The sequence below is a fragment of the Cervus canadensis genome, chromosome 32, assembly GCF_019320065.1.
Source record: "Cervus canadensis isolate Bull #8, Minnesota chromosome 32, ASM1932006v1, whole genome shotgun sequence".
NCBI lineage: Eukaryota > Metazoa > Chordata > Mammalia > Artiodactyla > Cervidae > Cervus > Cervus canadensis.
In genome coordinates, this window is record NC_057417.1 from 13,489,229 (window position 1) to 13,561,317 (window position 72,089).

At 44.0% G+C, this 72,089-nt stretch overlaps 1 protein-coding gene across 1 annotated transcript; it reads right to left on the reverse strand.

The window, feature by feature from the left end:
* Positions 1 to 5,077: 5,077 nt before the first annotated feature.
* GPR139 (G protein-coupled receptor 139) lies at positions 5,078 to 47,266 on the reverse strand. The gene is made up of 2 exons (XM_043456262.1): positions 46,857 to 47,266; positions 5,078 to 6,567 (listed from the first exon to the last, which is right to left on the reverse strand). Exons 1-2 carry the CDS (start codon positions 46,978 to 46,980, stop codon positions 5,633 to 5,635), a joined length of 1,059 nt encoding a protein of 352 aa, XP_043312197.1. The 5' UTR covers positions 46,981 to 47,266; the 3' UTR covers positions 5,078 to 5,632.
* Between the last annotated feature and the right edge of the window lie 24,823 nt (positions 47,267 to 72,089).

The window sequence follows — 72,089 nt, forward strand, 5'->3', positions numbered from 1 at the left end:
TACTTCCTCTCTGGCATTATATCTCTGGCAGGAGCATGGCACCTGCTTGCTGGAGGTGCCCCTTCTACAAAGCACAGCCTACTTTGAGCTGCAGTAACAACTATTTCCTCTCGTTACCCCATCAGGCCTAGGAAGGTAAGGCTTCCTATTATCTCTAGTTCCTGGGTTCCACAATAGCTCTTTTTAGAGTTCCCAGGATCTTGCTCAGACCATTATTTAATAGTCTCTTTGTTAAAATCTTTTTATTGAAATCATCTGAGTGAGATTTGCTTCTCTCCAAGACTCTAATTATTATACAATTCATTTGGAAATACATCCAGAGAAGCAGATTCTAAGAATCCCCATGGAAAACCATTTGTGGAGTTAATAGACATCACTGCAAAAATTTCTTCTTTGGTTTGATCTGGGTCCCTTGTACTGCAGTTTAGGTCTCATTCCCTCTTGTTCTATCTCCAGTGGAGAAAAATATTACATTTCTGCCATTCACTAGGTAACAAAGCCCCACAGACATGGTAACGCCTCATGCAGAGTTCGTCAGGTGGCATCTTTCTTTCCTGTAGACTTGTTGTGTTCCTTTTTAATCAGAAAAGTTTTCTTTCTCTTTTTCTGGCATGATGGTGACATATTCTCTCAATAAACCCAGGAAATTCACAGTGTCTATTTATCCCATAGACATGAAACTCTTATCCCCCTTGTTGTGTCTGGCAAGTACTCAGATTAATTGCACACCCTCACAGAGGTTGAGCCAGCACAGTTAGCCAAGTGTACTACTAAAAGGATTATTATTTAGCAGTTCAACCTCCTTCAACTCACTTTTATCCTGCCTCCCTGAGTTGGTGAACAAAATTAATGAGAATAATGTGGCCATGCCTACCAGCTTCTGTTTGCAACCTTCTTGGCCAAATCTTTGCTTTTCTGTAGTTCCCTTTCAATTTGTAAGTTACTTTCATTCTCCAAGTTGATGCAAAGATAGGTTATGACAATAGTTTGTTGGTGGCTGTCAGAATTGATAGTGGTATGTGTGGGAAATGCATAGCTAGTTTTAGAGCTGTGGTTAGGATTCCTGATAGAGTCAATGAAAAAAATCCTACCTCACAGGGAAAGGTCAAATCAAGTGTTTTAATTATGATGTTGTTATAATATATCTCATGCTTGGATGACCTGTATCTGAAGAGTTGGAAAACTAGGAAATATACTCTAAAAAGGGTACAAAAATAATGTGAACTTTGGAAGGGAAGAGTCAGAATCTTGCAGAGATGCAGTGAGGTAGAGTGGAAAGGATGTAGTGTTGGGTGACTGGGGTTCTACTCTGGACAAATCATTAACGTCTTTGGGCCTAGCATCCTCACCTGTAAGAGAATGTACAATGGAGGCTCTTTTTAACTGTACTATTAATAATCACCACCCCATGAAGTACGTACTAGAATTACTATTAGCCCTGTTTTATGGAGAGGAAACTGAGACTTCAAAAGATTGCAAACATTGCCCAAGGCTACACAGCTAGAAAGCGGTAGAGCCTGCAAAGTTATAGCCGACCATAACTCACTCCAAACCTTGGTTTCCTGACCTTGAGAGTGTCTGCTTACCTTGCAGTTACCTGGGAAAAGTTAACTTTTACACCACTTTCTACATGAGGATGATATTTCAGAGGTCTTCAAGGACTTGTTCAAGGCCACCCAACTAGTACGTGGTGAAACTAGGACTTGAACTTGTGACCATCTGACTTCAAAGCCTAAATTCTTAGCTGTTATACTAGATTTCCACTATGGTTACAGCCCTCACTATCTCAAAGATGCCTAGAGAATGTAGTCAGAGAGAATTTAGATTTATTCCCTGTAAGCTACGTAATTTAGAATTTTTAAAAAAAAGCTTATTTGGCTGCATCTGGCCTTAGTTGCGACATGGAGAATCTTTCATTGGGTCACACACTGGGTCAGTAGTTGTAGCTCAGTAGTTGCAGGGCTCAGGTTCTGGAGTGTGCAGGCTCAGTATTTGCAGCTTGTGGGCTTATTTGCTTCATGGCACGTGGGGTCTTAGTTCTCTGAACCTGTGTTCCCTGCATTAGAGGTGGATTCTCAACCACTGGACTACCGGGGAAATCCCTAATTTAGGATTCGCGAAAGCAAAGTTCAATAGTCTTCAATTCTGGAATATACCTGGATAACCAGGGGCATGTGGGATGCAGATTTCATTCTAGCACCAGCACAAAGTAGAAGGAAGATACTTATTTAAAAATTTTAATTGGAGTTCTGCCATTTCTTGAGCATATATGCATATACGAAACCCCAATTGTGCACCATGTTAGAATTTATTATAATACAAACAAGTCCAAACACAATATAATATCTAATTAAGAAAATATGAACATTTACTATTTTTTTATGGTAACATTTTCCCCATTCTTTGAACTGGAATAACCAACATTAGAGTCTCTTATTCACTTCAGATAGGCCCCTCAGGTGGGACCAGTAGGCACCAACTGTGCAAAGTAACATTTTCCACTTGCAGAGTGTTTGCAAAATGAAACTTCATGCCTTCTCATGGAATGTCTTTTATGGTTTGCTTGTCATCCTCTTTATTTCCTTCCCATTAGGCAGTTCAGTCCTTGAGTTGTTCAATAGAAAGACACAGTGTGTACGTGTGTAGCATCACTGCACATCCAACCAAGGACACAGATGATACAGGAGGGATGCTAGCTAACAGTCTTTGAAAGGGGCATCACAAAAACCTGATATAAGGCAATTGCTAATGTGCCATCAACAGCAGCTGTTTATGTGACAGGCTTCAAAATTCAAAGCTATATTTTCAAAACTGGCCTGAAAGAAAAGGCTTAAAAGTTTGTTTTCTCTTTAAAAAGCTTTTAAATTTTGTCCACAATTATTACTATAAATAAGAATAAATTAAAAGTCCTTATATTATTTGACATAAATTTTAGGAGATATGTATCAACCTAAGCCAACAGGCATTTGTATGCATTATAACCAGAAGACAACACCTCATGGACTGCCTTCAAAAATCAGAACTCTTTTAAACTTTATTGTATCAAAATATAAAATACAGTCAGAAGGACAAGAGAACAAATACTAATTGGTATAGCCTCTATTATTAAGAGAAGTAATAAACAAGTGTATGAGGAAAACATTCCAAATACACATTCAGCTTTTACTTTTTAAACATCAATAATTAATTTTTACACACACCTAAAAATGTGGAGCAGAGAGCATTGAGATCCACATACATATTTTTCATCTCACATTCATTCTCAAAAAGGAATTGCTTAACCATTCTAGATATTGCACGGTGACTCATTCATGTATAGCTCAAACTAGCATTTTTCAGACCTATTGTTTAAAAATAAATAATCAAATAAATATTTATATATATTAGGTGTAGGTAGCCTTTGGTTCATTCACAAAGGGGTGTGATGGAGTCATATCATACACACAGTTAATGAACAGGTACCCGACTGCACATGCTTGGCAAAAAAGAAACAGAAATGCAACTTAAGGGGAAATCTGCCCATCCTCCCACACAATGCACATTGACCTGGGAAAAGTGTGACCTGGGAGATGTGAATCTGCTCTTCTCTCATTCAAACTCCCATGAACATCTTTTAGTGGGAGCACCTTTCTGCACCAGTGTGATCCTAATGTTCTAGAATACAATGGAGTCACACAATACAGTCTCTAAATGTAAGTCAATTCTGTCTTGTCTTCAGTGGAAGAAACAGCAAACTGTTCCAATGCTGGGAAAAAAACTTATCTGAGTTAGGAATTTTAAGGGGTAGAATATGGTCTCCAACATGGATCCTTCCTGAGAACTTTGCAGAGGTAACTTTGGCTCTGCCAGATTTTTTCCATTTGCACTGACTTCAGAACTAATCTTTGGATGAGACGAGACTCTTCTGCAATCATTTAAACAGAGTAGGAATTAGGATCTTCAGGGTGAATGTAACCTAAAGTTGTACTGATTTAATGCTGAGGGCATTGACTGAAGTTTTGGGATTATGCGGCATTGGAGCCTTTTCTACCCTGCTTGTTTATTGCAAGTTCCCTTTAAAAGGGTAGATGTGTCTTCTAATTTAGGGACAAAAGTGCAGTAAAAATCCAGCCCGAGGAGCCAAGTGTTTCAAGTGGACTCTGCTTTTTGTTGGGTCACCAAACATATCATACAATTTCAAAATCATGTTGTAATACTTCTTTCAGAATAGGGATAACTTCAAATACTGGGAATCTGGGAGAAGGTTAAAAAAAAAAAAAAAACTGAGAAAAACTCCAGCATAGATTTTTCTTTCAAAACACATCATGGGGTACACAGGAGCCTAATGTATTCAAGTCTGTGTGTATGCACACATGAGTGGTAATTCCCAGGGAAACCTCCATTAATTATACCCTAGAACTATTCTTGCCTTCTCCAGGCAAGGGCAGAATAAATAAATTCATATTTTATTATTTTGCAAAGGATCTGGGTTAAATAGCATCATTGAAAACTGGCACCACCCTTTTGAGCCATATGCATCAAAGGGCAGACATGCAGACAACATGGGCACCTTCCCATCACCATTTGTGGCCAAATGGCAAAGCCAGCTGGACTGTGGGGTGGAGCTGAGATTGCCTCCCTTCACACCTGGAGAGCTACAGTTCCTGACCCTCGAAAATTAAATCCAGTTCAAAAGTCACTTCAAATAAAACAGTTTGGTGAGGGCTTCAGCAAGCAGGGTGGCAGGGTTGGCAACTCTACACATAAAGGCTTCTCCAGGAAGCTTGAGTGCCACGGCAACAAGAAGCTATTTCAGTAAAGAGATCATACACAGCTGACTCAAGGGTGGATTGAAACAATGGCAAGAGTGGGCTTATTTTTTGTTTTCTGGGCTCAAGAATTCCTCCTATGGCCCTGCACACCAGGGTTGTTTTGGAGGTGTTAGATAAAACATATACATCATGGCAAATAGAAAGACTGCATCTTAGACCCTTGAGGGTCCGAGGGTCATGGTTTTGTTGGTTTGGAGCATTTTCACAGAAACTCTGGCCAGATTCAATCATGGGCAGGATTCAATCCTCCCCTGCCCCCTCAGTGTCATTCTGCAGATAAGTATTTCAGGGCCACTTCAAGACCAAAACCCTCCCTAGGACAAAGGGAGCCCTTGGAAAATTCCCGAATTTGTCTGCATTGTTAGCTGCTGGTAACAACACAGGGAAATGATGGATGACCTCAGTTCTTGGAAGAAGAGTGTGGGCTCAGCTATGTGCTACTGTGGCGTGATGTGTCACGTAAAGGAGCAGTTCCCAATGACTGTGGATGATGCTAAGCCTAAGTCCATAGACTATTTCTCTCTGGTGTGTCCTTACAGGCCACAGGAGAACGACACAACCTCCAATGACATCTTCCAACTGGTAGAGACTTTTGCCGTCTACATGACTTGGTGGAAACAAATGCATAAATGAAAACAAGATTCAAGCTTTTGTTGTTTTTCTCCTCCATCTCTTCTCATCTACCAGTCTGAAAGTTGCTCAGTCTGTGGAGACAGGAAATCAGGTTAGCACTCTTAAGGAGAGCTCTTCAGCCACAGGATGGGCCACATTCCCATCTGGAAATGGATTATGCAGAGGCACTAGGTGCCGAACCTACGGGGTCATGGGGATACTTTTATAGGTTTTCCATTTTTGTCATACTGGTACACCAGCATCTTGATACAGTGTGAGTTGGCCGGTGAGATCCAGGGGCTACTTGTTATGGAAAAGTTATGGTTGGTGTAGAACTGGACGGGCTGCTTCTGGCACTTGAAGAAGGCCTTGAGAGTAGCGGCCGCCATGGTGCGGAACCGCTTGCTGATGAAGCAGTAGAGGAAGAAGTTGATGGCCGTGTTCAGAAGGGCCAGCATGTTGGCCACATCGGACATGATGTGCACCAGCCAGGGGTTCTGGATGGGCGCCCCATAAAGGTGGTAGAGGATCATGATGATGCGTGGGGCCCAGAGCGTGGCAAAGATGGAGGTGATGGTAAACAAGATGGCCGTGGTCTTGCCCGTGGAGTAGCCACGGAGGCGAAAATTGCTCTTCCTCCTGAGCTTGTACACAATGATTGAGTTCAAGATGAAGAAGATGGAACAGGGTACCAAGTACACAGTGAAGCAGTGAATCCAGATAAGGACATGATGCACAGAGGTGCTGACGTAGTCTTCAGTCCAGAGGTTGGGCCACCAGTAATAGGGGATGCTGGTCAGGAAGCAGGTGACGTAAACACTTACGATGACTTTCCGGGTGCGGGCTGGGTAGGAGACCGTGTGGTACTTGAGCGGGTGGCATACTGCGATATACCGGTCAATAGTTAATGGAACAGTAATCCAAATGGAAGTGTGGATGGATGAGAATTCCAGCACTTCTATGATCTTGTCGGGTACCTGAGGCATCTGCATGTTCAAGATGAAATCTTCCAATAGGAAGTCCACGAACACAATGAAAAAGAGGACCAAGATGTCAGCAGCAGCAAGTGCCAAAAGATAGTTGTACGAAGACTTCTGTCTCCTAGCCACCAGCTGAGAGAGGATGATCACGGTTAGGATATTTGCTGTGGAGAGAAGAGAATCTGGTTTACATCTGAAGCAAGATGACTTCATTGGTTACTAGGGGCCCCTTAGGAATAGTGTATTGGGCACTCCCATGGAAATCAAAGGGACTGAACCCATGTTCTTGAGGGAAACTTCTGTACTGCAGTTGCATCTCACACAAACATCTTGATACTATTTTGACAAAATTTCAAGTTCACATTGTGCTTTATCTGTCCTCACACAATCATGACAGTGGTGCTGCTGTTGTCCTCACTTCAGAAATGAAACTGAGGCTCAGAGAACTTAAGGAACTCACTTAGAGTCAAGAGTTAGTAATTCATGGTGACAGGATCCAAACTCATATCCCCTAATCCTTAATTCTGTGCTCTTTCTTTTGTCTGGCTTCAAGGAGGATATGGGGCTGGAATGGCGTTTTCTGTGCTCAGGCAGGAGATTGGAATATATGTCCTCTTAAGAATCTTTAGAACTTAGATTTTAAGACCTTTCCTTTGTAAGTGGGTTTAGAATGGAGAAGGTTATGACCTTTAGATTATTTTTAAAATAAATTATATATATTTTAGAATAAGTAGTCTACACACAGGGTACATAATTAAAGTTAAAAGCAGAGAAATGTAAAATTTCCTTCCACTCTTATTCTCCAACCCAATTACCCTTCCCTCGGGGCAATCATAGTTAAATAATTAGTGCTTTACATGTCTGTGTAATACATATGTATATAGTTTTGCAAAAAGAGTAGCAATATATTTTTCTGGGGATCAGAATTTTTTTGAAACGCATCCACATAATTTCTGATCAATTTTAAGAAGCAAATGTCTCTCTGAATAAGATACATCTGGCAAGTCATTAGGGACTCATTCTAAAAGGATATCCCAATGGATAACATCTGAAAGTCATTCTACACTTTCATTAACTCATAACCAACTCTGAAATTTGAACATGGTTAATCATATTTTGCAAACAAGGGTCTCAGAGAATTTATGTCCCTTGTTTGAAGTGCAGTGGCAAGGCTGGTATCCAGGGCTGTCTTTCTTGCATGCATCTTTAAAGTTATTTCACAATAGTTCACAAGTGAAAATGTCTTTGATATACATACCCTGGCGTATTCATCACTCAGATTAAACAAATGTTAACATCCTGCCACATATGCTTTAGTTTTTTTTTAAAAGAAGAAATGACGCTATAGATGTAGTTGAAGTCTTTGAAATTGTTCCAGCTCATCCTTTCCTTCTCCTGTTCCCTCCCTAGAGACAGCCACAGTGCTGTCGTCTCTAGGGCCACGTTTGCACAATCTTAACTTTCTTTTATGCAGAAGCTGCCACTCTACATGGGGATGTTTTGCACTCAACAAGATGCTTTTGAGATCTATTTTTATTGATACATGGAGATCTGTTTCACTCATCTTAATTACTATAGAGCAATTCCATTAATAAATTTACCACAATTTATTTATTCACTTATACATAGACATATTTATGCATATACAAACATGTCTATACATGTCTCTATGTACATATACACATACTACATAGACACATACATCTAGCTGTCTATAGTGTATATGTATACTGCCATATTATATAGACATTTATATATGTGTATATATATACACACACACACATTTAAACTGGTTTCAGGATTTTGCTCTTTCAATCTGCTATAGTTAATACCTTGACACGACTCTCTGTGAGAGGTAGCTACGTGTGAGAGTTTCTCTCAGGTAGTATACATATTAGAAGTATGTTTACTACGTTTCAGAGTACTTGCATCAACGTCTTTACCAGATATTGCTACACTGCTCTGTAGAGTGGTTTTACTAATCTGTACTCCCAGCAGTAGCGTATGAGAGTTCCGGTGGCTCCATAACCTCTGTACTTGGAACTGTCAGGCTTTTGATTGTTTGTTTAAGTCTGTGCTGTCCTTGTTCTTGTTCAAAACACCTTGAAATAACATTCAGAAGTGGTGGAGAGTTAAGGTACCAGTTATATTAATTATCCAATATTCAAACCCAGGACTAATACCCAAGCTCGAAACCATGTGATAATATCAATACTTCTAAGCAGGGGTGGGAGTACCATGCAGGTATGTTACACCCTGTATAATAAAGAAAAATTATAAGTAAACTTTAAGTCAACACCTAAGAAAAGAAGCCCATTGCAAAATTCTTTGCATTGTTAATCCTGAAATTTCAAATATTTACTTATCCAGCTTTGTCTGACTTTATGGCATCTCAAGTTCCACTTTGTTTCAAGCCAGAGAAAAGTGATTCCTGTTCTCTAGGCTGCCTCTGACTTAGAAAAGTGCCAATGTTTCTCAGAACCTCTTTTTTCCATTCATTAAATAATGCCCACACACCTCTCATATCCCTGCTCTGCTCCCGACTTATAAGGGGGGACAGAATGAATAAATGCTGAGGTCTCCCCAGAAAAAAATGTTATACAGTCATCCTTTAGTATCCACAGGGTATTGGTTCCAGAACCCTCCTGTGACACCAAAATCTGCCAGTGCTCAAGTCCTGTATATAAAATTGTAGAGTACAGATGGCTCTCTGACTCTGTGGGTTCCCATTTACAAATACAGAGAGCTGACTGTATATATTCTGCAGAGAGTGACTCTTCACCACCATCTCTTACTTCTTCATCGAAACCTATTTGTTGTGTAGTGCTAAAAATTTTCCATAACCAAACTCTTTAAAATTATTCAAGCTCCATCTAATTAATGCTTTAAGCCAGGCAAGTCATCAGCTCCAAACGAAATTGCCAGCTATTCATATTTGACATTTCCTTAAGTTCCTAGTAATTGCGTCTCTCAAGAAACTAACCCACAGCCATTGAGTTTCCCATTTCTTTCATGCAGGTAGATTTGCCCCCAAGGCAACATCAAGAACACTTAAGACATCCTTGGGATGAGAGAGATGTGTGAGCCACAGAGACCCAGAGGGGAATGGAACAGTGCCTGTGTATTGATTTTCTGAAAAAGAAATGAGGAGGTAGAATTTTCAACTCTTAAGGTTTGACATTTGCTATAATTCCTCACATTGAAAAATCCTTTCATTTCCACTGTGACAGTTTTTTTTCCCCAAAGAAAAGGAGTGGTGTTGACAGGGCCTGTGTGTATTTATAAAGGTTGAATAAGCGAAGGAACCCGAGTCATCACTGCCTGAAATTCCATTTCTCAGTTTTTTTTCTCAAACTAACTGGCCCAAGAATCTGTTGTGTGGAAACCCAACCAAATCCCACCCAAGCAAGTCCCCATGGACTTCATGATCAAAATGTCAATGCTTCTAAAAAACAAATCCTTTCTGTCAATGTTGTCTTTGGACAGGTTTAAGCTCCTGGGTAATATAAAGCCCACGTCTTGTGATTGCAAAGCTTCTTGGTTATATTATTGGGGGAATTCATTTCCTATACTTCGCAGCTTACCATACTCAAATTTGAGAGGATTTGGGGAACAGCTAAAAGAACAACACAGGTCAGACTGTCAGACCCCACCACTGGATGGTTGACTGGAGCAGAGGGGAAGGGTGAAGGTCTTCCTGAGGTATTTTCTATGTCTATGAGGACCAAGAGTACCTTCAGATTCCTCAGAAGAGCCCTGACTGGGAGTTCTGAGTTTACATCTCTGAATTCTGCTACATGTCTCTCTCTTTTTTTTTTTTGGTCTTTGAAAATTATTTTTTTCAGTTATAAAAGCAAAATATACTTGTAAAAATTAAACAAATCAGTGTATAATAATATTATTATCTCACTTTTATTGAGCATTTATTTTTAAGCATCTTACACACAATACTTCAATTTAATCTTTACAACCACGCTGAGGTCATAACAGTTATCTGAAAGCTTTGAGGCTCAGAGAGGCTATAAGTAACTTGTTTGAGGTCACACAGAAAGTGAGTGGTGAGCCAGGACAGCCAGGCTCTTTGTCTCCTGCGTTTGTACATTTAACTATTACATCAGACACTGGAAAGTGAAAGTCTGTTCAAATCCCATTTTCTAGAAACATTACAATATCTAATTGCTTAGATGACCCTCAGTGAACCACCTCCTGGTATTCATGCCTTTGTGTAGTCTCTTCCTTTTGATTCCGAGTTGGTCCCGTGACTCACTTTTAACCAGTAGACTATTGTGGGAGTGACACTGTACAACCGGACTGCAAGTTTTTCAAAAGAAAACTGGCTTTGGGATGCTCTATCTTGGAGTCCAACTGTGAGAAGTCCATGTCACTTGCAGAGGCCGTGTGAAGGGACTCTGATTGAAAACCCCAGGTGAGCTCATAGCTGACATCCAACATCAGTTGTCACATGAGTGAGCACTCTTGGATGTCCAGCTCAATGGAACCCCCAATAACTGCAGTCCCAGTTAACTGCCCCTCTGCTGCAACTGCAAGAGACCCCAAGCAAGAGCCTTCCAGCTGAGCCCAGTCAGCCTAAGAACCGGGATAAGTAATCCGAAACTGTTGTGTTAAGGCTCTAAGTACTGGTTTACAATAGTTTACGATGCTGCAACCAGAATAGAGGTTAACCATTTGGCATTTGTTTCTCCAGGATATTTATATGCCTATAATGATAAATATAATTAGTAATATGATCATCACCACAAAATGAGATCATACACTAATACTGTTGTGCAAGCTGGTTTTTTTTTTTTAAATTAGAAATTAGAATTTTCCTATGTCAACAATATTAATGAAATACTCACCTATGACTCGACAGTCCTTATTTTATTATTTTGGCCACTACAGAGCTTCATTAAACATCTTTGCATATTTCTGTAGAATATGTTCTCCAAAGTAGAAATGCTGGTTTAAAGGATAACACATTTTTTTTCTTCCCCTCTCTTTCCTTCCCTTCCATTCTCCCTTTTCCCTTCCTTCCACCCTCCTTCCCTCCCTGTCTGCCTCCTCTTTTCCTAAAGACAGCTAATAGAATTTGTAAGAAGGAAAGGAGCTCAAGCTGAAGCTACAAAAAGATTTAGGTTAGACATCAAAGAGCACTTTCTGACTGCAGTGGCAGTTATGTGAACTAGAGCAGGCCACTGATACCACAGCTGTTTGGTCCATGCAGGTCTTCCAAAAAGAATAGAGAGTTGTGTATTTGGGCTGATTAAATTCCTGGGATTACCTTCTGCAAATCCTCTCTCTCTGCATCCTAAATCATGTTCTTGCGAATTTCCAAAAAGAGAACCATTCAACCCTTTCAGCCACCATCCCCTGTGACTTAAATGAACCCCCCCTTCAGATGCCCATCTTTTGCACTAGAAGAGGCAGTCCTCATGTCCTACAGATACAGAAGGACCCCCTGACATTCTGAGCAATTCCAGTGGTGTTATTTATGTGGCTGCTGGAAGGTACCTCAAGGACAGATTTTTAGGAAAAGCAATTTCCAAGTCCCGCAAGCAAGAAATCAGCACTATCCTTGTTTAGATCAGCTGTGGGGGCTGAATTGTGTGAATGGACATCGCCTCTTTTGGGCTGTCACTTCCCTTGCTGTTATCTTTTCAATTACAGATCTTGGAGTGGAGAAAGGGGAAACAAAATGATGCTAGCTCTGGAAGCCTGAACCAAGTTGCTGCTACTGCCCCGGATCCCCTGTGGTGGGGACGGCACCAGGTTGCTGCGTCTAGAGGAGCCAGAAGTGGAAGGAGGCATTGTTTCCATTGCAGCTGCCCCACCCACGGTGCAGAGCATCCGGTGTGTAGTGGCGGGTGATGGGGCTCAGAGCTACACAACTGATGCCTCCTCCAAGGAGTACAGCTCCGCAGTGTTTGATGATTACAGTGCTCTGAGGGCATGGTGGGCCCAAACCTGTGGGATGCAGGGCCAGGAGAAGTACGACCCTCTTGCACACTCTCCCACCCTTAGACCAATGTCTTTGTCATCTGTGCCCCCACTGCAGAGAATGTGTGGCATCAGTTGCATCCAGAAGTGTGTTACCACTACCCGGAGGTGCCCAGCCTCCTGGTGGATATCAGGGAAGACCCGAGAGCCCAGCCTGTTACCTGTGGCTCCTCAAGGAGCAGAGCAGACCCACCCTGTGTGCTATGAGGAGGGCTCAACTTGGTGGCAGGACAGCACTCAGCTTGGGACACCCCCCGCCTCTAATTAGTTGTGCCTTGAGTGCCCCAGCTGAGCCTAAAGGGCAATTCTGAAACCCCTGGGGGTGTTCCCTGAATGCCTTTAAAAGAGGCCCACAGGGCTTTGGGCTCTGCCCCACTCTGCTTGGGAACACCAGGTATTCTTGAGAGCTCAAGCCCAAGAAGCAGCCCAATGCCCCTCCCCATTTTCCTACACAGACATTGCTTCCTAGGTGCTGTGTCTTCTCAGGTTAAGAGCTCTCAGCTGTCTTATCCTTAACTGCTCCCTCACTGCTCTTCAAACCGTTCCCCACTCAAGATGCTCTCTCCTTTCCCCAAAGAAGGGGCCACAAAACCCAAGGAAAACAAATGCACCCTAACCTACCCCCACATGCCCAGACTGCTTCTGCATCTGCTGACTGACTCTGCCCCCACCCCCTCTGGACCTTTCCTACCCCATCAGTATCAAGAGAATCTCCTGTCTCCAGTGGAGGCGGGGTGGTGGGGAAGATGATGCTGACAAGACTTGGTATTCAGTTTTTTTGACCTCTGTGGATGGTGTCAGGAGGTCTTCAGGAGGTTGTGCCCTCCTGAGGGCTCCTAGGAGAGGAGCAGGGAAGGGTTTCCCAACCCCAGGCACTGCCTGCTGGCCAGTGGCCATCCTTGTTTCCTGTCGTTCCACTTGCTCCAGGGCAGAAGCCAGGGAATGTGGAATGTCCTTCCTGAAGTTGGTTGTTAGAGGCATGAACCTGACTGTGGCTGGTGGAGTGGAGATCAGGCAGTGGGGCCCCACCTCGCAGGAAGGTAATCCCTGAGAGATGCCTTCAAGGTTCCTGGAAGGGCCGTTTGTTCCTTTTGCTCTTTGCAGGCTAAACGTTGCAAATCATAGTGGAAGAAGTTATGAAGTAGAGTGACTAATCTCCCTGAGCCTCAGTTCCTACATCTGTGAATTTGGCATCAATATAAATGGTGCCATCATAGACTTGTTAGGTAGTTAGAATAGGAAACAGGAGTCCAGAATGGCAGTGGCTAAAAGACAAGGAAGGGAAAAGCCTGCAAAAATAGAACAAAGGAAGGTCCAAGGACCAGAGTGAGGACCTCAGGTAAAACAAAAAACACTCCTGGCTAGCCCAATTTATGTAGAGCAGGCCCAGGGCAGGGCGGGGGGAAAACATATAAAAAAAGAAGCCAAAGGGCTGGGGTGTCTCTCCCGCTCTCTCCCTCTCTTTCCTGCACACTGGGGCACTCTTCTCTTGGCGTCTTTGGGTCAACATGCCCTCACGCCCCGAGGATGGATTTTCCTGCTATTATCTAAATAAAATAGAGCTGTAACATGGAGCTGTAACACTGATTTGTCTAAGAGCTATAACACGGTCCGTTCGAGACCTGAGAGCTATAACATGGTCTGTCCAAGACCTGAGAGCTGTGACACGCCGAGGGCTTTAAGGTCCGTCACTCCAAATCTTGGTTGTGATGAGACAGAACCGAGGAGCATACACTCGCCTGACAGACTGATAGAAAGATAGAGGAAATAAAGTGTGTAAAATGTTCCCAGAACATGGTGAGCACTCTGTAAACATTAGTTGTTACTTTTCATACCTGGCCTGAACACACAGTTCAGTTCAGCAGACAATATTGAACTAGAGGCCAGACCCCGTGCTGGAAGTAGAGCTGAATAGGAGAGAATCTGAGCTCTCAGTGAATCCATAGCAGAGTCCCATTTACCTCTATGGATCATTCCAGGCATTACAGTCCTGTCACCTTATCTGAAAATTCTTCATTCCCAATCCCTCTAGCTGCATCTGTATTTCACCTTCAGCCTCCTCTTTGTTTCTCTGTTTGGTGGAGAAAAAACATTGTGCTTTACTACTTGATTCAGTTGTCTCTTACATTCTCTGAAATAGCCTTTGTTCTTTTTAAATTCTAGTTATTATTTTGATAGCCCTTTAATTTTCTTTGTAACTTTACTATCATGCCCTTCACTGTTATACTATTTGTCACCACATTTAGCATTTAAATATTCTTTTCAAAGTTGAATCAGTGTTTCCCGCTTTCTTTGAATCCCTCTAGGATCTCATGCCTAGAGTGAGAGCACAGCTTGAGGCAGGGATGACAGAAATATTAAATCTTCAATTGATTGATCGGGGCTGCTGGGCATCATATTGAAAATTTTCCCAAAACCACACCTGTGTTTGGTAGTGCTGTGATGGATTGGTGATGTCTGCTGTCATGGGGGGAAAAAAAACCTGTTGTGCAGATTTGCCGTGAGGAAGTCTTAGGACCTGGATCCATGGTGCAGCTTTCCTTTCCCTCAGAACTTAAGGAAATAGTAGTTTCCGGTGTTGATCAGGACTAGTTGAGACCTAGCAAGACAACCTACTCCAATATTCTTGCCTGGAGAATCTCATGGACAGAGGAGCCTGGCGGACAACAGTCCATGGGGTCACAAGAGTCGGACACGACTTAGCGGCAACTAAGCCACCATCAACCAAGCCTGCCTTTGCGGTTGCCTAGTCAGCAAGAGCTAAGATGGCTGCCGCCCCAGGCCAGCCTGACTCAGGGCAGTGGGGAGAAGGGAGTCAGCATCTAGGCCAAGGGCCAATCAGTTGGCCTTCTCTTGACAGTAACATTGATTCTGGCTTTTTGACCAGAGGCAGCTTCTTTGGGTAACCATGACAACTACTAGATTCTCAACTGGGAAACCACGTTCAAGTTGGCCAAAGACTCAAATGTTTTCAAACCACACTTCTCAGTGCCAAGCTTCATTTTCTTATGACTGCCATATATTGAGCATCTACTATATGCTGGGTGGCTTTGTATAGATGAGATGATTTTATGAGATTTGCTGATGAACATTTTTACTTTCAAAGTTATGCATTTAATTTAAATGGTATTAGAGGACTTCACTTTCACTTTTCACTTTTATGCATTAGAGAAGAAAATGGCAACCCACTCCAGTGTTCTTGCCTGGAGAATCCCAGGGATGGGGTCACACAGAGTCGGACACGACTGAAGTGACTTAGCAGTAGCAGCAGCAGAGGAATGTTATTTTTCCATTTAGGGCAGTGATAAAAGCCTGTGCATAAAATAACTTTATTTAAAAAGTGAGTTGATTTAGAGAAGTATATAAAATGGCAGTGTGAGCATTCTCTGATCTCCATTTTACAAATGAGGAGAAACTAATATAAAGAAAGGGTGAGCCACCTGCCCAAGATGGCACAGCTGGGAAGTCTAAGAAGCATTTCGAGAGCACTTGATGGTGCCATTCTGGGTCAAGTTTGGTACCGAGGGAAGGATGCAGCTGTGTTTTCTCAGCTCTGGGGCTTTTGTCACAGAGATACATGTGGGCAGGGCTTGAGGTGACTGGCCAGAAAACACAGAGCAGAAGAGTTATCAGAAAGGATGGGCTTGGGTTAAAGTGAGAGGCATGAATTTTGGAGTCTGAAGGAGCTGGGTTAGCGCTCCAGATCCTCACATTTCTCACTGGCATTCTTGGGCAAGTAAATTCAGGGGGAAATTGATAAATGAGGGTAACAGTGGTGTCTGGTTCAGAGGGCTATTTTGAGGATTGGAGGGAAGCACACACAGATAAAGCTCTTGGCATGGTGCCTCGAACAGGGAGAGCGTGTGGTAAGTGGTCTCCGTTAGTGTCTTTGAGTGTGATGACCAGTCCTGTGATGGCGACAAACTGAACCAGGCAAAAGCCTGATGCAGAGGCAATAGCACAAACCTAGGTGGGGCTTCTCCCGGCATAGTTCTTGAGGTTTGGAGAACTGGCTCTGGAAGAGACCTCTGACTCACTTTTCATATTCGGTCAGTGAAAATGTCCTTCAGGCTGCTGTATGTTACATATGAAAGTTAAGAGGGTAAATCCTAAGAGTTCTCATCACAAGGAAAACTATTTTTGTTTCTTTTTCTGCTTTCTTTTCTTCTTGTATTGCCTCTGTATGAGATGACGGATGTCAACTAAACTTATTGGAGTAATCATTTCATAATATACGTAAGTCAGTCATCGTACTGTACACCTTACACTTATGCAGTGATGTATGCCAGTGATATCTTGATAAAACTGAAAAAAGAAAGCATCCTTAGCCTTTCCAATTTTGTTAGGAGACCCCTTGGGATTAGACTGAGTTCTCACATAGATGCTTCTATGCTCCTGGACAAGTCACTTCCCTTCTCAGAGCCTCAATTTCCAGATCTGCAAAGTGAGCCAATTAGTAAAGCAAAAATTAGAAAAATAGTATCATAGCTCTCATTTGGTAAAGATGGGCAGAGGTTTCACAGGTACACAGGGAAGGGCTCCCAGAGAGTGTGACCAGTATGTGCCAAGGCAAAGAGAAGGAAAGAGGAAGATCCCTCACCATCCTCTCAGGGCAGCTAACAGTTATTGAGTGTTTACTGTGTGTCGGGCCCTGAACTCAGCTCTTCATATACATGAAGGATATTTCATGTCTATAATATCAAACATTATCTAATATTAAATATCCAAGAGGGCTTCCTGAGTGGGCTCAGATAGTAAAGAATCTGCCCACAATTGGGTTCAATTCCTGGGTTGTGAAGATCCCCTGGAGAACAGAATGGCAACCCACTCCAGAATTCTTGCCTGGAAAATTTTATGAACAGAGGATCCTGGCAGGCTACAGTCCATGGGATTGCAAAGAGTCAGACATGACTGAGTGACTAACACTTTCACTTTCAAATATCCAATATTTGCTAATAAAGTAGGTACTCTTTTCATCCCTTTATTATAGATGAGAGAGACTGAGGCTCAGAGGGTGAAGAAGTTGACTGAAGTTGGATGCAAAAGTGTCAAATGCCTCTTCCAGTTCTTCCACTCACACAGATCTGTAATACAAGGACTGAGCATGTGCAGTAATAATTGGGACATTTATTAATAATGATTCCCTTTACCAGGCACTTGCTATTGTGGCTCACTTGTTAGAGTTTTTACTGGAATCAAATTTAATCCTCACACAACATTAGGAGATAGATACTATTTATTGATAGGCCCATTATAGAGTTGAGAACACGGAGGCTCAGTGGGTTAAGAGTCTGGCCCAGATTAGATATCAAATGTGTGCTGGACCTAGAACTCAAAAACAACTTATTAGACTTTAGAGTCCATTTGATGGACCTGTTCATTCAGTTTCTTCCATCATTAGCTCGAGGGAACTGACCATTAAGTAGAAATGGGTCAATTCTTTCTCTGTTTCTTTCTTTCTTTATTTTTTTAACAGTGAGTATCAGCTGGCATGTATATGGCATGAGGTAGCTGAGGGAAAAATTCCCTACAGAGGATTTGTAAGTCCTTCAAGAATACTCACCAATTGGTATAGCCACTATGGGGAATGGTATGGAGGTTCCTTAAAAAACTAAAAATTGAGTAGTGCCACTTTTGGGCATATATCCTGAGAAAAACATGATCCAAAAAGGGTACATGCACCCCAATGTTCATTGCAGCACTGTTTACAGTAGCCAAGACATGGAAGCAACCTAAATGTCCATCGACAGAGGGATGGATAAAGAAGATGTAGTACATATATACAATGAGCTATTACTCTGCCATTAGAAAGAATGAAATAGAGCCAACGTGGATGGCCCTAGAGATTAGAGATGGTCATACTAAGTGCTGAGTCACTTCAACCATGTCTGACTCTTTGTGACCCTATGGACTGTAGCCCATGAGGCTCCTCTGCCCATGGGATTTTTCAGGCAACAATACTGGAGTGAGTTGCCATTTCCTCCTCCAGAAGATCTTCCCAACCCAGAGATCGAACCCGGGTCTCTTACATCTCCTGCATTGGCAGGTGGGTTCTTTACACTTAGCGCACTTGGGAAGCCCTGGGATTGTCATACTGAGTGAAGTAAATCAGACAGAGAAGGCAAACTATCATATGACATTCCTTATATGTGGACTCTAAAAAGGAATGATGCAAATGAACTTACAAAATAGAAAGGGACTCATAGACTTAAGGAACAAACATGGTTGCCAGGGGGAAAGATGGGGAGGGAGGGATAGGGAGTTTGGGATGGACATGTACACACTGCTGTATTGAAAATGGATAACCAACAAGGACATACTATACTGCATAGCACATGGAACTCTGCTCAATGATATGTAGTAGCCTGGATGGGACGGGAGCTTGGGGGAGAATGGAAACAGGTATACATATAGCTGAATCCTTTCACTGTTCACCGAACCTATCACAACATTGTTAACTGGCTATATCCCAATACAAAGCAAGAAGTTCTTTTTTTTTTTTTTAAAGAACACCTACCACTCCCAACCCCTGGGAATAAGCAAGGATAAAGAGACAGGGGGTTCATCTCTGCCTCTGAGGGTCTAATTTCTTCCTCTAAGTATAAGGCATATGACTGGGGCCCTCTCCATGGCTCCTCCAGATATGGAATGGTGCTCACATCAGCTAGTCCTCCCTGGGATTCACCCCAGGTGCTTGCCGCTGGTGGTTGCTGTGTGCACAGGATGCTCATTTGCTTGACAGTTTTGTGGACCCAGAGTGATGGTCACTGGGTGTCAGGGGACCAACAGGAAATCAGAGGCTTCTGGGCTCTTCATCTGGAGTTCACTCGGGTGTCAGAGGCTAATTGTGGCTCCGCTCAGGTTGTCACTGCTTGATTAAACATCTTGCGCTAAGCACCATCCATCTGTGTCCCAGTGGCTGCTGGGGGTAGGTATTTGCAGCTATGGGCAAATTTCTTATCAATCATGCATATAAAACACAGCCAGTATGAAAGCTTCATTCCTGTTGCCTGTCTTCTTCCATGCAGTCAAGGACAATGGGACAATTAAAGCAGGCTGGCACTCATTTACTCATTTCACAAACATTTATCTTGCACCAGGCAGTGGGTCACGCACTGCACATGCAGTGGTGTGCAAACACACAGGTGGAATGAGTCCACAAGGGGCTTACGATCTATTTTAACCAAGTAGAGGTCTGTTCTGCTACCTACTAGCTCTGAGGCCTTGGGTGAATCACATGTTTCTCTGGATCTTTTCTCATTTAAAAAGCATGTGCTGGGCAGGTGTTATGTGGCATTCTGAGGCTGCTGGAACAGGGAGGCAAGTCTCTCTCCACTGGCAAGGGAGGCAAAAAGGGAAAGAGGTTGCATGACTGAGAAGCGAGTGTGACCCAGGGGGCCCAGGCATTTTCTTGGGCCCACAGGGAGAAAGTGGGAATGAATTCTGACTTTGGGGCCTGGGAAAGCTGCATGAAAGTGTGAAGAGCACTGCATGATCAAAGGAAATGGGGCCATAGGTGACCCAGTCAAGAACGAGGAACATAATAGATAAATTAAACAAATAATTCTTCAGCTAATAACCCAAGCTGTCTTTCTAGCCTGAAGGCTCTCTTCCCAGGGGCCATTTCCTAGGGGCAGCTGGTTGCCTTGCAGCCAAAGCCAAGTATAACCTGCAGCAATCAGCTGTCTACTTCGCACCTCCAGCTGCTTTCTAGTATAAGGTCTGCATCAAATGTCTCCAAGTTAAGAGAAGGAAAAGCAATACCATGCGATGCCAAGAAACAAATCCCACTCACTAGGATAACCAAAGTCCCAGGACATGGTGTAAAGGTTAATCTACTTACCCAGGGTTCCATTGCTATAGATACCACCAACACTGACCACAACTCCTACGACCACTTCTTTGATGATTTGGGAGGCACTTCAGGGACTCTCAGTGTCATCCCAGAATGAAAAGAGGCAAAGAGTAAAGATTCTGGAGCCTTGCTGCTAGGGTGCAAACCTGCTTCTGCCACTTTCTAGCTGTGTGACCTTGGACAATTTACTTAACCTCTCTGAGCTTCGGTTGGCACATCTATGTAAAAGATAATGATGCAGTACAGGCTTTTGTGAGCATTAAATGAATTAATACATGGAGAGTGCATGGTACCATATAGGCCACATAATTTTAACACCATAACTATTAAGTTAGAAGTCCAGAAGGGCAGGAAGTGTATTTGCTTATTACCATTAACCTATTGCCAACCTCTTACACAGTCCCAGGTATATGATTGTTGTTTAGTCACTAAGTTGTGTCTGACTCTTTTGATCCCATGTACTGTAACTCGGGCTTCCCAGGTGGCTCAGTGGGTAAAGAACCCGCCTGCCAATGCAGGAGACACAAGAGACCCGGGTTCAGTCCCTTGGTAGGAAAGATGCCCTTGAGGAGGGCATGGCAACCCACTCCAGTATTCTTGCCTAGAGAATCCCCATGGACAGAGGAGCCTGGTGGGCTACAGGCCATTGGGTCACATAGAGTTGGACTCAATGGCAGCGACTTAGCGCGCATGTACTGTAACCCACTAGGCTCCTCTGTCAATGGGATTTGCCAGGCAAGAATACACGAGTGGGTTACCATTTCCTTTTCCAGGGGATCTTCCCAACCCGGAGATCTAACCTGCATCTCCTGCATTGGCAGGTGGATTCTTTACCACTGATCCATGAAAGAAGCCCTAGGCATGTGGTAGGTGCTCTAAATATCTGTTGAATGAATTCATGAATGAATGATTATGAATGTAGATTAATGTGGCATTGTAGATATGCAGGAAAGGGCTTTGTCATAATTTTGAACAGACTGGAATGTTGCTAAGTATTTACTGTGGAAAATAAGTCAGGTGATGTGATCAAGGGTAATTGGAAATTAATTTAGTGTTCAGTGGGAGAGAGATCTTTTAAAGACTATCAGCCTCTCCACGTTTTGTGCCAGAATCTTCCATGTGAATCCAATTTCAGTTCAGTATAAATTTAGCGATGCCTAACTATGTGCCAAGCCTGGATCAGTCTCTCAAGGAGTACAAGACCCTGGGCTCAGGGTGCTGAGATCTTACTGAATAAGTCATCCCAAGGCAGCATGAGGAGTCATTCAAACTCCTTGCTCCCTTCAATGACTATGCCATGGTGTATAAACTCAGATGGCACAAGACACCAGGCAGATGACATCAATGTGTGAGGTGAGCCTGCAGGGGCCTTTAGTCAGCTCCCTGGCTTATATCCCCTTTCAAGAGAGCAGCCACTGTTCAGTTCCACCTAGTGGTTTTCCTGATGCTGGGAAAGATTGCAGGCAGGAGAGTGGGGAGACAGAAGATGAGAGGGTTGGGTGGCATCGTTGACTCGATGGACATTAGTTCGAATAAACTCCAGGAGATAGTAAAGGACAGGGAAGCCTGGCGTGCTGCAGTCCATGGGGTTGCAAAGAGTCAGACACGACTGAGAAACTGAACACCAACAAGTGGTTTCCCGAAGGGAATGCCAGCCAACTGCGGCTGTGCCAGTTGGGATCCTCTGTCCATGGGATTTTCTAGGCAAGAATACTGGAGTGGGCTGCCATTTCTGTTTCCAGGGGATCCTCCTGACCCAGGGATCGAACTGCAGGTGGATTCTTTACCATTCTTTCCCACAGGGAAGCCAACTGTGGCTGAGTCATCCAATATTTCAAGATAGACTTCCAAGCAACACACACATACACAAATACACAGAGTGCCCCATGGGTCTCGGATTTGAGGCCTCTGCTCTATAGCAAAATACCGTGTCTTTGCACAAACAACCAGATATCATTAGCACCCTTCTGCATCCCATGCAAATGCTCTTCACTTTATGAGCTGTTGCCCCAGTGTGCAGTGCTTTTTCCTAGCTTTGTAGCACATGATGGGCTATTTCTTCTGGCTGGAATCCTTTCCCTGCCTATACCACTTTGCCTGGCAGACTTTTTATTTTTAAAGCCTTTCCTGTTCTCAATGCACTGAGGTAAGCACCTTATTGGATAGAGTATTTAGAACCTTTTTATCATGATCTCCTTCAAAGTCTTTATCATCCATTAACTGGGAGTCCCTGGGAGGCAGAGACTGTATTTTTTTTCTGTGAACCTCTGGGGCCTATCACCGGGCAGAAAAGAGTATGCACTCTGTCAATGTTAGAGAAATAAAAGGGTGACAGATGGATGGATGGATGGGTGGATGAATGGGTTCCCCAAGGCACTCTCTGTGGAGCATTCATCAGCTGGCTGTCACTCCTCAGGTACTCCATTCTGTCCAGGATGACATGATCTTATCCCAGTCCTCTGTCTTCTCTCTAAACTCAGTCTCTCTAGGTAGCCTCTTGGAAAAGTTTTCCTGTTTCCTCCTAAGATGGTTGATGGATCTGGGTTCAAATTAGCCATTTAGTTGTCCAGGCATGATCTTAACTCGGTTTCCTCATCTGTGCAATGGGCACAATACTGTTTCCCAAAGGGCTTATTAAGAAGGCTGAGTGGGACTTCCCTGGTGATCCAGTAGATAGGAACCTGGCTGCCAAGGCATGCAACATGGATTTTATTTCTGTTCCAGGAAGATTTCACATGCCATGGGGCAACTGAGCCCATGAGCCACAGTTACTAAGCCTGCACTCTAGAGCCCGTGCTCCTAACAAGAGAAGCTACCACAATGAGAAGCCTGTGCACTGCAACTAGAGAGTAGTCCCCACTTGCTGCAACTAGAGAAAACCCATGTGCAGCAACGAAGGCCCAATGCAGCCAAAAATAAATAAATAAAATTTAAAAAAAGAAGACTGAGTAACCTCATACAGTAGAGCATTACTACTATGCCTAGCATTTAGTAGGTGCTCAAAAGTATTCATCCCAGGTGGCACAGTGGTAAAGAATCTGCCTATCAAGGCAGGAGACGCAAGAGACATAGGTTCGATCCCTGGGTGGGAAAGATACCAGGGACGAGGAAATGGCAACCCACTGCAGTATTCTTGCCTAAAAAATTCTGTGGACAGAGGAGCCTGGTGGGGTATAGTCCATGGGTCACAACTGAGCATGCACACACATTTGTACACTGGATGTGACAGCTTCTTAGAGCATCAACTCTTTCCCTTGTTGGAAAGCGGGGAGCACCAATTCGGAAACCAGACTTTGTGGACTTAAATCCCAAGTTTGTCAATTCTAGCTTTGTGATCTTGGCTAAGTTACTTAAATACTCTGTGCCTTAAAGTTCCTCATTTGTAAAATGGGGATAATAATTCCTGTCTCCTGGGGTTCTTGTGGGAATTAAATCAAGGGCTGAGAATCGTGTTTGGCACAGAGTGAGTGCTCAGTAAGTGGTCATTTTGTTGCTCGCCAGCTCAACCCAAAAAACTCAGGGGTGAAGAGGACTTTGTGTGTTCACCAGGACTCCTTACTCAGTCCAACTTCCTGCCCCTTCCTACCTCTGGGTTGGCCAAAAATTTCCTTTAGTTTTTTACGTAAAAATAAAAGACACATTTTCCATTTTCACCAAGAACTTTACTGAACAATATATTTACCATTTTGTTCCACTACCTTCTGCCATTTTTCAGGCAACTTCATAATTCCATCTTCCCAATACTTTTATTTTTTTGAGCAAAGAACTGTTCTAAGTGCCTTTTACAGTCTTCTAGGGAATTGAAATTTTTTCCATTAAGAGAATTTTGTAAAGGCCAAAATAAATGAAAAGCTGAAGATGTAATGTCTGGTGAATACAGCAGATGAATCAGAACTTCCCAGCCAAGCTGTAACAGTTTTTGCCTGGTCATCAAAGAAACATGTGGTCTTGTGTTATCCTGTTGGGAGATTATGTATTTTCTGTTGATTAATTCTGAATGGTGTTCATCAAGTGCTGCCTACAGTTGGTCTAATTGGGAGCAGTACTGTTGGAAGTAATTGTTTGGTTTTCGAGAAGGAGCTCATAATAGACGACTCACTTCCAATCCCACCATATACACAACATCACCTTCATTGAATAAAGACCTGTCTTTGGTGTGGTTGGTGGTGGTTCATTTCACTTGCCCCGTGTTCCATTCCACATTATTGTACAGTACAGTATCCATTTCTCATTGCCTATTACAATTTGCTTTAAAAATAGAACATTTTTGTTATGTTTAAGCAGAGAATTACATGTGGAAATACAGTCAAGGAGGTTTTTTTTTTTTTCATTTAACTTATGTGGAACCCAAACATCAAAGTGATTAATATAACCAAACTGGTGCAAATGGTTTTCATTTCAATATGAATTTCATATTTTGAGTATATTAGCTATCTCCTGTGAAGTATAATGTTGATCGTTCTCAATTAATATCTCAATTTGATCACTATCAACTTCAACTTTTCTATCAAGGTCTTCAGCAAGAAAGTTCATATACCATTTTTGACACATTCAATCAGTCATAACCCCTTTTCCATACACTGCACAATTTTTTTTTTGTATTTCAGTTGTGTTTTTACCTTTCTCGAAATAATAAAGCATAATATGCTAAAAATGTTGCTTTTTTCCCTTCCATCTTCAGTATTAAAATGGCTACATAAAAATTCACCAATTTTGATACTTGAAAAAAAAGTGCATGCTGATATGACAGCCGTCATGATACTATCTAAGAAAATTGTTCTGAATGAAGTTGAAGACAACTAAGGAAATGGCAACCCACTCCAGTATTCTTGCCTGGAGAATCCCATGGATGGTGGAGCCTGGTAGGCTACAGTCCAAGGGGTTGCAAAGAGTCGGACACGACTGAGCGACTTATTCTATTCTTCTATTCTAAGTTCTGTTAGAGCTATCTTACAGAAGAAAGTGGGCTTTCCTGGTGGCTCAGTGGAAAGAATCCATCTGGAATGCAGGAGCCACAGGAGATGTGGGTTTGATCCCTGGGTGGGGAAGATCCCCTGGAGAAGGAAACGGCAACCCACTCCAGTATTCTTGCCTGGAGACTCCCACGAACAGAGGAGTATGGTGGGCTACGGTCCATAGCGTCGCAAAGAGTCGGACACGACTGAAGTGACTTTGCATGCAGGCACACATGGGAAAAAACCGAACGAACCTTTTGGCCAACCCTTAGAGATATTGACTTCCTGCTGGATACAGGCACCTTGCTACAGCCATGGACGTCCTAGTAAATCAGAGGAAATGGCTTTTTCCTTCCTGGAGCTCCTAGCCTGGCAGAAGCCAGATCGATCCCCAGAGACAAGCTCCACAACAGCAGGAGGAAGCATGCTTTGGCTGTGCTTAGGAAGGGGTGATGAATTTGACCTAGAGAATCACAGATGGGGGCCCCGAGGGGCCGATTTCAGGCTGCAGGTATGTCTTTGATGTTTTCGAATCAGTCGCCATCTTTACAAATTGGAGTATTTCATGTCCAATCAAGGATTTGAGCTCTTTTTGAAAACTGGAAGGGGAGGCCACACTGGGCCCACAATTCTGCTTGGGGCTAGCCTCCAGCTCAGCAAGTCCCCATGGGCCTCACTCATGTCTGCCATCTGCCTGCCCCAGCCCAGAGCTGGAGTGGGAGCTGGAGGGAGCCCTGGTGGGAGAAGAGGTGGAGAAGTAACAGTACTTGATTCTAATGATTTAAACTGGGTTTGAGTTGAATTTGTCCTGAGGCAATGGAGATGCACTGAAGGGCTTTAAGCACTAAAGGGTTTTACTAAGGAAGATGCCTGTTATTTCTGTACCTAACCACAGACATCCCTGAAGGTAGATGAGGGGGTGGTGTAGAACAGAGTTTCCTTTACATACCTTGTTGAAACTTTCAAACACGGGTTGGCACTGTAGCTTCCTCCTATATACAAGTTCTTTTTTCTTCCCATGTCCCCCTCCCTCCTGAACCTCTCTTCCATCTCCCTCCCCACCCCACCCCTCTAGACTGTCACAGAGCCCCCGTTTGAGTTCCCTGAGTCATATAGCAAATTTCCACTGGCTATCTATTTTACATATGGTGTTGTAAGTTTCCATGTTACTCTCTTCATATATGCAATAACTCTCCTCCTATATACAATTTGACAGCAGCAGCAGAAATGCTTAGAGGTACCACCTTCCTGCATAATGTGTCCCCTTCTCCTCTTAGGCTGGCAGGGGAAACTTCCACAGGATCTGGATGTTCAAGAACATCGGAAATTCTCTGATGCACACCCCCTGCGTGCTGCACACTCTTCAAGGCCACTGTCCTGGTGGATGTTCTGTTCCACGATGGGACCTGCATCCCCCCAGCAGATGCGGGGTGGAAGAGGCAGCACCTGTGCCAGGGGACGTGGACGGACAGGGAACAGGCCATGCCCGGAAGACAATGTCTAATTACCCGGGGGCCTCAGGAAGCAATTTTCTCTGCTTGGAGAAATTGGTTTTTGTGCCTCCAGCCCATGCACACAGCTGAATGACATGTAGGTCAAGGAGCTATAATTATATGGAAATGGATTTATGTTTGGGAACTTCTAAAGACCCACCTCTGCACACTGGGAGGCGGCAGAGAGAGATTAGCTACCATTCTGCCCAAGCTGGGTTCAGCAGGTGAAGGACAGTTTGCTTCTTTGTGATTTTGAGGAGGCCTGTATCTTTTTTGGTTTGGGGACACCTGCCTGAACATCACAGGAGAAAAGAAACCAGCAGTGCCCTTACTAGTGCTGTGATGATGAGCTTGGGCACGGGATCCAGATCTGACTCCTACTTGCTGTGTGACCCTGGGCAGGTTACTTAACTTCTCTGTGCCTCCACGTGCGCATCTTGAAATGGAGACAATTGTGAGGACTAAATAAGTTAATGCATTGAAAGTGCTTAGAAAAGTTAGGATTGCATAGTAGACATCATTGGAATTACGACCTCAGCTCCCTTGTCCATCCCATTTCACTCACCACTCCTTCCTTCCCTGTTTTCCGGTTTAGAGGAAACTTGGCACCTGCAGCACCCCAAAGAAGCCCACTGTCTCCAGCTTTGAGCCTTTGCCTGTGGAGTTCTCCCTTCCTGTAATACTCCTCATCCATTTCAATAGGATGACCCTTGTCCTTGACCCTTCAGAGCCGGCTGGTTTAGTCCACCCCTCCCCCCATTGATGCCCCTATGGTCTCCCTATGACAAAATAATCTGCCTCTGCCTCTCTTTCTTTTCTTAGCAGAAATACCATTTCCAAGAGAGGATAGGGAAAATGTCAGTAAAAAAAGCAAGTGTTTTTTTTTCCCTTTTAGAAACAAGAGAAAATGTAAGTAATAATAGCAGTAGTAGTAGTAATAGTGATGATGATGATGACAATGAGTGATTCTATACATTTTTCTGTCATGAAGGAAGTGGTCTTTTTAAAAAATATTACTTTATTTCTCCAGGTTTCCACACTGTTTCCGTTTTTTTTTTTCTTTCTTTTTTCTTTTTGGTTGGCCACATCACATGGCTTGTGGGATCTTAGTTCTCTGACCAGGGACTGAACCCAGGTCCTTGGTGGTGAAAGTGCAGAGTCTTAACCACTGGACTGCCAGGGAATGCCTAGAATGGGCATGGGATAATAAAAAGGATAACTTCTACTTAGCAATCTTATGGTAAGGGTTTTACACTCAATTTTCATTGCTAGTTCCCTCACTTTATAGGTGGGTGTTATCAGATCTATCCTATAGAGGAGGGTATTTGGACTGGATTTAGAGACTTGCCCAAGTTTACACAGCTAGTAAGTCACAAAGCCAGGATTTGAACTCAGGTCTGTCCAACTGCAAAGTGTTAACTGCTATACTCTTTAAGAAGTCAGAGGGCCTTGGGACCATTGCTTCTACTGACACCAAATTAGCTGCAGGACAGACTCTGTGCTCACTAGTCTGCTGGTCTGCCACTGACATGGGCACCATCCTGGGGTGCTCCCAACACCAAGGTACTGGACCTTCCTTGCTGCCCCAGGGTAAAAGGTCTTTCCCTACCTGCCCAGGGTTTCCCAGAATGTAGAGAACCCTCCTTGGTTGGACAGAGAAGGGATGGGCTTCTTTCTTGGCAGAGGGAACCACAAGTACAAAATCAAGCAAGTGTGAAACCATGCTGTGTTTGCAGAACTGTAAAATGACAGGCTTGGCTAGCATATGGACCATGGGGAAATGAGGTTTGAGAATTCAAGACTGCAGAGTGATAACCTCAGTGAAATTGCTTTGCAAACTCCCAAGGTTGTTGTGGGGATTGAAGGAGACAATGCATGGGAAGCAGCTTTGCAAACTGGAAAAGCACTAGGCAAATGTTAATTATCACAAGATATTTCAGAGGAGCCTCATTGGTATCAGGAATGAGATAGCAGAAAATTAAAATACCTGTTAATTTCTTTTGAATCCACATTTTCAAAAGCATTCATAAATGAAAAATTCCCATTTCCCTGTTCTCATCTTTTTTTTTTTTTTTTTTTTCAGGTGAATAGATTGTAATAGATTTTGGAAGCTAATAAAAATATCAGTTGATTTCCTAGTGATTATCAATTGTACTACCAGGTTTTGAGACTTGAAATAATTTTTGTTGCTCACCCATAAGACCACATCCAGCTACTACTTTATCTAAATACTTCCTAGAAGCACCCTGTCTTTTCTCTTTCCTCAGGCAGCCTGACACTGGGAGCTCTGGGGTAGGGGACAAGTGTGTGTCTGCCTCATTTTGTGTCTCTAGCACAGTTTCTGGCAGATAGTAGACACTTGACAAATATTCGTTTAGTGCAGCATCCACGTCTAGATGGCATCATATTATACCTGAGTTACTGCAGGACTTCTCAGTTCCACCCTGGCTCCTGCCCCTCTTTTCCTGAAGCCATTTGTCTACATTTGCTCAAAACCTTAATCCATTTTCCTCTGTCTAATGAAATTGGTAAAACTAACTTAACTAATGTTACATACTAATACTACTACTATAGAATCCAAATCTACAGTTTAAACAAAATGCTAAGGTAGGAAACTAAACAAAGAGGTGAAACTATTCAAGAAAGCATAACTGTTCCTATTCTTATTTGCAGATGATATAATAGTATGCTTAGAGATCTCAACAAAGTAGTCAGAACATTATTGGGACCAGCAGCTGAGACCTCAAGAGGACCAAAGTCAAATGTAATAACAATAGTTGATTAGAAAATGGAACAGAAAGAAGATTCTATCCACAGCATTCTAAGCTCCCAAAGGTGGGGAGAATGGTCTCCTTTCCAACTCTTGTTTGTACTTTGTCTTTTGGGTCCCCAAGCAGCCCTGCTTGTGTCTGAAATCTCCTTAAATCTCTCACAAAACTGATGGAAAGTACCATGGAAATCTCCATTCTTGCTGCAACTGACAGATGGGCAAACAGGCTCTGGCTTGTGGTGTCTGGGTCAGAGGTCTGTCTTTGCAGTAGCAGTAACTGCGTGACCCTGAGCCATTTAATCACTTACCTCGGGCCTCAGTTTCCTTATCTGTACAATGAAGGGTAATAACAGTGCCTACTTTACTAGGATTAAATTAATTAATTCATGGAAAGTGCTGGAAACAGTGTCCAACAGGTAGCAGGCACTCAAAGTTCGTTATGATTCTACCATCAAGGTTTCAGTGGTCCTGCTTTCCAAGCTGCAGCTGTGGATTCTGCCACAGGGGGATGGTGGAGGAAGAAGTGTGCTGAGGGTTTGGGATTTTCACGTCACCCTGAGCTTTTCTTTAGTACAGCAAGTTATTACATTATTGGGTAATCGATTGAACCATACAGAATGGACTTTTTAAAAAGTAAGAAGTTGCCAAATATTGACAATTTCACATGATACAACCTAATCATTTTCAATTTACTTGTTTTGTGTACTGGACAGTGTAGTTTACATCTTGAAAGCATGGGAAAAGTTCATTTTCCTTTCTTATCCCCAGTCCTTGGCAGTGGTTCTGATGCTGAAGGAGATGCTCAGTGTGTTTGTGATGAAGAAACAGACTAGTGATCAGAACACACATAGCGTGTCACGTCCCAGAGGGAAAGAGGGGGTTTCCAGATAGTAGTGGTAAATTTCTGCCCTGACAGCCCCACCCCATCCTCACCATGGCCATCCCCCATCCCAGGACTGCAGTTGATACCTTCCTCTGTGTCCCGTGGTATACCACACCCCACAGATGTATACCATAGAGATGTACCTGCTTTTTCATCTCTTCAACTAGACTCTGCTCTCCCCAAGGACAGGAGCCCAGATCTATTTGTGGCACCAGTAGGGAGCACTCTGTTTTCAAATGAATGAATACTGGACAGTCCTAGCAAGATTCAGAGGGGTGGCTCCACCTTGGGTAGGGGTCATTCCTGTCTTTCATAGCTTTGTGCATTTAGTGGAACACAGAGCCCTGGGTTTGAGGTCCAGGATGTAGTTTTATTTTTTCAAACCTGCCTATTGGGAGTAACTTGGGAAAGCTGTTTGACTCCTCCTAACTCCAGTTTCATAATGGATGAGCAAGCCCTTTGTAAATTTTAATTCACTTTGTATATTGGCCAACACTATATTAACATTAATGGCTATTACTGATGACTTTTTTTAAGCATTAGGAACAGAGCCTGGCACATAATAGGTGGTCAATAAACATTCACCACATGAACTGGGTTTGGAATTCTGAGCACTTGACTGAAGTGAGTTTGCTTCTGGCTGATAAAGGACACCTTGGAAGTCTCTGAAAGGTGGCAGAGTTTTTCAGGGAGTCGTTTCATCACAATATGCTACTTAAAAAAAAGCAGCTCAATTTCCATTTTGTAGGTTAGGTGTGGGGTGGAGAGGGAATTCACCTTCCCGTCCTTGCTTAAAAATAATTTCAAGTAATTAAAGCATCTGCTTGGGGAAAGGGCAATAGGGACACCAGGAAGTGTCCTCAATCAGAAAGGAAGACTTAGTCCCTCAAAATGCCTGCAAAGACCAGGCTGGGAGGGTGAACCAAGGCAGAGGTCTGTAGACACAGCGTTTTTCCTCTTATTCTCTGAATACCAATGTCCACGGCAGGCCCAGTGGCGGCTCAGGCACAAGCAGGGGTGCACAGGATTGTCACAGCTCAGATCTGCTGCTCAGTGGCTGAATTCTCTTGGGTGGCTCACTGTATTTCTCAGAGCCTCAGTTTCCCCACCTGCCACAGAAGTTCCAACCTCAGAGCCATTGCTGTGAGGATTAAATGAGGCATTGTGGAGCAAAGTGTTTGATCTGGTGTTTGTCTCAGAGTAAGTGCTCAGTAATGGCAGTGGTGGTTATGACGATGTTACGGTCAAGATGTATTTTCAGTCTCTTCAAGATTATTAAGGAAGTTACACTTATGGAATTGAGAAGGCAGTCATCTGTTTATTCATCCATCCATCTGTCTATCCATCCACCCATCCAATACTTACCAAACCCATTGGCATGTGCCAATACCAGAGGGCACTGGAATCAAAGAGAGGATTCAGACTCTGTGCCTACTGTCAAGGGCACATTGCCTAACTCAGTATCTTTTTGCTGCTTCCAGGCAGAGGTAAGTTTGGGTTCCTACATGAATTTCAATGCCTCGCCCTCACTTCTGTTAAAGAATGTGTCACATTGTATTATGATTATTAATTTGCTTTTTTACCTAACTAGAGTGTGAGTGCTTTAAGGAACCATTTCACCTTTTCTTTCCCTCCATCGTTATCCCCTATAACCTTCGGCACAAATTAGGGCCTCATGAAATGGAGCGGGATACTTTATGCAGCCTAAGAGCCCAAGTGGGGATCAGATAGGAAATCCTTGTCAGCCTTATTCATTAAGCACCCGCTACACCCTTGATGTACGATGTCATGTATTCTCAGCAAGGTGGGTACTCTTAACCTTATGTAGTAGATCTGGAAATAGAGGCTCAGAGAAGTTAACTGCATACACCTAGAAAGTCCAGTGGGTCTCAAATCCAGGTCTTAGCAACTTCTTTTCTTGCAATAAAGCATTTAGAATGGTTGGAAAGTGGCTATGAGGTAAAAAGTGTGAGGGCGTAAATGGATATGGGGTGTGTGTGTAGCATGTACATAGCTACATTTGAGGAAAGGCATTAACACAGAAAATTCAAAATCCTAGAGGGGCCAGACAGAGGACATAAGTGAGGGACGCAGGCCAGGTAAAAGAAAAAAATCTTTGCACTGGGCGTGAGTAAGGAGAGGTGGGGCTGAGGTGAACTGACAGCACCAGCTCCCTGCAAAGGTGGTCGCGGCTTCCTGGTTCTGGCCGCTTGACGACAGTCAGCGAGAGCTCAGTTTGGGCAGACTTTAAAATTTCTCAAGAGTCCTGAGAAATGTGAATTGTTATGAGCTTCTCTCTGAAAGTTACTAGGGAAGGTGTTGCTTTTTAAGAAAACCTTGAATAGGCTTCTCTCCTATTCTGAAAGGTCTGAGTTTCCAGTCGGCCGCCGGAAGCTGTGACCCCCGGTCTAGACCTCTTCCGGAAGTGAAACGAGGAAGTGAAACGAGGGCTTTGAGAAGGGTGTTGTTAATCAGCAAGCATCTGACCAGCATTCAGTGCTGGCAGTGATTAAGAAAAAAAAAGTCATTTCATTTCTCAGAGTCCACCTCTTCTGGCCAGAAGCTCTCCCCTGAGAAGATCCAAGAGCCCTTTCTTCCCTCTTCCACACACCTCTCCGTCCATGGTCAAGATGTCTTCAGCGTCTCCACCACAGTCTTGGGGACACTATTCCCTTCCTCCTACTGGACCCTAGTCCTCAGAGCTGAGTGCAGTCACGGTGATGACGTCCTGCTGCAGCGCCGGCCACAACTCGCTCCCGTTCCTTTTTGTCAAGCGACAGAGCTGAAGGTGACTTAACTGCTCTCGCCCAGGCACTCGCCTCCTCTCTGATCAGAACTCTCCGCAACTGACAGCTGGGTCATCAGTGGGACTTGCCAGGGGCCACGACCCCGATCAGGGCTCTTCCAGCGCAGGGTCTCCCATCGCCCCGGAGCAGGCACATGTCTGAGGACATCCTCAGTTGGCTCACTTCTCTTGGCTGCCTGTTTTACTTGGAGACGGAGGACATGGTGGATGGGGCAGGAGTGGGGAGTGGGGTGGGCTGTACACGTGACCTTCGACCCACACTCCCACCGCGTGCCCTGCCCTGTGCCAGCCCCCGGAGGCCCTTCACACCCCTTTCCACGGCAGCCACCTCCTCAGCCTCTCCCCTCCCACCACCTTCCCTCGATTCTTCTCACGGCAGCCAGACAGGTCTTTGAAAAACTCAAATTAGGTCGTGTCACCTGCTTAATGTGTCTTGCGACACTTAAGAGTAAAACCCAAGCTCCTCATTGGCCCCAAAGGCCCACACCTTCCAGCCTGCAACTCCCTGGTCCCACCTCTCCGCGTCACATCCCAGCCCCCAGCCCTGCCTTCCTGCTCCAGCAGCGCACCCTCTCCCCCGCTTTCACACTCTGCCCGCCCCTTCCTTCCCCGCCGCCATGCCCCTCCTTCTTGTCATTCCAGCCTCCGCCCAGACATCACATCAGTTCTCCAGGGAACCCTGTCCTGCCCCCTTCCCTCCCCCACGTCTTCTTACCCTCTCAGACTGTATCAGCATCGAACGTGACTTTGCGGCTGCACTGTTTTCTCGCTCACTGCTGTCTGCCTCCTGGAGGGCCTGCTGCCTCCCTCAGTGCCCACAGGGGTGCCTGGCACCTGATAGGGTGTCCACAGACACATGCGCAGTGGGAGACTGAGGCTTGAAGATGGGGAGAGACCTCATGGCTGGCAAAATGGCACTTAATTCCGAAACCATTGTTACTTCCGTGATCCCTCCGCCCATGAGTAGTGCAGTTCTGGAAGGATCCTGGGTGTGGAGGGCGGACATGTGTGGGAACCGTGCTCTGTGAAGGTCAAGAGCTCGTGCGGCCTGTGATTCCTTTGAGACACATCCATCCCCTCTTTGGAGAAGGCAATGGCACCCCACTCCAGTACTCTTGCTTGGGAAATCCCATGAATGGAGGAACCTGGTAGGCTGCAGTCCATGGGGTTGCGAAGAGTCAGACACGACTGAGCAACTTCACTTTCACTTTTCACTTTCATGCATTGGAGAAAGAAATGGCAACCCACTACAATGTTCTTGCCTGGGGAATCCGGGTGACAGAGGAGCCTGGTGGGCTGCCATCTATGGGGTTGCACAGAGTCGGACACGACTGAAGCGACTTAGCAGCAGCAGCAGCACCCCCTCCTCACAGCACTGGCCCCTGCAATCACCGATCTGTTCTATCACCTTCCAGGGACGCCGCTGCTTTTCTTCCAAGAGGCAGATGATGGCCCTTGTCAGCAGGTTCTGTGGAGCTGAACCATGGGGTGAGGCCAGGAATGCTAACAGCAAGGGTTGCAGTCAGAAGAGAATAACGGGCCATTCTCTTCCTTTGACTATGGAGTATGTGTCTGTGTGGGGGTGTGTGTATGTGTGCATGTCTGTATGTGTGTGTCTATGTGTCTGTTTGTGAGTGTCTGTGTGTGTGCGTACAGGCCCTCAGTTGAAGAGATATGGCTGATAGCTTGCTCTGCATGTAGCTGAAAATGATAAGAAATGTCTGTGGCAGAAAAGCAACTCCCTGGGCTCTAGCAAGAGCAAACGATGGGGAAGGATATAAGTTGCTGGTGGACACATTAGTGCTCACACTGCAGAGTGTGTTGTCCCAGCTCAGGATCGGTGTGCATGGTTTTAATGAAACTCTGGCTTTCTGTTCCCTTCTGCTTGCATCTCATGCTGTGCTCTCCCCCTGCCCCAGCTACCTTACTCCCAGACTTGGGTGTGTTTTCTGTTCAGCTGTGTGGGCACCGGGTCCCCTCCTGAAGGGTGGCTTCACAGCCCGCTCCCATTGCCCTCATCCTTCCAGCCTTTCTTTCCTCAGCATCAGGTTTTGGCTGTTCCCCTTGAGGCTCCCTATATGTGCAGGTCTCCATGTGCCCTTCTCTGCTTCATGATCTTTTCACAGGTGACTGCTTACATTTATTAGGGTTTCTGATCATGCTGGTTTCCCCCATCTCTCTCTCTCTCTCTCTCTGTCTGTGTGTGTGGTTGTGTGTACATGTGCACAAAGGCAAGGCAGGGATCTCTTTTGGTTTACTGCATGCCAGTACAGTGCCTGGCACTTGGCACTGCCAGTTACATGGACAGGTGGATGGATGGAGGGATGGGTGGATTAGTGAATCAATGAGTGCAGATGCTCTCTGAATGGAACTGTGTTCTCTGGTTTCTCATCTCATTCTTCTTTGTCATGGGGCAATTTGAATACATATCTATGGGATAAAAGCCTACCTTCCCCTAAATGTAGTTCAGCTGGTCATGCCTTTCCTCAAGAGGAGTCCCAGTTATTCTGCTTTCACTTGGTAGGAAGGCCAAGTTCCTAAGTCATCCATACAGAGAGGTTCCTTCCCTTTGAATTCCACTGGGACCCAGGGTAGCCACCTCCTCCCCACATGGTGCTCCTACTTTCCTTATGTTTCCTTTGGTGGAGGTGGACATGGCAGGGTTATTCTCCTTGCTGTGGCCAGAGCTTAATTTGGAATCTGGAAAGTTTGGGGTCAAGTCACCCCTAATTAGCTATGAAACTTTGGGGGAACTTGCCCTTTCTGGGTTTCAGTTTCTTCATCAAGAGCATTCTATTAGATCAGTGTTCCCCAGATTTTAGTAACTGACCCATTAATGTTGTGACTTTTGCCATATTCTGTGTCCTGTGTACTATTATTTATTTAACATCTTGTTTTAAAGTGATATGCCTTTTTTCTTGAATTTATACTTTATACAATACTACTCTCCAATATAAATGTAATGTGAACCACATATGCACTCTCGTTTCTAGAAGCCACATTAGAAAAAAATAAGAAACAGGTGACATTAATTTTAACAATATATTTTATTTAACCTTGTTCATCCAAAATGTAATCAATAGAAATTATCCAGATATTTAACTCTTTTTTCATACTAAATGTCCAAAGTCTGCTATATTTTTTAATACTTCCTGCACATGGAATGCTATGGATGCTAAATTTTCACTGAAAAACCTTGATCTCTGTTTAGATGTCATGAAATGTACAGTTGAAAGAACAGACTCACATACTCATGTTGTTCCAAACAAACAGTTATTTTCTAATAACTGAGTCGAGTATCAGATTTTAATTGTAAATTAATTGAAATGAAATGAAATAAAAAAACTCAGTTCTGCAAGTTGTACTAGCTAAATGTCAAGTGCTCAATAGCCACATGTGGCTGGCGGTGACTATACTCGAGAGCATGGACATGTGACAATCGTACATGTCACAAACAAACCCACCTCCCTGTTGTAAACAGAAGATAGCCTTAAAAATAAATACAATGACAATACAGGAGTGACATTAAATTCTCGCTAGATACCACTTCCTGCCGAGGTGCTGAGCTCTAGATCTGCTCTGTGTCTGCTAGAAAGGGAGATTTTTAGCACATGTGAAAAGGTGTTAAAGACACACTGGCACCTAGCTGACACTCTCCACTCTCCCTTTGATGGAATTAGAAGGATTAAGAAAACTGAAAAGGGATTTTGATGCTGCAGCCTTGTACCACCTAAAATAATCCTACGTAAAACAACAACAAGACCTCCCCCCCTCCCCCCCACCGCATCTAGATGATCACTCTTCATTCTAAAAGTAGCCTTTTGCTCCTTTACTTTTACCACTTTGTTTCCTCTTCAGAGACCACTAGCATGCGATCTTGTAAAAAGTGAACTAAGCAAGACTTGGAAAAACTAAGTTCTGGTTCAGACTCGGCCATTTCCAGCTCTGTGATTTTGGGTGAGGTCTCAGCTTCCTCATTTTGGGAAATGGGAGTGTTTAGAGTCACCAAAACCCAGCAACCGTGGAGTGGCAGGCTCTGGGCCCTGGCTAATCTCCAATTATCTCATTTTGTCCATACCATCAACCCTGTGAGAAAGGAACTGTTCCCCTCTCTCTGCAGAGAGGAATGTGGAGGTTCAGAGGGCTTTGAGCAACCTGTTAGAGCCCCACCAATAGAAGCCACAAATTTAGAACCTGAATCCATGTCTGGGGGCCACTGAATGATCATTGTCAGATTTGCAGGGCAATTCCCTTCCCCCTAAATGGTAGGCTTTCAAGACACTGTCAGCATAAAGTTTGTGGATTTCTTGGAACATTTCCTTCCAGTTTATGCCAAGTCCCTGGTTTTCTGAGTTGGTATGCTTTTCTGTGGGTATGATTTACCCACACTTTCTTTTGGTCTCCTTCTCTATTATTTTTTGCTCCTCCCTTCAGCTTGTTTTTATTCTCGACTCACTGCGACCTGCTTGACGTTTCTTGGGCCTTCTTGAAGTTCTGCCCACTTTGGAGTTTGTGAATTGGCAGCCTGGTGGGCTGCATCAAACTTGCAGACATGTTTGATTTGGCTCAGGTGGGGCTGGCTCACATAGTGATTTAAAAATTTTTGAATTTCAGTGCCAACATTGAAACACTGGGCATTTCATGTAAATATCTGGATTTCTAGAGTTTTTAGAACAATTTATAACACTGGGCAATTGGCTGGAAAGCTGAGTGGTGGTAGCACTTTCTAATCCCCCAGATCCTCCTGCTCCCTATGGTCTATCACCCCCATCTCTCAGTCCAGACTGAATGTCAGTTGTCAGCTGTCATTGCCCACGTGCTTCCATTTTCTTATAATAAAGCTGGACAGCAGTTCCAAATACTTCTCTGTCATTTTCTACTTGTGTGACCTTGGGTAAGTTACTCATTGTTCTCATCTGAAAATGGGCATAATAATTGTCCATGCCTCAAAGGGTTGTCATGAGAATTAAATAAGCTAGACTGGCTCCAAATCAGGAAAGGAGTACGTCAAGGCTGTATATTGTCACCCTGCTTATTTAACTTCTATGCAGAGTACATCACGAGAGATGCTGGACTGGATGAAGCACAAGCTGGAATCAAGATTGGCAGGAGAAATATCAATAACCTCAGATGACACCACCCTTATGGGAGAAAGTGAAGAAGAACAAAGAGCCTCTTGATGAAAGTGCAAAAGGAGAGTGAAAAAGTTGGCTTAAAACTCAACATTCAGAAAACTTAAGATCATGGCATGTGGTCCCATCACTTCATGGCAAATAGATGGGGAAACAATGAAAACAGTGACAGACTTTATTTCTGGGGGGCTCCAAAATCACTGCGGATGGTGACTGCACCCATGAAATTAAAAGATGCTTGCTCCTTGGAAAAAAATTAAGACCAACCTAGACAGTATATTAAAAAGCAGAGACATTACTTTGACAACAAAGGTCCATCTAGTCAAAGCTTTAGTTTTTCCAGTAGTCATGTATGAATGTGAGAGTTGGACTATAAAGAAAGCTGAGCACCAAAGACTTGATGCTTTTGAACTGTGTGTTGGAGAAGATACTTGAGAGTCCCTTGGACAGCAAGGAGATCCAACTAGTCCATCCTAAAGGAAGTCAGTCCTGAATATTCATTGGAAGGACTGATGCTGAAGCTGAAACTCCAATACTTGGCCACCTGATGTGAAGAACTGACTCATTTGAAAAGACTCTGATGCTGGGAAAGATTTAAGGCGGGAAGAGAAGGGGATGACAGAGGATGAGATGGTTGGATGGCATCACTGACTCAATGGGCATGAGTTTGAGTAAGCTCTGGGAGCTGGTGATGGAGAGGGAGGCCGGGCGTGCTGCAGTCCATGGAGTTGCAAAGAGTCGGATACGACTGAGCAACTGAACTGAACTGAATGTATGTAAAGTGCTTTGGAGAATCTCCAGCACATAGTAAGTGCTACATAAGTGTTAGCAATCATTAAGAGGAAAGGGCAATGTTTTTGGTACATGTGTCTCTATCATTGAGGAAAAATGAAATAGACTGAAAGAGTCACGTGTTTTCAGCAAAACAGCAGGGAAGCACAATTCTTTGGATAAGCGAAACAGTTCTTAAAATGGGCCCATTTTGTTTATTTACACTGTCGGGCTGCCCCATGCAGGTATCTGAATTCAAGACTGCCCCACCCCTAGCACTGCAGAGCCGCATCTCCTATAAACATCATCCACGTATTTCAGATCCACATAGAGGCTCAGTGGCAGGATCTGTGTTCACCTCCCTTCCCTCTTCTGTTCACCATCCTAGCTGCAGCACGCAGTGTGAACTTGCTGGTGGCGCTTGTCATTCTCTTCACTAGTTTTAGCTGAAGACCATTTCATGACCTGGACTGATATTATTTCTGGAGGCTTCACTGAGCCACAGGCAACTCTCTTAGGGGTACAAATTCCCTAGGCTTATGATGGTACTGATTGCTTAATCCATTGGATCATTCTCTCCTAGTTTGCCAGGACACGGAGCTTCATGTTTGGTGGGTACACTTGGAGTGGAATTGTGCATTTATGGAAAAGACCTATGTACAAAGCAGTCTGTGGCTTAGGGGATTTACAATGCTTGAACACGCTGACATGTTTGGCAATAAAAACAATGGGAGCTACTATTTATTGAGCTTCTACAATGTGTGAGGGATCATGCAAAGCCTTTTCATGTTTTACTTCAAATTGCTACGAAACATGCAGGGAATAGAAGGTTAATAACATTTATTGAACTCTTAGTCAGAGGCAAGGATTACAAAGCTACTGCTCTGGACTCCAGCCCAAGGCCAGCCCAGCATAGCTACCTCATTGGCCTGTACTAAAATCCCATCAATGGGCTGTGTCTCCAATTGGCAACACAAGCTGAGTTCAGCTCTCCTGGGCCTTTAACAAACTCATTAAGAATGATTTGTCCAAGGTCACACAGTGGGTTATTACCAGAACCAAGCCTGGAATTCAGGACTCCTCATGCAATGCTCTTTCTCCCACCGTTATAACAAGGATTCCAAGGCCAAACGAGAATTAAGAGGGACCAGACAGGTTACAGAGAATTAGGTGCACCACATAGGGACTCTCTCAAACTGGGGTGCATGTGTTCTTTTGAAGGGGTAACCATTAAATAGATTGGACAAATATACAATGGAATCCTACATCGCTTCATTAAAGAAGGAAAAAACATTATATATACTGTTTTGGGTTATTGATATATGAAGTGAGAAAACAGCAAGATATAGGATGGTGTGTATTATGTGCTCAAGAGAATAAAAAAAAAAAGGGAGACTTGAAATCCCCTATTCATATTTGCTTGTATATATACACTAAAAAACCCCAAAATAAATTGGAAACTAGACGCTTTTTTTTTTAAATTAAAAAAGCAGACACATCACTTTGCTGACAAAGGTCCGTAGAGTCAAAGCTACGGTTTTTCCAGCAGTCATGTACAGATATAAGAGTTGGACCATAAAGTAGGCTGAGCACTGCAGAATTGATGCTTTTGAATCATGGTGCTAGAGAAGACTCTTGAGAGTTCCTTGGACAGCAAGATCAAACCAGTCACTCCTAAAGGAAATCAATCCTGAATATTCATTGGAAGGACTGAGGCTGAAGCTGAAGCTCCAATACTTTGGCCACCTGATGTGAAGAGCCAACTCACTGAGAAAGACCCTGAGGCTGGAAAAGATTGAGGGCAAGAGGAGAAGGGAGTGACAGAGGATGAGATGGTTGGATGGCATCGCGGACTCAGTGGACATGAGTTTGAGAAAGCTCCAGGAGATAGCGAAACACAAGGAGGCCTGGTGTGCTGCAGTTCATGGGGTCGCAAAGAGTCAGGACGTAGTGACTGAATGACAACAAAGAGATTACTTTGTGTGGTGATGATGTGGCGATGATGATGGGATGGTTTTGGGTGTTGATCAGCAGGGGAAAGGAATGGGAGGGAGACTCTGCAATGTGTGCCTTTTCTATACTATTAGGTTTTCAAGTACTATGAATGTTATTACCTGTTAATGTGCGTGTATACACACACACACACAGTTACATAGGAAAGGCAAAGCAGCCTATTCCTCAGCTCTAGCTGACTGCTACTTTCTGGGAACGTGAGTCTAATGTTTTCAGTTTTGTTTTTTTAAGGGAAACTGGAAATATATTTTTTTAATCCACCCTTCCCACTGCTTTTTTTTTTTTTACAACGTGAGAGTCGAAATTAAGTGGGCTTTTTTTTTTTTTTCCAGTTTTATTTATTTTTTATTTTTGGCTGTACTAGGTCTCCGCTGCTGTGAGAGAGCTTTCCCCAGTTGCGGTGAGCCGGGGCTCCTCTCTAGTTGCAGTTCATGGGCTTCTCACTGCGGTGGCTTCTCTTGTTGCAGAGCACAGGCTCTAGGCGTGTGGGCTTCAGCAGCTGCAGCGCGGGCTCAGTAGCTGCGGCTCCGGCACTCCAGAGCACAGGCTCCATAGTTGTGGTGCGCAGGCTGAGTTGCTCTGCCAGATGTGGGATCTTCCTGGACCAGGGACTGGACCCATGTCTCCTGCATTGGCCTGTGGATTCTTTACCACTGAGCCACCAAGGAAGCCCTGAATTCTGATTTTTAATTTAAAATTGTCCATTGCTAATATGTAGAAATACAGTTGGGTTTTTGCATATTAACAGCGTGCAAACATTTTGAACTCATTAATTTTTGTCCTTAGGAGCTTCTATTGTGGAGTCTTTGTAACTTTCTCTGAAGGCAATTATATCATCTGTGAATAGAAACAATTTAATTTCTTCCTCCATGTACACCTTTTTCTCCATTTTTCTTGCCTTATGGCACTGGCTAGAACATCCAGTATTATGCTGAATAGGAGTGATGAGAACATCCTTTCCTTGTTCTAGATCTTAAGGGGAAGGCATTCCATCTTTCTTCATTAAATGTGATGCTAGCTGTAGGTAATAGATGCTCTTTATCAGATTAAAGAAGTTTTCTCTCTGTTCGTAGTTCGATAAGTTTTTTATCAAATGGATGGATACTGAGTTTTGTCAAATATTTCCTGCATCTATTAAAATGATAATATAGAATTTCTTTTTTAGTTTGTCAGTATGGTAAATCACATTGTTAACATGGTGAATGGTTTTCAATTATTGAACCATATTATAACTATATTATATTCCTGGGATAAGTCCAATTTAGTCTTGTGTATTATGTTGGCTAATATGTTCATTTGGGTTTCTATAAGGTGTAATGGAAAAACCTGGACAAACTTTTTGGCCAACTCAATATTATATTATATATAATAATATATATTATATTATTATATATTTCTGGATTAGAGTTGCTAATATTTTGTTAAGGATTTTTATGTCTATGTTCATGAGGACTATTGCTTGCTAGTTTTTTTATAATGTTTTTGTCTGGTTTTGGTATTAGGGTAAAGTTGATGTCATAAAAGAAGTCAGGAATTTTCCCTTGATTTCCCTAATTTTTAAATGATGAAAAAATGACTTATAGAGTGCTTGCTGTGTGCCAGGCATTGTATAAAGTGCTTAACTTATTTAATCCTTACAGGAACCCTATGACTCCATTATTGTCATCATCCTCACATTACAAATGGGGAAACTGAGGCACAGAGGAGTTAAAGTCACTTGCCTAAAGTCACACAGCTTCTAAGTACCAAAGCCAAGACTCAAACTCCAGAAGTCCAGCTTCAGACTGGGTACTCTTTAATCTGTTTACTACACTTTCTCCAAAGATGTTTACAGGCAAAAAAGAACACATCTAGAGGGCTCAGACCAGTTTAGCAGCCACTATTCTTCTACCTATGGTTTAATAACAGTAACTAGCACATGTCAAAGCACTTACTACCTGATAAGCTACAGCCTCATCTCCTCCGTTTCACCCTGCACCAACCCTCAGAGGCAGACAGACAACTGGGCAAATGCTCCCTTCTGCTGGGTGGCACGTGGTTTCAGGCTTCATCTCCCTCACTTTGTCTCCCTTAACATTCATTGTGCCTTTTAGAAGGAAAAGTTTTAATAATATCTCTTTCAAATCTCAGTATAATTTTGCGCTGCTCCTTCCTTATCAGGCAGGCTCACCGGTCTTCTCTCCTGCTCTCTTTCCTCAAGCATTCAGGCTCTTTTCCTCCTGCACTGCCTTCTGCTTTGCACTGTCTTGTCCCAGCTGGCCCAATCAGGGTCCCCAACTCGATTTTGTTGGCTTATTGTATGTGTTTTGAAAAGTTGGAAACATCTTGCTTATTTTAAAAGGAGGAGGAAAGAGACGGAGTTTTAGGAACAGCTGGGACACCAATTTTCTCCACTGAGCACACAGCAAGAAGGACTGAAGTTAGTTAAGTAACGTCTCAACAGTAATGAAGGTACTGGATGCAATGGAAAGGACAGGTGTTTGCATGCTGGTTGGACTGCTCAACTATAGACAAGATGCTCCACTTCTCAGAATCTCAGTTTGCTCCTCCGTAAAATGTGTTCAGGATATGTACACATCATGGGGGGGCTCAGTGCCACAATATAAGCATTTAATACAGGAAAAAAAAATCCAATGTGGAGAAGGCATTGAGTAACAGAGCTTTCCACAGTCTGGGCACTGTGGTAAGCCATTTTAACATAGGTTATCTTACTTAACCTAAACTGCCTGGGTGCTCCACCCATTTTATGGGTGAGGAAAACTGTGGTGCAGAGAGTAAGAATTCTCAAGTGACAGAGCTTTGCCTATACACCATGTGAGAAACCCCTGTATTTCCCACCAGACCAGTTAAATTAGACTGTCTGGGGCAATTCCTAGAGGCAGGGGATTGGACCAAATGGCCTTTCCCAAGCTCTTCCTCTCAATCTAGAGGCTGAAGGGGCTAAGAAACAGCCTTGCTTTCCCCTAGTTACTGGCTCGCCTCTTGCCAACACTCAGCCACTCCCTAGCCCTCTACCACCACAGTGAGAATTTGAAATTGGGGTGAGTCCACTGCCAGGAAAAGTGATTCAATTAAAATCTCAGTTTTCAACAATATTACCAAGCTCTTCGGTCTGTTACTTCACACCCAGCATAGCTGAGCCTCGGAAGCAGGGTAGTGAGGGTTTGCTAATTGTTGGGGGCTGGGGGCAGGGCGGGGAATACTGAACTGAGCTCTGCCTGAGAAGCCGGCACTGAGCCCAGTGCTCTTCTCAGCATGCTTCCAAGTCCTTCCCCTGGCTCAGGCAGGGCTAAGCAGCCCCCGTCCTCCCTACAATTGAATCAGCTTCATGATAACCGCAACTGCAGCAGCACACACAGCAATCAATGTGTGGTGTGTTGGGCGCTGAGCTGAGCGCTTGACTTGCACCCTCATCTCCATCAACATCTTTACTTCTCATTACAATTTCAAGGGTAGCTACTCTCATTATGCCCATTTCACAGAAGGGGAAACTGAGGCACAGAGACATTAAAAAGTTCATAGATTAACAGCCAACTCTGCTTCATTCTACAGTCTGCCCTCTTAGTCACTAGGACGTATTTTTTGTCCTTATGGTTTTAAGAGAATGACTTAAGGATGTCACCCTTCAACTACCTTGCAAGCCATTAACCAAGCTGTTACCAGCCCATGATCTTCCTGCAAGCCTGGCCTCTCCAGTGGTCCTTCTCCAGGATGTTTGGTCCCTCTGCATCCATCCCTGAGCTCCCTGATCTCAGAGACTGTGTCTTAAGGGTCTCTGAGTCACCTCTTCATACCTCCTCAGCTCTTGGCACAACAGTAGGTGGTCATAACTCTGAATGTATGAACACATCAATGTCCTCCAAGTTCTAATCAAAATTCCTCACTCTTAAATCTCCAAGCCCTGGGCTCAGCCCTGAAGAGTCTGTGGCTGGCATAAGACAGGTGCCAATGCCAATGGGCCAGGAAGGTCCTAGCAGGCATGGGGGTTAATCTGTAAATGTGTGCAGCATCTTGACTCCCACCCTGAGGGGTGTGAAGATATGAGCTGTCCCTCCTTCTCCCCATCCTCATTTCCCTGCTCTGGACCCTTAGAGCCTTTCCTTGTCTCTATGGTTCTGCGCCTCAAGGGGTTTTCAGAAGAAAAGCCTGAGAGAGTGGTAACTTCAGTCTAAAGAGGAAATGGAAGGGTGACTGGTGGGAGTCAGATATACTCTGATATGAGGGCTAAAAGGAAAGGGGGCTCTGCCATTTCTGTGGTTCAGCAAATAAGCAACTGTCTCAAAAATACTCCCCAAAGGAGAGTTCTGGAGAGGTTCAGGAGGGCCATGGGGTGGGGGCGGGGAGGTGGGAGCTGGGCCCAAATCGATCCCAGCTTGGGGTAATTATAGGACGCGTGCCCGCCACCCCAGCAGGCGAATAAGGCTAGCTCTCTGCCAGGGCAGCCAGAACAATTAGTTAGTAATAAAAGCCTCATCACTCATCGGCAGAGAGGCTCAGTCTTAGCAAACTTAACGCTTTCTCCTACCTGCCAGATTTGGAAGAGGAGGGATTTATTTAAATAAGGCAGAGGCCGTGGCTACCAAGTTGAATGTTTTGGAAAGGAAATCTCAGCCAGGCTCTCAGAAATCCAGCTCCCAAGTTCCCAGGATCCTGAAGGCAGCAGGGTGGATGATGCTATGATACTAGCCTTTAGGTAGGACTGGATTTTTTTTTTTTTTTTCTATTTCTTTCTGTCCCTCTCTCCCATCTGCCCGCAAGTGATCTTCAGGAATATATCTGCCACAGAGATTCAGGGGACTGTCGCAGGGACTATCTCCAGCTGGAGCCCCCCCAAACCCTTCCTTGCCTCAGGGGCCCTGGCAAACACCAACTCTCCACTTCCTCGCGTGGGCAACACCCCCAGCCACCCCCCCCCCCACCCCCCCACCCCCCCACCAAGCTCTCTTCAGGAATTCAGTATAGGTCTCAGCTACACTTCGGACAGCAGGCTAAGATGTGGGACCAGACAGACATCTGCAGCGGCAGTGAGCTGCCCAGGGTGGGTGAACTGGGAGGCAAAGCCAAGGGGTGAGGCAGGTCCTCAAGGAGACCGTGACCCCCTGCGGTGGCGGCCTCGGTAGCCCGCGTGTCCCTCCGCACCCTTGCCCTGTCCAGGGCATGGTCCTGGAGCCACCCTGACTCTTCCTAGCCGGCCTCGCCTTCCTCAGGGTGGCAGCGGGGGGCTCATCCCTTGCTCCATCCCAGCAACCCCCGGAACAAGAGAGTGCCCAGGATCAGGGTTTCCAGCGTCCTCTGGGGTCAGGCGGCGCGGGGGCAGAGATGCCCCTAGTCTGGGTGGACGTCGGGGGCGACGGGAGAGAGGAGGCCCCCATGACACCATCTGTCCCGACTTGCAGTCGAGTCACACACACACACAGCCCTCCCCGGAGCCCCTCGCGGACGCCCGGCCGAGCCCTTCAGTCGCGCACACAAATACACACCGAGGAGCTCGAACCCCGCTCGCTCGCACCGACCCCACACACACCCTGGCCCTTTGCCCGCCGCGCACACTCTTGAGACGCACACACACTCTTGCACCGTCCCCGCCAGCCCACCGCAACTTCCTCTCAGCCCCCAGAGTCTGGAAATGTCCGCAGTTGCCCGGAAAGGCGTAAACTTTTTGCAGAGGGGGCGCCAGGGATCTCACTCAGAAGGTGGCCAGGCCCGGCGGCCCCGGGCAGGGCTCGCCCCGCACTCTCCGGGCTCCCGGCTTCCCTCCCTCTCCCCCACGCCCCTCACCTGGTAAACCGAGGCACAGCAAGAGGCTGTAGTAGACCACGGGCACGAAGCCCAAGCCGCAGGCCGAGCCGGGGGACCAGGACTGCGAGCTGTTGGCTGCGAGGTGGGCGTGCGTGTGCTCCATGAGCGCGCCCCTCGCTCCCCGCAGCTCGGCGCCCGGCCTGCCAGCCCCACTCCGGACGCCGGCTCGGTGGTGGCGACCGCCTAGGCAGCAGCCGGAGCAGCAGCGCCTCTCTCCCCGCAGGACTTGCTTCTACCCTTGGCCGCGGTCCCCTCCGCTCCCTCCGCACCTGCCCGCCTGGAATCCCGGCTCAGCCCTCCCGCAGGGCGCAGGGCGCAGGGCGCTGGGCGCTGGGACTCGGGAGGGGCTCCCGGAGCCCATTAGTGCGCCTCCCACCTCGGGCTCGCTCGGCTCCCGCCTCGGAGCCGGGGGGCTGGGACGCCGGTCCCCGCAGCCAATCAGCAACTGCCTGGACCCGGTGGAAGGAAGGGGTGGAGGGGTGGGGTGAGATGCTCTGGAGGAAGGGGGTCCCAGCTGCCCCTCTCTGCCCCAGATTCTGGACGAGACGTGAACTTAGACCTGAGAACCCCAAAGGAAGACTGGGTGGAAACAGGCTACCTTCATCTCCAACCCTCCGTCCCCCGCCCTGAGTGGGAGGGGCGTGGTGTGGGTGGGACCTTCTTCTCCAGCAAAGGTTCTGTACTTGGCGGCGTGTCCTCGGTTAGCCTTTCTCGACCTTCCCCGCATCCAGCTCTCTTCTCCCCCTTTACCTCCCGCTCCCCTCCCCCTTCCGCCAGTGCTTCAAGTCCATCTCCTACAGAAGACTCGCCGCTCAGGGCAGGGGGTGAGAAGAGGAGGCTGTAAGAGCAAGGATGCTCACAGTTCAGTTCAGTTCAGTCGCCCAGTCGTGTCCGACTCTTTGCGACCCCATGGACTGCAGCACGCCAGACTTCCCTGTCCATCACCAACTCCCGGAGTTTGCTCCAACTCATGTCCATTGACTCGGTGATGCCATCCAATCTTATCCTCTGTCATCCACTTCTCCTCCTGCCTTCAATCTTTCCCAGCATCAGGGTCTTTTCCAATGAGTCAGTTCTTCCCATCAGGTGGCCAAAGCATTGGAGCTTCAGCTCCAGCATCAGTCCTTCCAATGAATATTCAGGACTGATTTCCTTTAGGATGGATTGGTTTGATCTCCTTGCAGTCCAAAGGATTCTCAAGAGTCTTCTCCAACACCGCAGTTCAAAAGCATCAATTGTTTGGTGTTCAACTTTCTTTATAGTCCAACTCTCACATCCATACATGAGGATGCTCTAGGGTTCTCTGTTTTCCTGGTCCAGAGGGCCCGAGTTTAAAAGGAAGCATGTGTGCAGTTGAGTGTGTGTGCTGACTCTGGGGGAGGCCGGAGGTGGGCTGTACCTTAGCTGAGTGCCTTTGAATGGGATGTGGGCAGGGTAGCAAAAGCCCTCCACACAGGAGCCCTCCTGCCAGTGATAGGATGGCAGCCACACAGGCAGAATCACCTACACTCACAAACGTAGTACCCCATCATGGGGGTGCACTCATACACTCAGGCCAGCACGTGGAAGCCCTTTCATCCCACATCTAGAACGTGAAAACGGAGGGGCACCCTCATCAACATGCACACTCACAGGGCACACACACAGATGCACATGGGAACTATCTGGGGGGAGGACTAATGTTTGAAGGTTGAGTGAAGGATAAAAGAAATGAAGCTGATGGGGATATCCACAATCTTGGAGAGTTGGGGTGAACGGGCACTCCCTTCTCACAGTAGGCAGAGGGAGAATTCTCCATGTGGCTCTTCTGTGGGCCACAACAGAGTTGATGAAGGAGATATCAACTGCCTGTCCCTGGCTCAAGACAGTGTGTATGAGAGAGTTAGAGATTCTATAGAAATCCCGAGGAGATGGGGAGGGAGGTGGGGGGTGGGTTCAGGATGGGGAACACATGTACACCCATGGCTGATTCATGTCAATGTATGGCAAAAACCACTACAATATTGTAAAGTAATTAGCCTCCAATTAAAAAAAAAAAAAAAAGAAATCCCAAGGAGAGGTGGGGATGAGCAGCTGCCATGGCGGGAGCATATGATGAGCTGAGAGAAGTCTTAGTCTCCCCTCTGTGTCCTACCCTCCTTTAACATTCATTGCAAGGGGGAAGGGAATTGGGTGGGCTCCAGGTCGCCCAAGATAGAGAGGCCCCTGGCCCCTCTATCTTGCCCTTCTCCTGCCCAACAAGGGACCTATGTCCAGTTCCCATTATTAGAATTGTTAGATCATTACATGTCATTGTTAGATTATTACAGTCATGTGGGACCGGTGAGGCCAGATCTGATAACTCAAGCCAACTTGGATAGTGAAACTTTTCTGTGAACTCTCCCATTTAAATATGATTACCCCAAATAAAAACAAAACAACCCCCCCCAGGTTGTTAATAAATAAAACAGTGCCATCATAGAGGTTTGGCAAATAATTGTTCAAGAATCTATAGATTAGATTTGTCTGCAGGCGACCAGACTGAGATGAGAACCTGGGGTTGGGGAAGGGCAGGTGTGTGTGATTTGACAAAGCTTCCAGGCTACTTAGAGATTTCCTTACCTTGTGACCCGTAGATAATGCCTCAGGGCTTTTGCACTGGCTCTTTCCTCAGCTTGTAGTGCTCTTTTTCCAGAAAACAGCGTTAACCTGCTTCTTTACCTTCTTTAGGTCTGCTTATATGTGTCCTTCTCACAGAAGCCTTCCCTAACAATCCTATTTAAAATTGAGATCTTCACCCAACTCCTGGCCAAAATGCTTACTTCCTCTGTCCCTCCCCTGCTTGATTCTCTCTATAAGCTTGGCACCATGGACATACTGGATACAATTTGTTTTTAGTTTGCTTCTTATCTGTTCTTCTACACCTGCTTGCGTTTTGCAGGTTCTCAACAAACACTGAAAGAATGGAGGGCGGGGACAGCACTGACCTGGGACTTGCGGGTTATAGGGAAATGGGTTTGTCTTTGTGGAATAGAGGGTCAGAAAATTGGATGTCGGTAGGGTTGGGGGAGGGCACAAGCTCAGGTTTAGCATGTGATTATCATATATGATTGCTACTTTAAAAATAACTTATGTGGTTTGATTCTGGGGCTCTATTTCAGTTCAGTTCAGTCGCTTAGTCGTGTCCAACTCTTTGCAACCCCATGAACCGCAGCACGCCAGGCCTCCCTGTCCATCACAAACTCCCGGAGTCCACCCAAACCCATGTCCATCGAGTCGGTGATGCCATCCAGCCATCTCATCCTCTGTTATCCCCTTCTCCTCCTGCCCCCAATCCCTCCCAGCATCAGGGTCTTTTCAAATGAGTCAGCTCTTTGCATCAGGTGGCCCAAGTATTGGAGTTTCAGCTTCAACATCAGTCCTTCCAATGAACACCCAGGATTGATCTCCTTTAGGATGGACTGGTTGGATCTCCTTGCAGTTCAAGGGACTCTCAAGAGTCTTCTCCAACACCACAGTTCAAAAGCATCAGTTCTTTGGCTATCAGCTTTCTTTATAGTTCAACTCTTACATCCATACATGGCCACTGGGAAAACTGAAGTCTTGACTAGAAGGACTAGAACTCTAGTTCGAGACTCTTTATAAAACTAGAAACTTGACTGGGCGGAGGAACTGGGCTATGTGGGGAATTTTAATGGGCTTTGTTTCTGAGCCTGCATCTCTTATCTATAAAATGGGGATGAAGGAACCCAGGTATGCCTCACTCTAAGGATGCTGAGGAGGGAGAGAGGGTGTGGAACAGCAGAGACAGTGCAGTCCACAATTTAGGAGAACAGAGAATTGGACTGGGTTCTCTGCACCTCTATCAAGAGCCTTGGCAGCTTTTCAAGATCCAAATTTCCTGGGAAATGGGTGGGTTGGATGAAAAAACCTTTAAGTCCCAGGTCAAGCCTTGGGTATTCTTGGTTCTGGGAGAGGGACGTGATGAGTCAACAACAAAGTCTGACCCACTTTGTTCAAGTGCTGACCCACTTGACTGCTTCTCTAAGACAGTGGTGTATGTGAGCTGACAACTGTGGTTGGTGAAAATCATATACTTATTCACTTTTCAACAGACTTTTGCTGGACATTTGATGTATGTCGACCAGGACTGGCCACATAATTGCACAGCCTGATGCAAAAATGAATATGTAGGGCCCTTGTTCAAAAATTAAGAATTTTAGGGTTATTAAAAGGTTTTAATTTTAATTGAAGACTGCAGAACATTAAACCAAATAAGGAGCTCTTCTAAGCAAGGGGCCTATGTGACGACACGCCTGTGAGGCTGATGCTGCTTAGGATACAGAGGTGAGTAATGAAAATTAACATTGCCTGGGGGTTTATGAAACAGCTATGTCAATTCATTTTATCCTCATGATAACACTGGAAGGAAGGTACAACTATTAGCCCCATTTCACAGGTGAGAAAACCAAGGCACAGAGAAGTTAGTAATTTGCCAAGGCCACCTGGCTGGGATTAGGTTTAAGGTAGTCTGGCTTCAGAGCCTGTGCTGTAACCACTGGGAGGAGCTTAGTTTAGTGGAAGGAAAAGTATCTAACAGAAAACTGTCACACGATGTAATGTGGGCTCCACGTGACACCAGGGCAGTGATTTCATCTGTCTTGTCCTCTGCTATATCACAGCGCACAGTGCCAGGGAGGTGTCCAGCAGCAAATCTTAAATGATAGAACAGAAATATATGGAGACTGTTAGGGGAGAGAGTTGTAAACTCAAATGCCTATAAGTCTGGGCAGGTAATAAACATGAGTGGTGCAGAGCTATGGTTTATTCTTCACTTCCATAAGGAAATGTGCTATTTCCCATTTTCCTGGTGACGCCTGGCCCTCTTGGTCTAGCTTTCATTTCTCCTCCCTTTTACAGGGACAGGAGTATGAAGTAATGATTCTTTACTCTGAGAAAAACAGTTGCAAAAATATAATACAAATTGTAGCTAACACTTTTTCAGTGTTGCGAATGCAATAAGAAGAGGTGGGCACTGTAAAAAACTAAAGGTATGATGCTGGGAGGGATTGGGGGCAGGAGGAGAAGGGGATGACAGAGGATGAGATGGATGGATGGCATCACCGACTCAATGGACATGAGTTTGAGTAAACTCCGGGAGTTGGTGATGGACAGGGAGGCCTGGTGTGCTGCGATTCATGGGGTCGCAAAGAGTCGGACACGACTGAGTGACTGAACCGAACTGAACAGATGGGCCAGCCACTGTACTGAGTTCAGGGTATACAGTTGTTTTAAAAAGTTGGTCTCTGCTTTCCTGGTTCTTAAGTGCAAAAGATAGGCATGAATTAATCTATCTGGTACCATAAAGAAACAGATACATGCGCACTCACACACATAATAATAAACTTGGATAAATGCTTTAAAGAAAAAGTCAGAGGAGTGAGAGAACATATAACAGTGGTATCTGATGTGGCTTGGCAATCAGGGAAGGCTTCTCTGAGGAAGTGATGTTTGGACCTGAAAGAAGATGTAAAGGATGACTAATAGCTAATTAGGGAAGAGATGGTGGGTTGGGAGTGAGGAGAGCATTTCAAGGGAGAAAGAAGAACAAGAGCAAACATCCTGGGGTGGGAGTGAGACGGACCCTTTGAGAAGAGGTGGGAGCCTGGGGTGCAGTGAGCCAGGGTGCATGGACCTGGCTGCGCTTGGAGAGTGGGAAGGGCCTTGTAGCCTGTGCTGAGAAGTTCCGGTCTTTATCCCTGGTTGTAAGCAGGGGAGTGCCAGAGTTAGCTTTGCACTTTAAAACATTTGCTTTGTCAGGGAGGTGGAGGATTGATGGAAGGGAGGCAAGAATGAGGGCCGGAAGACAAGTTATGAGGCTGTCGAGTTGGACACGTGAGAAATGATGCTCGGTTGGACTCCAGTGGTGTTAGTGATGGTTCCCACTGCCTCCCAGAAGTGAGGAGAGAGTGGGTGAAGGAGAGGGAGGAGGAGGAAGGGGAGGGAGAGGGGGCCACACCAGACAGCGAGGGAGAGGGAGGGAGAGGCTGCAAGGAAAAGAAGGAAGAGACGGCGAGGGAGAGACAAAGATGCAGAGAGAGACATTGAGAGGCAAGGAATGGATGTATAGAAAGACAGACAGACAGAGAGAGAGACCCACAGTGATTATGGCAGAGATTGTTCGGGCTGGGAGGGTTGGTGAAAGGGGGCTTGGGGCGCCTGAGACCCCTCCTGCTCTCCCCCACTGCCCATAAGAGTGTAACTTGTCCGCTGGTCCCTCCTGACTTTTCTAGACTCTTCATCCCCAAAGTCTTTCCTGCTCAGCACACCCCCTGCAGCTCCCTGACCAACACGCCTCTGCAACATCTGCCACGTTGTTCTGCCGCTCAGGCATTATCTGTCACCTGCAGTTCTGGACTTGGATTACCTCATGGGCAGGGTCAGTTTTCTTCCTCACAGAGGAAGAGGAAGGAAGTCTTAATCTTTCATTAAGACCTCACTGCAGGCTGTGTAGTGGGTCCTTGAACCCAGACCTGGATGCATATCACAGATCAGCTCACTACTGTGTATTCATCAGGAATCTTTTTATTGAAATCAATATAAAAAAGCTCAAACTAGCTTAATTTTTAAAATTTTATTTATTTTTAATTGAATGATAATTGCTTTTCAATATTATGTTGGTTTCGGCCGTACATCAACATGAATCAATCATAGGCACACAGATGTCCCCTCAGTCTTGAGCCTCCCTCCCACCTTCCACCCCTTCCTACCCCTCTAAGTTGTTACAGAGCCCTGTCAAACCAGCTTAATTTTTTTTTGAAGGAATGTATTGAGTCATAAGTGGAAAGTATGGGAGTTTGCTGAACTTTAGGCCTGGCTGGATCCAGGAGCAAAAAGTACCCATCCCTTTCCACCAATGGACTCTGCTTTGCTTTGGATTAGCTGCATTCTCTTACAGGATTTTACAGCATCATAAAAAGATGGGCATCCTTGGATGTATCCTAACAGGTTATTAACTTGAGCTAAAAAAGAAGTTTGGCTCTTGTTGGACCAGCCCTTCTTGTGTACCCATCTCAACCAAACTCACCAGTTTGCACTGGATTTTTGAAGTCAGCCAAAAATGTACCCATTGGTCAACTGAGGCTCAGGGTCCAGCGATGGAGCCAAGAGGAGGAGTCAATTCCTCCCTAACCACTTGGACTGTGAAATAAGGTAGACCATTTACCTAAAGGAAAGCTGAGATTCTGTAGCAGGAGGAACGGGAATAGATGCTGGGCAGGTAAAGCCAGCACATCTGGAAGTTGAATTCAGCCCATGGGATGCCAGTCTGTTAGTCCTCTCTTAGAGCTAAGTCATATGTTTTGTTTCATTTTAAAATTGTTTATGTAATTTAAAAACCAGACTTAATTTTTTTTAGAGCAGTTTTTGATTCACAGAAAAATTGTGCATAAAGTAGGGAGATTTCCCATATCTTTTCTGCCCTTACCTGAGTAGATCCTCCCCCATTCCTCACCAGAGTGGTACATTTGTTACAACTGATGAACATGCACACACATTATCATCATCCAAAGTTCATATTTTTCATTAGCCTTCGCTCTTGGTGGTGTACATTCTATGGGTTTATACAAATATTTAAGGACATTATCTATCACTATAGCATCATAAAGAGTATTTTCTTTGCCCTAAAAATTCTCTGTGCTTCACCTATTCATCCTTTCCTTTTCCTAGCCCCACTTTTTAAAGATTTTATTTATTTTTAATTGGAGGATAATTGCTTTACACTATTTTGTTGGTTTCTGCCATATAGCAGCATGAATCAGCCATAGGTACATGCATGTCCCCTTCCTCTTAAACCTCACTCCCACCTGCCACCCTGTCCACCCCTGTAGGTCATCACAGAGCACTGGATTTGAGGTCCCTGTGTGATACAGCAAATTTCCACCAGCTATCAAGTATTAAATATGGTTATGTATATGTTTTAATGCGACTCTCGCAATTCATCCCTCCTCTCCTTCCCCCCATGCCCACAAGTCCGTTCTCTGTTGCTGCTCTGTAGACAGGTTTGTCAGTATTCTCTTTCTAGAGTCCATGTATGTAAATGTGTTAATATAAAATATTTGTCTTTCTCTGACTTATCTCACTCTGCAGAATAGGCTCTCGGCTCAGCCACCTCATTAGAACTGAGTCAAACGAATTCCTTTTTATGGCTGAGTAATATTCCTTTGTATTATAATGTAGGACAACTTCTTTATCCATTCATTTGTCAATGGACATCTAGGTTGCTTCCATGTCCCAGATATTGTAAACAGTGATGCAATGAACATGGGACCATACGTGTCTTTTTCAATTTTGCTTAACCACCCCCCTTTTAATGTCAAAAGCACCTTGTGTATGAACCATGAACAAACACTGAACTCTAGTTAGCGACATGCCCGCTGAAGTTCTGGAGTGAGTGACGCTGAGAATGTCACTGTGACATGCATCAAAAATTGAAATGCGTTGATGACTAGAGAGAAGGATGGATAGATATGTGTTTAAGCAAGGAGATATAAATAGTGGAGTCTAGGTCATGGGTATATGAGTTTTCACTGTGCAACTCTTTCAATTTTATGTATCCTTGAAAATTCTTGTAGTGATCCATAGGAAAAAATACCTTGTGTAAAGTCTCTTGGCCAGGCAGGTTATTACAAGCTATTGTTGAAATCAACACCTCCTGGTGGTGTTGCAGCACTTTAGACATCCAGCCTTCAGACAAGGTACAGAAGACCATTCCTTCCCTGCTATTAGGCTGTCAGAGTGGTACCTGAGTTTCCCCCTGGTTATCCTGGTTCTCTGCTGCCCTTGGCCAGCTCTGATAGGTCCCTTACCAGTCTGTCTTTGTCTGAAGCCTCTTGTTTGCTTTCCTTGAGGTTCTAAGCAGTGGTGGTTTTACTCCACAGGCACAGCTTACGGTTGAGGACATCTTGGTGAGCTGCTGAGGATTCATTAAGGCACTGCTTATAATAGCCATGCGCTCAGTTCCTTGAGGGGCATGTCAATTCTCATGGAATTTGGATAAAGTCTTTTATTTCTTGCCATTGACCTGTCAAGTGGTCAGGGGCTGCCAAAGAGCAGGGAGAGAATATTTCTACAATTGTGTGCCTTTCTCTCCCCTATGGCTCTGTGGGGGAAAAAGGTAAATTTCATCAACAGGAGACGAGTGGCTGTGGATGAGGGAAAGGAAATGGGACTTTGTCTGAGAGGAAGGGAGGTGAGAGTTAGGGGTATGTGTGCGTGTGTGTGTGTATTTGTCCTTGTGTGCATGAACATGGATATATAAGCACAAGCATTTGTATGTGCGTGCATGTGTGTGCATGCCTATGTGATGTACCTGCACATGTGTATTTGTGTATTTCTTCATATATGTGTGTGTTCACGGGTGTATGTGTGCACACATAGGTGTACATTAGATTGTGCTTGTTAGATTGAGGGAGGGCATGTGCATGTGTGTTTGTGGTAGAATGAGGGAGGTTGTAATTGATCAGGATGTTGAAACAGGAGAACAGTCTTTTCTCTTGTTCAGAGAGACCTACACGACTACTAAATAGCCTTTACGGCTCATTTTGCTTCTGTCACCTTATCTGACAGAAGTGAGGTGAGGGAGAGAGAGAAAAGAGGAGGGGAAGGACAGGAAGCGAGGGGAGGAGAGGGAGAGGAGAAAAGAGAGAGGAGATGGAGGTAAGAAACAACCAATCTGTCTCATCAAATGACCTCTTTCTTATCAGGTGGGGAAACAGCGACAGCAAAAGGTAAAATAAGAAATCGTATTGGAGGGTGACATGTTGTGATTGTCAACACTTAAGCATTTAGGTGATCTCTGGGGAGTGGCTGTTTCATACTCAGAGGCTGCACAGGATCTTATTCCCCTTCCTAACAGATCCTGATTCCTTTCGAAGAGCGATCCTCCCCACCTGATGTGTTCTCAGAAGGAGCGTGAATTCAGGAACTGGTCACCCCTTTACAGAAGCAGAAGGGGCCAAATCCTTTGAATTGGGACAGTGGGGGCCGGTCAGCTCCCCTAAAGTTGGTCAGTTAGATTCTGTCTGCTGCGGCTTAGAATCTTGAATGAGTGGAACATGGGCAGGAGAGATGGATTTTACTCATCTCTGTGGGGCCAGCCCAGCAGGACTCATCTGCTCTGGGGACATTTCTGTGATTCATGTTTCCTGCCCATTCCAGATCTATGACTTCTTGCTTCCCCGTGAACACTTTAGTATCTCCTCACTCTCATCTTGTGGCAGCATTATTTACAATCTCCAAGATGTGGCCACAACCTAATGTTCATTGATGGATAAATGGACAAGGAAAATGTTATATATATATATATGTACATACATATATAATAATGGAATGTTATTCAGCTTTTAAAAAAGAAGAAATTCCTGTCATTGTGATAACATGGATGAATCTGGAGGACATTAGGCTGAATGAAATAAGCCAGTCACGGACAGACAAACTGCACGGTTCTCCTTACATAAACAGAGCAAACTCATTAAAGCAGAAGTAGAATGGTTGTTGCCAGGGGCTGGGGAGTGGATGGGAAGGGAGAGTTGCTACTGAAAGGGCATAAACTTTTAGTAATGCCAGACAAATAAATCCTGGAGGTCTTCTCTTTAACATCGTGCCTATAGTTAACAATATTGTATTATACACTTAAAATTTGTTAAAGGGCAGATCTTATGTTAAATGTTCTCATGTGCGAAGTCACTTCTGTTTCCGACTCTTTGAGACCCTATGGACTGTCGCTTGCCAGGCTGCTCTGTCCACAGGATTCTCCAGGCAAAAATATTGGAGTGGGTTGCCATGCCCTCCTCCAAGGGATCTTCCCAACCCAGGGATCAAACCCGTGTCTCTTATGTCTCCTGCATTGGTAGATGGGTTCTTTACCACTAGTGCCACCTGGGAAGCCCAAATGTTCTTCCTACAATTTAAAAATAATCTCCTAGAGATAAAGATGGTCTAGATGAAGCTCTGTAATGATGTGAGGGGTACTTCTCAAAAACACCCCTAAGACTCTCCCTTTCATTTAAAAGATACACATTGATCAGCCAAAGATCTTTGTTCTCATTACAGTAACACTTCACAATTGATAGGACTTTTAACAAAGTACAAGCATATCTTGTTTTATCTGCTTTGCAGATACTGCATTTTTAACAAATTGAAAATTCGTGGCAACTCTGCATTAAGCAAGTCCATCAGGGCACTATCTTTCCAAATGCATTTTGTCACTTTATGTCTCTGTGTCGCATTGTGGTAATTCTCAAAATATTTCAAATTCTCCACCAAGCAAAAAGATTATGACTAGTTGAAGGCTCAGGCAATGGTTGGCATCTTTTAGCTAAAGTATCTTTTACTTAATGTGTTTTTTTAGACATAATGCTATTGCACACCTGATGGATTGCAGTATATTGTAAACATAACTTTCATGTACACTGGGAAATAAAAACATTCGAGTGACTCACTTTATTGTGATATTTACTTTATTGCTATAGTCTGAAACCAAATCCACAATATCTTCAAGGTATGCCTGTATAGCCACATAAATCATTCTATTTTAATCATCATTATTCTGTGAAGTGACCAGGGCTTAATTAGCTCATTTTGCATATGGGAAATCTGTGGCTCAGAGAGAGGAAGCAAATGTGCCCACAATGACCTAGTGTTTGAGAGCTGTGGGGCCCACAGAGAGAATTCTGTCCAATTGCCCCACTTTACAGATGAGAGAATTGAGATCCAGAGAAGTTAAGTCCATGACCACACTCTGCATTAGTGTCAGAGCTGGAACATAAACACAGCTTGTACAACTCAAAGCTGAAGCCATCCTCAGCACAATTGAGAATTGGCTCCAAAAGAGACAGTAACAGTAGAGTTACCATCATGTCTGTGTGCTGTATGAACAAAAAGTTACCAGATGTCATTTTCCTTTGATCTGTGAAGTTTCAGAGACAAAGAATTCTCACACACTGTGTAACACCTAGAACATTCTAGGTACTTAAGCTGTGAAACTAAAAGAGGAGAGATGGTTTGAATATTCTTTCCAGCCAGCTAATCATGAGACCACCACCCCCCCACCCCCCAATCCTTGAGCTTTTTCCATTCCCAATCATTGCCAAAAAGTTCAATTTTCTTTAAGAGCCTTAGAAATAGTCCTAAGAGGGAGACATGGGGTATTAAGAGCAGTGAGAGTGAAGATACTTACCAGAATCTTCCCCGCAGGGATAAAACATTGAAATGTACAGAAGCATGACTCATCAATGTCTAGATAAGGCCAGTACCGCTAGGCAGCAATGGGGACAGAAGAAGAACAGCTAGAAAGGACAGCAGGCGGGCCATCTAATGGCTGGACCAGGCTAGGACCAGAAGAATGATCTGTCCTGTTTAGGAAAATTTCATAGTGTCCTGAATACCTGAGCACTGAAGGCTGCTTTCTCCGGAACAAGGTTGTCATCCCAGGGACTCTGCATTACTGAAATAAGAGGTCAATTCATAATGTAACATCTGGTTCTAGTGTTGCTCTGCCTTTCTGTTTAGTGGTGCTATGGGAGGAGAAGCTGCTGGAGACTTGAAGAGAGAATCAAGTGCTTTGCCCAGGCTTCCCAGGTGAGAGTTACCCAGACACCTGGCTGCTAATTTCTAAAGACAGCAGGTCCCTTAACTTCCTTAAGAGATACATATGAGGCTTTCCCAAATTGATAACTTCTGATTCTGGAAACAAACACCATAATCTATCAGTGTGGTGAGATTTCAAACTCTGAAGTCAGATGGAACTGGGTTGCAGAGGCTTATGTGACCTTGGCTGAATCATTTCCCCTTTTTGTGTCCCAGTTTCCTATAGGTAAAGCAGAGATCAATACGGCGTCTGCCTCATGAGGATGCCATTGAGATAAAGGAAAGAATCTAGTATTTCCTGTGCGTGTATACCATGTGCATGACTCTTGCTGCTTGTACTATTATTAACATAGAATTTCTTTTTAAGCAGATTCAATTAGAAATACTTCTATTTAAAAATTAGATATTTAAAATTAATTTTTATCACATGTAGTCATACTAGTCTTTCTTGCTTTGTAAAGAAGGAAATCATTTAAGAAATCAAGGGGAAACACCAATAGCATTAGAATTCTAGCTAGTATTTTAGCCTGCCGAGGATCTGAGTCCTCTTTGTTGAAAGGGGAGGTTAGCGTTAGAGAGACATTGAAGGAATGCTAGTGCCCACTTGGGACTTTTTCTTGCTGCAGTTGGAATGATGGGAAAGGGATTGATCCTCCCTTCAGGTGATTCAATGTCGTTTAATATTGGGTCTAGGGATCTCTAAAATTATCTTTTCCATTGTGCCTTGGTTTGTAAGGCTGCTATAATAGAACACAACAGAGTGGGTGGCTTATAAACCACAGAAATTTATTTCTCATAGTTCTGGAGGCTGAGAAGCCTAAGATCATGGTGCCAGCAGATTTGGTGTGGTGGCTGATGAGACCTCACTTCTGGTTCATGACAGAGCCCTCTCATTGTGTCTTTATCCAATGGAAAGCGGCTAGGAAGCTCTGTGGGGCCTTTTTTATAAGGGCACTAATTTCATTCATGAGGTTTCCACCCTTGACCTAATCAATGTCAAAGCTTCTACCTTCTAACTCCTTCATCTTTTAAGGTTAGTATTTCAGCACAAGGTTTGAAGTATGGGTACAATGGTCAGACCATAGCATCTTTTCTGACTGTATTTGGGGAAACATTGTGATGATGGACATCTTACACAGTGCTTGACCTCGCCTATAACATACACTCAACAAATGTTTATTCTCTTTCCCTTGCCTTTTTATTCTCACTACTTAAAAAAAATTATTTATTTTAATTGGAGGCTAATTACTTTACAATATTGTGGTGGTTTTTGCCATACACTGACATGAATCAGTCATGGGGGCACATGTGTCCTCCATCCTGAAATCCCCCTCCCACTTCCCTCCCCATCCCATCCCTCTGGGTTGTACCAATGCACTGGCTTTGAGTGCCCTGTTTCATGCATCAAACTTGGACTGGTCATCTATTTCACATATGGTAATATACTTGTCTCAATGCTATTCTCTCAAATCATCCCACCCTCTTTTTAAGTAACTGTCAGAGGTTCGAATATGGTGGCAATAACTAATAATGAATACATTAAAAAAATCATGTGTCAGGGCTGATTTGGTATGTGGAAGGTGAAACTTTGTTATCAGTTTAAAATGCTGGTCAGAACCCATCTGCTATAGGGTATTTTCTGGTCTAAATACATCATTAGAGGTCAAAATGTGTTGTAGCAGGAGAGGGAAAGAAATAAAAAATTTTGAGTGCTTCCTATGTGTTAGGTTCTTTGCATACATTGTATAATAATTGCTCACAATTTTTCAAAATGGGAGGCATTGCCCTCATCTCTATTAGATAATACTAATGGATATCAATTATGAAAAACTTATTATATGATAATGTATTGGATATATCTTCCTTATTTTCTGTATTCTTGATGTTCTGACATCTAGGGCCTTGATGCTAGAGAGATGGCCCTTCTCAGGGCTAGCTAATTCCTAGAAATGGCCAACAGCTCTCTTTGAGTGTGCTTTTGATATACAAACCAACTAGTAAAGATCCCACACTCTCCAATCATTTCCTTTATCAAACTCCCACACACGGAACCAATGTTTCCCCTGCCTTAAATCACCCCAGGGCCAGGAACTAGACAGCTAGGGACTGCCGCTAGAGTCCAGAGCCCATCAAAACTATTCAAACCATCCAGCTTTAAAGTTACTCAACGCATACCCTGCCTCATCCTTTCTTTCCTGCTAGCACCCCAGTAGAGGCTCTGGGCCACACTCTGCCCACCTCTACCTCCTGGCTGAACCTGGTACTTCACTGTGTTGGCCTGGCTCCTGTGAAGGACCCCTCCTTCTAGGGATCTGTGAGTATGAACTTCTTCCCTCATGATAGTTGCTTCCATGTCTGTGTGTCTAACCATACCTCATTCAAACAAATCCTGGGAATGAACTTTAGAATAGATGGCACTCTGCTAAGGATTGTTTTGTTTTAAAACCTCCACCAATGTCTTCCTTTTTCAAGTAAACCCCAAAATAAGAGCAACAAGGTTTCCCAGGGTCCAACCCTTGGCCACCTCTTGCCCCCCACCTTCCCTTTGCTCCATCCAGACACTCTGGTCCTTACTTTCTTCCATGATTGTGCCAAACTGCTTTGTCTCTGGGCCTTTGTACCTGCTGTTGCCCCTGATCAACCAATATTCAACTTTGGTTCAGGCCTCCCTTTCTGTGTCCAGAGCAGCTCTACTTTGATCGCTGCTTAATGTTATTTTCTTATTTCAATTATCTCTGTATCATCTCTTCATTCTCACTCCAATGCACTGGCTTTGTTTCCAAAGCTCCAGTGTGAGCTCCACAAAAACAGGGATCTTGCCTATCTTGTCACCACCAGACCCTGACAGGTGTTTAGAAGGTTCTCAGCAACAACTCATTGAATATATGACTTACATAATTTCATCTAAACCTCTCTAACAGGTAGGTAAAATTATCTTACCCATTTTACAGATGAGGAAACAGCTTGAGAGAGCTTATCAATAATTTATTTGAGGTTACACAGCCAGTAGGTGGCAACCCAAGATTTGAGTGCAGATAGTCTGACTCTAGAACCATTATACTGAGGGTCCAAGAGGTGAGCATTGTACTTAAGATCAGTAAGAAGGATTCCAGACAAGCTCTGCCTAGCCCCAAACTTCCTACTGTAGCTACTTGATCATGTTTTTTTGTTTTATCTTTTTAGAATAAGATAGTTTGAGACATAAAACACCCTCTTCCAACAACACAAGAGATAACTCTACACTTGGACATCACTAGATGGTCAATATCAAAATCAGATTGATTATATTCTTTGTACCTGAAGATGGAGAAACTCTATACAGTCAGCAAAAAGAAGACCAGGAGCTGACTGTGGCTCAGATCATGAACCGTTTATTGCCAAATTCAGACTTAAATTGAATAAAGTAGGGAAAACCACTAGACCATTCAGGTATGAAATAAATCAAATTCCTTATGATTATACAGTAGAAGTGACAAATAGATTCAAGGGATTAGATTTGATAGACAGAATTCCTGAAGAACCATGGATGGAGTTCCATAACATCATATAGGAGGCAGAGATCAAAACCATCTCTAAGAAAAAGAAATGCAAAAGGCAAAATGATTGTCTGAGGGGGACTTACAAGCAGCTGAGAAAACAAGAGAAGTGAAAGGCAAAGGATAAATATACCCATCTGAATGCAGAGCTCCAGAGACTAGCAAGGAGAGATAAGAAAGCCTTCCTAAGTGAACAATGCAAAGAAATAGAGAAAAACAATAGAATGAGGAAGACTAGAGATCTCTTCAAGAAAATTAGAGTTACCAAGGGAACTTTTCATGCAAAGATGGGCATGACAAAGGACAGAACTGGCATGGACCTAACAGAAGCAGAAGATACTAAGAAGAGGTGGCAAGGATTCACAGAAAAACTGTACAAAAATGATCTTACTAACCCAGATAACCATAATGGTGTGATCACTCACTTAGAGCCAGACATCCTGGAGTGAAGCCAAGTGGGCCTTAGGAAGCATCACTAAAAACAAAGCTAGTAGAGGTGATGGAACTCCAGCTGAGCTACTTCTAATTCTAAAAGATGATGTGAAAGTTCTGCATTCACTATGCCAGCAAGTTTGGAAAACTCAGCAGTGGCCACAGGACTGGAAAAGGTCAGTTTTCATTCCAATCCCAAAGAAAGGCAATGCCAAAGAATGTGCAAATTACTGCACAATTGTACTCATTTTACACACTAGCAAGATCATGCTCAAAATCCTCCAAGCTAGGCTTCAACAGTACATGAACCAAAAACTTCCAGATGTACAAGCTGGATTCAGAAAAGGCAGAAGAACCAAAGATAAAATTGCCAACATCTGTTGGATCATAGAAAAACCAAGCGAATTTCAGAAAAACATCTACTTCTTCTTGATTGCCTATGCTAAAGCCTTTGACAATGTGGATCACAGCAAACTGTGGAAAATTCTTCAAGAGATGGGAATACCAGACCACCTGATCTGCCTCCTGAGAAATCTGTATGCAGGTCAGGAAGCAACAGTTAGAACCAGGCATGAAACAATGGACTGGTTAAAATTGGGAAAGGAGGGTGTCAAGGCTGTATGTTGTCACCCTGCTTATTTAACTTATATGCAGAGTACATCATGTGAAACGCCTGGCTGGATGAAGCACAAGCTGGAGTCAAGATTGCTGGGAGAAATATCAATAACCTCAGATATGCAGATGACAACACCCTTATGGCAAAACAGAAGAACTAAAGAGCCTCTTGATGAAAGTGAAAGAGGAGAATGAAAAAGCTTGCTTAAAACTCAACATTCAAGAGACTAAGATAATGGCATATGATTCCATCACTTCATGGCAAATAAATGGGGAAACAGTGACAGACTTTATTTTCTTGGGCTCCAAGATCACTGCAGATAGTGGCTGCAGCCATGAAATTAAAAGACCCTTGTTCCTTGGAAGGAAAGCTATGACCAGCCTAGACAGCATATTAAATCGCAGAGACATTACTTTGCCAACAAAGGTCTGTATAGTCAAAGCTATGGTTTTTCCAGTAGTCATGGAAAAATGTGATGTGAGAGGTAGACCATAAAGAAGGCTGAGTGCTGAAGAACTGATGCTTTAGAGAATTGATGCTTTCAAACTGATGCTTTCCTCCAACTGGTGTTGGAGGAGACTCTTTGAGAGTCCCTTGGACTGCAAGGAGATCAAACCAGTCAGTCCTAAAGGAGATCAACTCCAAATATTCTTTGGAAGGACTGATATTGAAGCTGAAACTCCAATACTTTGGCCACCTGATGTGGAGAACTGACTCATTGGAAAAGACCCTGATGCTGGGAAAGATTGAAGGCAGGAGCAGAAGGGGACGACAGAGGATGAGATGGCTGAATGGCATCACCAACTGAATGGACATGAGTCTGAGCAAGCTCTGGGAGAAGGGAAGCCTGGCGTGCTGCAGTCCATGGGGTCACAAAGAGTCAGACAGGACTGAGCAACTGAACAACAAGTTTGAGACTTCATAGCCCTGATTGCCCAAATGCTTGAGGTGAGTTTGTGTCCATGTTGGCTGATGCAGAGGTGACTGAACTGTAACTGTCGGCAACATCTCAAGGATTTTTGGCAACAAAAGTGCATAATATTCTGACACTGTTCCAATATGTGAGTTTTTTTCTCCACACCAAGCAATTCTATAATACCAGTTGAGTGTCCTACAATTCAACTCAACTCTGATACCATCTACTTGGAGACAATGTCAGGTCCCACAGGTTGTGGGCTCAGTCCCACAAGGATGTCCCCCACTCCTATTCTGTCCTACCTCAGATGTCTGTTGCTCATCCAGGTTGTTACCAGTGCTTCTGACCAACTGACTATAGATCAGAGGTTCCAACAACCCTCTCTTCAGACTCAATTAATTTGCTAGGGTGACTCACAAAAATAAGAGAAACATTTTACTTACTAGATTACCAGTTTATTATAAAAGAATATAACTCAGGAATATCCAGGTAGAAGAAATACAAAGAGCAAGGTATTGGGAGAGGGGAGATGGAGCTCAGTACCTCCACATGTTTGTGAACATGGCAGCACTCTGGACACTGTTCTTTCGGGTTTTTATTGGAGGCTTCATTACATAATCATGATTAGTTAAGCCATTGGCCATTGGCTATTGATTCAGTCTCTAGCACCTCTCTCCTCCTACTGTGGGACTGAAAGTTGCAGTCCTCTAATCATGGGGTTGGTTCCTTGGACAACCAGCCCTCATCTGGGTGTGGTCCCAAACTCACCTCATTTACATAACAGAAGTCACTGAAATCACTCCCAACTCTTAGGAAATTCTAAGCATTTTAGGAGCTTTGTGCCAGAAATAGGACAGAGACAAATATGTAAGTCTTATTAAAATTCACAATATCATAATGCACAAGGCAAATCTAATAATGAATGAAGTGATCCCATAGCCATCCGTGGAGAGTGTATCCCCAGAGACTGGCTGCACATCTGTAGATGGGGGGTCACCCATCTGGCAGTGCTTACCTTCTCCTGCTCTGCACTGCCAGATCTAGACCTTGCTGCCTCCTTCTTCTCACAGTCCCACAGCCTCAGTTCACCAATGTGTTCCCCACTTTCCTTGAAAAAGCACAAAGAGTTCTTCACAACCTGTGTTTAGTTCATCCCCCCTCTCTCTGTCCAAACCTTGGACACAAACAACCTTTGTCATGTAACTACACCCATTTCTTTGAAACTAAAAGAAACCTAATTGGATTTGGATCCCAGCACCCTGCTTATTAACAGTATAGAGTTTGACAAATAATTTTACCTCTTTAAACCTGTTTCCTCATTTACATAAATGGAGGTAGTATTTTCCCACCTTGCAAAATTAAGAGAAATATTAAATCATACACACAGTATTTGTTGATTCAATGAACTTCATTTCATCCAACAACACTTTCAGATGGATGCAATTATCATGTACATTTTAAGGATGAGAAAACAGGCTCAAAGAGAATATTTTGTAAGTACATGCCCAAGATCACAGGGCTGCTAAGAGATTAAAAACTGTATTTGAACATATATGGTATGACTCAGGGGTCTGCACTCTGAGCCATCTTCCCAATGTCCCAAGAGGTTCTGTAGGTATGTTTGTAACCTACAAATGTTAGTTTTTTTTCTTCTATGTTATTACATATCTGCAAAATGGAACTAATAATAGTATCTACTTTGTGAATTTGTTTTAAGAATGAAACATGAAATATTTCAAAGGAAATACCTAAAACATTTACTACAGTATCTGAAATGTAGTAAGTGTACAATAAATCATATTAGTAGTAATAAGACATCAGTTATCATAATAAGATATAAATATCATTATGGCTAATTTTATTAGGCATTTCACTGCAAATAACAGAAAATCTGATTCAAATGGTTAAAACAAAATAGTAATTAATTTTCTCTCATGAAAACAAAGCTGATATAGAGCTCCCAGCTGTGTTAAGTCAGTGCTTACTTGAGTGATATCATCAATGGCCCAGATGTCTTTGTCATCTGCTCTGCTGTCTTTGATGTCTCATCTTTCCTCTCTGATTTGTTCTTCTCATGCTTGCAAGATGGTGGCAGCTATTCATTCTGCGCATATCACACAAAAAAGGGCCATTTCTTCCTCTATGCATCTTTATTCTTTTTTATGAAGAAAGCTTTCTTAAAAGGTCCCCTAGTCTCTGAGACTTTTCAGATTTTCATGGGAGGGATTGTGTTGCCATTCCACACTTCAATCAGTCACTAGAACTGCAAAAGAATGAGTGGTAGTGCTTCACACTGTTAGGGAAAAAGAAAGTTCAGTCGCTTAGTTGTGTCTGACTCTTTGCGACCCCATGGACTGCAGCACGCCAGGCTTCCCTGTCTATCACCAACTCCTGGAGCTTAACCAAACTCATGTCTATCGAGTTGGTGATGGCATCCAATTGTCTCATCCTCTGTCATCCCCTTCTCCTCCTGCCTTCAATCTTTCCCAGCATCAGGGTCTTTCCCAATGAGTCAGTTCTTCACATCAGGTAGCCAAGTATTGGAGTTTCAGCTTCAGCATCAGTCCTTCCAATGAATATTCAGGACTGATTTCCTTTAGGATTGGCTGGTTTGATCTCCTTGCTGTCCAAGGGACTGTTAGGGAACTGTTGATCAAAACCACCCACCTTGACCAAGCCCGCTTGCTTGAGTTGCCTGAGTTATAAGGAGCATAGTGCTGCCACCAAAAGCTAACTGGGAGAATTCGGGAGGGATCAAAAGAGAGAGGAAATGACCAACCTCCCAGAGTCCTTCTTGCTGGATATCAAATTCTAATTCTGTTTTTTGGTGTCTCTATTTACTGACTCACTTCCCAGGTAGTTCTTTGTTGTTAGGTTATATTGTTGTAAAGTTTAATAGAATTATTAAAAGGGCACTCTAAATTTGTTTCTGAAGTTTAACTCAGTAATCTGTTTTTGGATGAAGATCAGATGCTTCATGATCTGCAGCCAGGAGATTAACATTAGGCTATGGTCATTTATTGGCCACTTCACGCGAAGAGTTGACTCATTGGAAAAGACCCTGATGCTGGGAGGGATTGGGGGCAGGAGGAGAAGGGGACGACAGAGGATGAGAAGGCTGGATGGCATCACCAACTCGATGGGCATGAGTTTGAGTAAACTCCGGGAGTTTGTGATGGACAGGGAGGCCTGGCGTGCTGCGATTCATGGGGTCGCAAAGAGTCGGTCACGACTGAGCGACTGAACTGAACTGAATGGTCATTTAACGGAGAAGGCAATGGCAACCCACTCCAGTACTCTTGTCTGGAAAATCCCGTGGACAGAGGAGCCTGGTAGGCTGCAGTCCATGGGATCGCGAAGAGTCTGACATGACTGAAGCGATTTAGCAGCAGCATGGTCATTTAAATTTAAAGGCTCCCTTATGTTGGGAACAATCAAACTGTACTAGGAATAGCCAGGCTAGTAGCACTAGGAAATTGGGCTGGGTGCTTTATGGACAATACCAATATGTAATTTTCCTTAAATACAAAAATTGGTATGAAACAGACTGTCAGATGACTTGGAATATAGTGGGCTATAGCCATGAAGTTCCTGACCTAAATTCGTGCTTATGACCTTACTAACACTCCTAACTGTGCTGTTTTTTAGATTGCCTGTTTTACAAAATTGTTGTTTCTTGCATTACCAAGTGTGTGACTGAGACTCCAAAAAACTGATGACATACAGTTCTATATGAGATCAATAACTGTAATAGTGTAACTCTAGATACAGGAATAAGCAACAAGAGGGAATCTTTCCTAGACTCATAAGACAGATGAGTTTCTGGACAGTGGTCCAGAAACTTCTGGCCTCTTGAATTCTCCCAGTCAATTTTCAGTGTCAGCACCATGTTCCTTACAGGAACCTCCTGTTGTGAGCCAACTCAGGTAAACCAGCCTGGCCAAGGCAAATAGTTTTGGTCAACAGTTCCCTAAGAACTGCCCTCCTCCCCCCAACCCCGAGAGACTTCACTCAAGACACATCTTGGGAATTGTGGTAGACATCTCTTTCTTCTGTAACTACTTTCTTCTCGGAGTGGGTGCTGTCCTGTCTAATAGAGTAGAAGACTCTCCCCACCTGATCTAAATCAAGGTATTAGATTTACGTTCTGAAAGGTAAGCACTGAAAGGAAAGTACTTCTTGCAACAGTACTACAAAACTGATAATCCAACCCTACTCTCAACCTGGGTGACAGGGGCAAGTTATTTCTCTAAATCTCAAATTTTGTTTCCTGTGAAATGCAGATACCATTGACTGATTCTCTAACACAGTGAGTTACATAAGGTAATGTAAATAGTGAATAATCAGTCTTTATCCCCTTACTCAATCTCAGTTATCACAGAATATTAAAATGATACCAGACATTCAAAAGTTGATTTTAAGGACATGACCTATCCTTTACAGGCTGTGAGACTCTGGTTATATTGCTAAATTTTAATTTTTCTTGAAATTTCAGTGAGGATATTGATAACTATGATAATAATACCTACTATCTTTTATTATGTGCTTACTAGGTGTCAGGTACCATAGTAGGTACTTTATCTGCATTAATCAACCTAGTTCTCATGACAACCTGTATTACCTAGGCATTGACTATATTTTACAGATGAAGTATTAAGTAACATGACAAGATCAAATAACTAGTAAGTTGTGGAACCAAGAACTGAAGTCTGATTTGCCTGTATTAAAAGTCTCTATTTCCTATATAATAGATATCAGTTTTCTCATATGAAAATGGGCGTAACAAGATATTACCTTGCCCACTTCAAGGGTTTAGAGGAGAATCAAAGAAGACTGGGTCTGAAAAGCCCAATGAAAACTCTGAATTAAAAGTGATCTCTTTTGTTAGTATGGATAACAATTGGTAGTAGACACAAGAAAAAAATCCAGTACCTTCGCAAGAAACACAGTCCAGGACCCTCAGGTTGTGGTCACTGATGCTGAATTATCACCATGTACTTAATTAAGGAGTCTGAATCCTTAGTCCATTCTTTCCCCTCATACCCCCAGGTTGAAGTATTTATATGCTTCATTCTGTTTCATAAGCCCTGGGATCCTAGCTCTTCTTCCAAGGTGACAGCTAGATGACATGATAAATTAATTGGTTCCCAGGGGCTAATGGGAAAATGGAAAATGAAATGGAAGGTGTTAGAAGCGCTGCCATCTCAATCCTTCCTCCTTGCCTTCTTCCATGTTATTCTCCTTATCTTCCCCTCACCCCTCAAGAGGCACATTTTGGTAATAGCTTCTGGGAAAAGGCCCTGTGTTCTCCCATGTCACAGTCCTTTACCACAGTGAATGTGCTGGGAGCAGTTTTGTTTCCCAGGGTACACAATATCTGGAGATATTTTTGGTTGTTGCAAATGGGAGATGGAGCACTGTTCCTGGCATCTAGTGGGTAGAGAGACCAGGGATGCTGTCTGACATCCTACCGTGCACAGGAGAGTCCCCTACAACAAAGGCTTATTTGGCAACTAACATCAGTAGAGCTGAGGCATAGAAACCCTGCCTTGCTATGATCAGATTCCTTAAGGATTCCTAACTAGGGAAGATACATTTAGAGGGAGGAGAATAGTCAAGCCTTGCTTTGATTCAATGTTTTTTCAGTGTTTCACAAGCATCAAAACTCTCTTTTGGTAAAAGATCCCACCCTCTAGGCATAGGTTTAAGAAATTGGTCAAAAGGGAAGAAAATTCTCAGGAATCACAAGAGTTCTTCCCCAAGACTTTGCTTTTTCACTTTTTGGCCATGCTGGGCAGCTTGGAAGATCTTAGTTCCTTGACCATCGATCGAACCTGGGCCCTGACAGTGAAAGCATTGAGTCCTTCCTAATCACTGGGCTGCAAGAGATTTCCCAAGATATTTTTTCTCAAATGAGAGGCAGAGGAAAAAATATTTTTCGACTCTGGTCCAGGGCTCTTAGGATGTAAACTCAGAGAAAGCTCAGAGAGGAGATCATGAAATTGGTATGCAGGAAGAAATGCAAGAGACAGAGATGGCAGGTAAGTTGATGGCATTGGAGACACCTATTCTAGTTATTTTTTAGCACCAGGCCTGACCTTCTTATTGTTTGATTTAAAAAAGGTCAAACTGAGTTTGTTTGTTATTTGCAATCAAAGAGTTCTAGTTTAGCCATGCTTAAGGAAAGATTTTAGAGAGACAAAGGAGAATTTTCTGGGTGCTAGGCACACTGTGCTTTACCTGGGTGGTATTTGATTAGGGTGAAGTGAAGTATGATGGATCTTCTTTGCATTTGGAGTTTTTAGAGGGAAAATGCAAAATGAAGTTTTGGGATATTCTAAATAATGCACATATTAAGAAGATATTATATTTAAAAATTTCCAAAATTTTTATTAGTTCCAAGTATTTTTTTCTCTTCTTATAATGATGATTTGTCTATTTTTCTCCAACCATTAAACATTGTTTAGAAAACACAATAGGAAAAGGAAAAACTATTCTATTTATTTATATTTTATTTATTGTGTTCTTTCTTCCTTCTTGATGGTCCAAGGTAATGATTTAAAAATAAAAAAAAAAAAAGTATTTCTTTTCTGTTCAGAGAGCCTTCTTTAGCCACTCTTTAGGCTTCTGGTGACAAATTCTTTTATATTTTTCACCTGAGGATATGCTGATTTCCTCTTTGTTCCTAAAGGATGTTTTCACTGAGTATAGGATTCTGGATTGACAGTTCTTTCTTTCAGCACAATATATTGTGCCGTTTCCTTTCAACTTCCATGGTTTCTGGTAGTAAACCTGATGCTATCTGAACTTTTTCTTCCCTATTGGTAAGGTGTCATTTTTCTTTTACTGGCTGTTTTCAAAATTTTTTATTTGTTTTTCTTTAGTTTCCAGAAGGTTGTTCATGATGTGTGATTCTCTTTGGGTTTGGGAGTAGTTTAACTTCTTGAATCTGAAGGTCTCTTTCTTTTGCCAAATTTGGGAAGTTTTGGCCATCATTTCTGTGAGTATTTTTTCAGACTCAACCTTTCTCTTCTTTTTGGACTCGAATGACTTGAGTCTTAGACATTTTAGAGTCCCATAGGTCC

Coding starts and splice junctions, on each gene's coding strand:
- GPR139 (XM_043456262.1), bottom strand. CDS start 46,980: ATGGAGCACACGCACGCCCACCTCGCAGCCAACAGCTCGCAGTCCTGG. Junction 6,568..46,856: donor GCTGTGCCTCGGTTTACCAG/GTGAGGGGCGTG, acceptor TTCTCTCCACAG/CAAATATCCTAACCGTGATC.